General features: G+C 50.7%; 2 protein-coding genes across 3 annotated transcripts in view; both read left to right on the forward strand.

Moving 5' to 3' along the window:
• The window catches only part of eif2ak3 (eukaryotic translation initiation factor 2-alpha kinase 3), a 20,647-nt gene extending 14,727 nt beyond the window's left edge, over positions 1-5,920 (forward strand). Inside the window, exons 9-17 of the mRNA XM_067243094.1 lie at positions 1,550-1,758; positions 2,015-2,130; positions 2,583-2,705; positions 2,942-3,091; positions 3,200-3,911; positions 4,095-4,265; positions 4,356-4,457; positions 4,558-4,620; positions 4,987-5,920. Coding sequence (XP_067099195.1) covers positions 1,550-1,758; positions 2,015-2,130; positions 2,583-2,705; positions 2,942-3,091; positions 3,200-3,911; positions 4,095-4,265; positions 4,356-4,457; positions 4,558-4,620; positions 4,987-5,160 — 1,820 coding nt within the window. The 3' untranslated portion in view covers positions 5,161-5,920. The remainder of the gene's footprint in view (positions 1-1,549; positions 1,759-2,014; positions 2,131-2,582; positions 2,706-2,941; positions 3,092-3,199; positions 3,912-4,094; positions 4,266-4,355; positions 4,458-4,557; positions 4,621-4,986) is intronic.
• A 2,606-nt stretch (positions 5,921-8,526) lies between these two features.
• atrn (attractin) lies at positions 8,527-59,375 on the forward strand. 2 transcript variants are annotated; one of them, XM_067242957.1, is made up of 29 exons: positions 8,527-8,961; positions 17,899-17,982; positions 19,659-19,772; positions 20,094-20,222; positions 20,707-20,909; positions 22,987-23,155; positions 23,383-23,473; positions 24,389-24,638; positions 24,850-25,033; positions 25,314-25,468; positions 27,471-27,555; positions 28,222-28,442; positions 28,646-28,767; positions 29,057-29,195; positions 29,389-29,573; positions 30,854-31,073; positions 31,202-31,387; positions 31,651-31,896; positions 32,138-32,275; positions 32,622-32,715; positions 32,969-33,021; positions 33,570-33,664; positions 33,796-33,874; positions 34,091-34,248; positions 42,608-42,669; positions 48,646-48,724; positions 53,820-53,927; positions 58,182-58,296; positions 58,410-59,375. In XM_067242957.1, exons 1-29 carry the CDS (start codon positions 8,699-8,701, stop codon positions 58,532-58,534), a joined length of 4,152 nt encoding a protein of 1,383 aa, XP_067099058.1. In that variant the 5' UTR covers positions 8,527-8,698; the 3' UTR covers positions 58,535-59,375. The 2 variants fall into 2 exon arrangements, with proteins under 2 accessions (XP_067099058.1, XP_067099059.1); XM_067242958.1 differs by having other exon boundaries at positions 34,094-34,248.
• The last annotated feature ends 1,573 nt before the right edge of the window (positions 59,376-60,948 follow it).

Genomic DNA, 60,948 nt, shown 5'->3' on the forward strand with positions numbered 1-60,948 from the left:
TAGTAGAGTGGAGTACAGTAGAGTACATTAGAGTGTAGTACAGTACAGTGTAGTACAGTAGATTGTTGTACTGTACAGTACAGTGTTGTACAGTACAGTGTAATATACCGTATTTTTCAGAAAATTAGCCGCATTTTCTATAAACCGCACCCCACCAGAATGGGAGCTTTTGTGTTTGTAAATCACATAAACCGCACTGGAATATATGGCACACTTGATGCAGGGACAATGATACCAAGCAATACACGAGTATAGGCGATCTTACAGCATGCCGTTGTGTAGCGCACTTCGAAAACGAAAGTAAGTAAGTGCGTAATGTATGTTTTTTTATTGCCCGGGAATTAACTAATATTTTAAATAGCATTCCCGAAAAAAGTGTTTCTACTGTTAAAATGCAAAAAATGTGGTATAAGCCGCTTCAAAATATAAGCCGAACCACCACAAGAAAAATGTTAAATCGGGGTTTAACCCCGGCTTCATTTCCGAAAAATACGTTAGTGTAATACAGTCCAGTAGAATGTAGTACAGTAGAGTCCAGTCCAGTCCAGTAGAGTGTAGTACTGTAGAGTACAGTAGAGTGCAGTACTGTAGAGAACAGTACAGTGTAGTATAGTGTAGTACTGTAGAGTACAGTAGAGTGCAGTACTGTAGAGAACAGTACAGTGTAGTATAGTGTAGTACTGTAGAGTACAGTAGAGTGCAGTACTGTAGAGAACAGTACAGTGTAGTATAGTGTAGTACTGTAGAGTACAGTACAGTGCAGTACTGTAGAGAACAGTACAGTGTAGTATAGTGTAATACAGTACAGTACAGTAGAGTGCAGTACTGTAGAGAACAGTACAGTGTAGTATAGTGTAGTACTGTAGAGTACAGTAGAGTGCAGTACTGTAGAGAACAGTACAGTGTAGTATAGTGTAGTACTGTAGAGTACAGTAGAGTGCAGTACTGTAGAGAACAGTACAGTGTAGTATAGTGTAGTACTGTAGAGTACAGTACAGTGCAGTACTGTAGAGAACAGTACAGTGTAGTATAGTGTAATACAGTACAGTACAGTAGAGTGCAGTACTGTAGAGAACAGTACAGTGTAGTATAGTGTAGTACTGTAGAGTACAGTAGAGTGCAGTACTGTAGAGAACAGTACAGTGTAGTATAGTGTAATACAGTACAGTACAGTAGAGTGCAGTACTGTAGAGAACAGTACAGTGTAGTATAGTGTAGTACTGTACAGTACAGTAGAGTGCAGTACTGTAGAGAACAGTACAGTGTAGTATAGTGTAGTACTGTAGAGTACAGTAGAGTGCAGTACTGTAGAGAACAGTACAGTGTAGTATAGTGTAATACAGTACAGTACAGTAGAGTGCAGTACTGTAGAGAACAGTACAGTGTAGTATAGTGTAGTACTGTAGAGTACAGTAGAGTGCAGTACTGTAGAGAACAGTACAGTGTAGTATAGTGTAGTACTGTAGAGTACAGTAGAGTGCAGTACTGTAGAGAACATGCCCTGAGGGATCATGGTGGATGACTGAGCCCAGACCTGTCCCGTCTCCAGATAACGGCTACTACTACAGCCAGCGGTACAGGGAGAAGCGCGGTGCGGAGGTGAGCCATCTCCCCAGCGAGGGCCGGCGCAGGAAGGACCCGGTGCTGCTGCTGCCCTGGTGGAAGGAGATCCTGGGGACCATTATTCTCTGCATCGCCACCACCACGTACATCGTACGCAAGTTCTTCCACCCCCCTGCCCCTGTCATGTACATACGGGTAAGCCTGCTGCACCACACACACACATACATACACACATAGGGCACGATTACAGGGGGGGCACGATTACAGGGGGGGACGTTTACAGGGGGGGCACGTTTACAGGGGGGGCACGTTTACAGGGGGGGGCACGTTTACAGGTGGGGCATGTTTACAGGGGGGGCAGGCAGGGAGGGCACGTTTTACAGGGGGGGCACATTCACAGGGGGGGCAAGTTTACAGGGGGCAGGTTTACAGAGCTGCTCTGTGTCCATAGCAACGGAAGGAGTCAGAGACGCAGTGCCAGACGGACAGCAAGTTCGACCCCCCGGCCGTGGACTCCACCTCAGAGATGGTTGCCATAGAAACTCGTCTCAGCGACTACGTGTCCAGGTATGCTGTTGATGCTTAGCAAACGTCCTCCATAACCTTGGTGACGGCCTGACAGGCTGGCCATGTCATCACGGCCACATCACAGTCTGACTGATGGTGGAACGAATGCTGTTGCCATGGTGACCGCTGCTTTTCCAGGCTGTTTTTCAGTTTTGAATAAAAGGGGCGTCGTTTAATGTCATTGGTCAGCTACTTTTACTGAGGACTTTAACCGATTTAAGTTGGTTACACATACACACACACACACTTACACACAGTCACCTTGACTCCTTGTATCATGCAGAGATTGGATAACTTTACCCGTCCATCAGCTGGTGTCTGGGAGGCTGGTGAATCTAATCCTGTTTACATCATCTGATCTACCCTCTGACCTCACTTCCTCTGACCTCAGTCTCAACAGTGTCTACAAGATGAATAATGATCCTGTGTGTGTGTGTGCGCCCCTCCTGCAGGTATCTGACAGACTTTGAGCCGGTGCAGTGTCTGGGCAGAGGGGGGTTCGGGGTCGTGTTTGAGGCCCGGAACAAAGTGGACGACTGCAACTACGCCATCAAGAGGATCCGCCTGCCCAACAGGTAAAATAAACACACATAAACCGAGGCCCGCACACACACGCATGTTTAGACACACACGTATACACACACTCGCATGTTCGTACGCACAGACACACACACAGTAGAAGCTTCGTAATGAAGACTACACCCCTATCATGTATGTGTGACTAAGCCTGTGTGTGTGTGTGTGTGGCCGTGTGTGTGTGTGTGTTTGTGTGTGTGCGGACGTGAATGGTCGCGTGCGTGCGTGTGTGCAGGGAGCAGGCCAGAGAGAAGGTGATGCGGGAGGTGAAGGCGCTGGCCAAGCTGGAGCACCCTGGTATCATCCGCTACTTCAACGCCTGGCAGGAGAGCCCTCCACACGGCTGGCAGGAGGACATGGACCAGAGGTGGCTCAAAGATGCCAGGTAGACACGGGCAGGCTGACAGACAGGCGGGCAGGCGGGCAGGCAGACCATCTCAGACAGCTAATCTCTCCCCCCTCATCTCTCTCTCTCTCCCTGCCCCCTCCTCAGCACCACTGACTGGCACCTCAGCTTCCCAGACCACATGGAGGCCCTGTCGGTCAAAGTGCCTGTGTCATCCGCCTCCGGTCCCGACGGGGACGGGGGGGCGAGGGGGTCCGTCTCCCCGGGCGACCAGGCTCTGCTGTTCAGCAGCGGGGGTTTGAGGGGGGGATACGGCCTCCCTCCGGGCCAGGACAGCCTGATGTCGGAGCAGGACAGCCAGCCAGACCCCGAGGCCTCCGACACCCCCCACTCCTTCGAGCTGTGCCCCCCGCGCGGCCCCCCCGACCGCACCTCCTCCTCCTTCGACATCGTGTTCGAGGACTCCGGCTGCGACCGCGACGCCCACGGAGAGACGGACTCCGCCTCCGGCGCCACCAGCCCTCACACGCTCACCGAGGCTGGTTCCTCTTCCTCCCTCACCCGGGGACAGGACCCTCCTGCTGCCCCCTCCTCCTCGCCCCCCCGCCCCACCTCCCTCTGCCTGGCTCCCAGCCCCCTCCGGGGCTCCTCGGGCCCCCAGCCGCCCCAGCGCCCCTCCCCCAGGGTGCACCTTTACATCCAGATGCAGCTGTGCCGGAAGGAGAACCTGAAGGACTGGATGTCCCAGCGCTGCCTGGCGGACCAGAGGCAGCGAGGACAGTGTCTGGACATCTTCCTGCAGATCGCTGAGGCGGTCGACTTCCTACACAGCAAGGGCCTCATGCACAGGGACCTCAAGGTGAAGACACACACACACACACGGGCATAAACACACGGTAATACACACACACATTGTCATACAGTCGCATGCATACACACACACACATAGTCATACAGTCACACACACACACACACAAAGACGCACACACCCAGGCAGTAGTGTGTGTCCGGGCCTCACCCCCTCCCTCCCTCCCTCATCCAGCCGTCCAACATCTTCTTCACGCTGGACGACGTGGTGAAGGTGGGGGACCTGGGGCTGGTGACGGCCATGGACCAGGACGAGGACGACGAGCCCAGCGTGCTCACGCCCCTGCCAGCCTACCCCCGCCACACCGGCCAGGTCGGCACCAAGCTGTACATGAGCCCAGAGCAGGTCAGAACCTCGTCAGCCCGCTTATTCACACATGAGGGAAAATAAGGACTTCCGCACTCAACATAATACACTCTTGTTTGTGTTCCACAGCTGTCTGGAAACTCTTACTCCCACAAGGTGGACATCTTCTCTCTGGGGCTGATTCTGTTTGAGCTGCTCTTCCCCTTCCGCACCCAGATGGAGAGGGTTCGGGTGAGTAGCCCGCCAACCTGGCAACCCAGCCTGTGACTGGCCCTCTGCAGGAGCGCTTTAGTGTTTGTCTCTGCTATTCTGAGATTGTGCTCCTCCTCAGACTCTGACTGAAGTGAGGGCTCTGCAGTTTCCTGATGTTTTCGCCAAGGACAACGTTCAGGAGGTGAGTGGCTCTCCGCCTCCATCTAGTGGCCAAAGTCGAGGTTTGTCTTTCACAAACGTGCCCTGTACACGTTAACCTCCGATGGTCTGAATATAAAGATACCTGCTATGATTAGTTGTGAACCAGTGCGTTTAATAATGGATTAACTGATTAATTCATAGTTCACGGTTGGTTGATTGACAGGTACAATTGATTCACATGTACTACGTTCATTGATTTTGAAGGTTAATTGATTCATTCATCAGCTTTTTCATCTGTTGTGTATTGATTGATTGATTTACGTATTTGGTAATTGTCTGATTTGATTGATTGGTTAACGGGTTGATTGACTGCTTGGTGACGTGCTGCCTGCCTGCTTGTTGGCAGCTGGGGATGGTGCGGCGCATGCTGTCGCGGAGCCCTCCGGAGCGGCCCGAGGCGGCGGAGATCACGGAGACGCCGCTGTTCCAGGAGCTGGAGCTCCCCTGCAGGATGAGGCAGCGCTCACGCACATACAGCTCCTCCTCCAGCGGGCGGCCCGCACGCTCTCACAACACCTGAACACACACACCACCTGAACACACAGGCACACACACACCTGAACACACATACCATCTGGACGCACACCTGCGCGCGCACACACACACACACACACCACCTGAACACACACACACACTCATACCACTTGAACACAAAAACACACACACCACCTGAACACACGCCACCTGAGCACACACACACACATGCCCCTTGAACACACACACACACACACATATATACACACACACACACCATGACCATCCTCATGCTAGGGGTCTCCAGCCCTGTTCCTGGGGAGCTACCTGCCTGTTGGTCTTGGCTCCAACCACGCTTATTTGACCTGATTCAACACTATAGTTACCTGATGAACCAGCTAATTATAAGAATCAGGCGTGTTAGATTAGTGTTGGAGCGAAAACCTACAGGCAGGTATCTCATCAAGAACATGGTTGGACCCCTGCTGACTAGACCGTCTACTGATCACCCCCTCAGGACCAGCCACACACGCACATACACACACACTACTTGAATACACACACACCCTGACCATCCTCACACTAGTGACAGTCTACTGCCTCCCTCCCCCAACACTCAACCCCACATGCCAGTCTGTTGCCTATGAAGAGCACTAACCTAAGAAGACCAAACAATCTTCCCCCACCCCAGCCCCCAAACACTCACGTCACATGACTTCTCGCCAAATCCACCCTCCGTGTTGCTTTTACGTAGCTCGTCAAACAGCCAGTATGTTTTCTTATGCTACAGCTCAGAGGACAGGAGGGGTGAGGGTTAAACTCTGAGAGGAGGGGTGAAGAGGGGTGAGGGTTAAACTCTGAGAGGAGGGGTGAGGAGGGGTGAGGGTTAAACTCTGAGAGGAGGGGTGAGGAGGGGTGAGGGTTAAACTCTGAGAGGAGGGGTGAGGAGGGGTGAGGGTTAAACTCTGAGAGGAGGGGTGAGGAGGGGTGAGGGTTAAACTCTGAGAGGACAGGAGGGGATCTTTGTTCACTTCATCACTCTCGAACACCCCATCGTTCCTGATCCGGGAGACCAAATAAACAAGAACCGCCTTTCTGCATGTCTGGGAGAGAGGGGATGGTGTGTGGACCAGTCTCTCGCACCTGCCTTGGGGCTGGGCTTGGGGAGAGGGGGTTTGTCACTCTCTCATGGGACAGGCGAGCCAGTCTGTGTGTGTAGTAGAGGGGCTGAGGTCAATGCTGTACTGTATGTTCCTGACAAGAGGAGCGCTGTGTGTTTATCCCCAAAAAAGAAGATCTATTTTTCTTTTTTTTGCAAGCGTGTAAATGTAAAAGACTTCTGCTACAGCTGGAGTTTCCTGCTCGAATCTGCCCAGCATTTATCTTCCTGCCCTCGTCGACTTCTGTAAATAATGGCAAAAAGAAAGAACAAGAACAACTGGTTGGTATGTTGACTGAGCGTGTGGGCTGGGGCAGGGCCGTGGACATGGCTGCTCGTGTACAGAGCTTTAGGAGAGACAAACAATAACTAGATGATGAGTTTTATAAAGTGTCTGAATGTGTCATGGGCTCCTAAGGCCAGGGTTAGCTGTTTTCACCTGTCAGTTCAACCTGCTCTCCTCTGCTTATCTTCACACTGGCCTGGCAGGCTCCAAGAATCACCTAGGTTCGTCTGGTCTAGGAGCATTGGGTAGCCTGATTTGTAAAGTCAATTTGTAGATTATCTATAGATGCTCAATATTTAGTCAATAACCTATCAACATATAATAATAATAATAATAATAATAATAATAATAACCGTCAACAAACCCTAACTCCACCCCTCATCCCAGCCCTAACTCCACCCCTCATCCCAGCCCTAACTCCACCCCTCATCCCAGCCCTGACTCCACCCCTCATCCCAACCCTGACTCCACCCCTCATCCCAGCCCTAACTCCACCCCTCATCCCAGCCCTGACTCCACCCCTCATCCCAGCCCTGACTCCACCCCTCATCCCAGCCCTAACTCCACCCCTGATCCCAGCCCTGACTCCACCCCTCATCCCAGCCCTGACTCCACCCCTCATCCCAGCCCTGACTCCACCCCTCATCCCAGCCCTGACTCCACCCCTCATCCCAGCCCTAACCAGGTGGTAATCAGCAGCAGAGCTGTAGTTGATACTCTGTAGTTTGAGCATCTACAGCTAGTCTACAGAGGACTGAGTGTGTCCTCGCATTGTTGTAGGAGAGACACATGGAGAGGTTCCAGTTATTACACACGCTAATTGTAATGTACTATAATTATTGATTGTACCTTTTCTAATGGTTTTTTGATAAGATGCAATTTGGCAGGCATTTTTTTGGGATCACTGTAAAATCTTTATTGCCACTGATGCAGGAAGTGGAGTCCACCCTAGGCCCTCGTGTCTGAACGGGTGATTCCTGGCAGTTCAACACCTGTAACAAGTGTTTCTTTAGTTCAGGGGTTCAGGCACGTCTAGATGTTTTCAATGCTGTCTGATGCTTGTGATTGAAAAGAGCAAAGATCAGTATCTTCTGCAGAGGACTGACATTTCACAACTCTAACGTGATACTTTATGTTCTGAAGGAATAGGGATTAGAGTAAGTTTGGTCAGTTTCATCAAATATAGTTTATTCGATTTGTTGAATGTCTTTTGGAAAATGAAGAAAGTCTTGTCTCAAAAGTTGATCTGTTGTCTACAGCTGCCCCTGTAGCTGTCCCTTCAGAACATGCATGTTCCTTTTACTTTCTTGAGATACGAGATCATTCAAAATACCATGTATTTCTACATTCACAGTTGAGACTTAGGTGTATGTTATAGAATATTTGTTGTCACCAAAAGCAACACCTATATTAGTATGAAATGATGACATGGCTTCAGTCTGCCCCACTGTTTCCTTGACAACCTTTCTGTGAATGTTCAGTTAGTTCAGTCCCCCCCAGCCATCTCCACACAGGAGTCTAGTGTGTCTACACAATTTATTCTCTGTCTGTCTGGAATTGTAAATATGTGTATTTGTTTTTATTTATGTTCAATGCTGAAATCAATCCTTTTTGGATTGGTGGTACTTGTATATGAATATATAAATGCGCTTCATCCAATGAAGTGCATTGAAATTATGACTTCATACAAGTCTAAATTTAATAAACGTTCTATTACATTTGTACAGTGTGTCTGGTGTGCAGTTTTTACATATTAACGCTTTAATTTAATTTAAATTAAATAAAGGACATTTTTATTAAATTCTTATAATAAAGGAAAATTAAATCAGCGCGCTGTGGAGACGCATCTACAAAGGCTGTATTCAAGCTCTCGCGCTCAAAGTCGTTGCGCATTTCCTCCACTTGACCGTACGCCTCGCGTCACTTCCAGATGTCAATATGCGGCTCAGTGCGGCGGTGGTACCGTAACCACCGGAAAGATGTGAACAAGTAATAGATTAAATTCCGATACAACAAAATACTACACGTTTTTTTTCAACAGCGTTCCTCTCGACTTAAAAAGGAGCTGGAAAACCAGATCCGTCGCGTGGATAATCGGACAGTCGGAGTGCCTAATTCAAGCAGCCATCTTTTGTGAGGATGGACAAGGCAGTACGGCGGGCCTGCATAGGCTTTGACCGTAGCCTGAGCTGCGGGTTGATAGAAGGTCCCCGCGGCTCTATGCTGAAAACGCTGCTACTGTTCTGTGTCTTCGGTTTGCTCTGTGGGCTTCCTAGGTTCACCGAGGCTAAAGAATGCGACAAGCCGTGCCTCAATGGGCAATGCAACACTGCTACTGGCAGCTGTTTGTGTAACCCAGGCTGGGTCGGGGACCAATGCCAACACTGCGGAGGAAGGTTCAGGTGAGACCGATATATTTAGCTAATCAGCGTGGAATTGTTTACATTGAATTTGCTAACGTTAGCTGTCTTGAGTCAAAATACGTCTCTTCCCACACTAGCTACAGACCCAACTCCCTGTCCTAGGAAATATTGCTAGCTAGACAACTGTCCATCAGTCGCTCACCTAATGCCTGGTTAATATCGGCCCTGAAGGGCTAGCTTGCAATTAGGTGCTTTATGAGGCTAATTCCTCGCGGCTAAAACCCTGTAGTTGTCCACAAAAACGATACATTAGCTACGTTGTAGCTACAATGTATCGTGACTCCCCTACGTGTTTGTGTTTCATGTGTTAACTAGCTAACTGTGTCATGTTAGTCCACCTGTAACAGTGTTCCGCATTGTTAAGACTTAGTAACCAATGTGAACAGGACAAGGGAGTGTTGATGATTTGCAAACCTATTTTGTGGTGACCAGTTTATTGACCCGATGACAGCAATGGGGAAAGTTGTTGTGACCGTCGCTCGTACTGTTAAAGGCACGTAATGTGTCGTGTGGATCAATTCTGCCCACAGCAACAAACTGGATGGCGTCAAATCAGTATCTATAAACGGTTACACGCATGTTAGTGATGTGTAGCTGACTGTCACGGCTTTATCTGGATAATTGACCGAACAAAGTGACCCTCTTCACAGCTGTCTGTTTCAGGAAAAATGGCAGCCTGTGTAGATGGTCTGTAGCATCACATGCACGAGATGTGGGTTGGTAGTCTGTACACATAACGACCGGAAGGAGAGAATGTTTTGGCTTATTTACCATCTCTGCTTTGTAGTTGAAATGTGAAACTCCCAGTCAGACTGACACTGCAGGACTTTGAGTTGGCTGGAACTGCACTTATCCATTTATAACCCAATTTATGAGACAGTTCAGCCGTATGGAAAACAAGCTATGATTTCCTCTTTTGTTTCCTCTAATCCTCCCCTCCCGTCTCCCTTCTCCTCTCTCTCCCTTCTGCTCTCTCTCCTCCCCGACCCTCTCCTCCCCGACCCTCTTCTCCCCTCTTTTCTCCTCCCCTCTCTTCTCCTCCCCGACCCTCTCTTCTCCTCCCCTCTCCTCTCCTCTTCTCCCCGACCCTCTCCTCCTCGACCCTCTCCTCCCAGACCCTCTCCTCTACGTCCCTCTGCTCTACAACCCTCTCACCGACCCTCTCCTCCTCAACCCTCTCCTCCCCGACCCTCTCCTGTACGACCCTCTCCTCCCCGACCCTCTCCTCCCAGACACTCCTCTACGACCCTTTCCGACCCTCTCCTCCTCGACCCTCTCCTCCTCTACCCTCTCTCTCCTCTACGACCCTCTCCTCTACGACCCTTTCCTATACGACCCTCTCCTCTACGACCTCTCCTCTAAGACACTGTCCTCCCCTCTCCTCCCCGACCTTCTCCTCTACGACCCGATCCGATCCAAATCGAAGTTGAGCATGTTCCCACAGGAAGTGATGACTGAGAAGCTCAAAGGCAGTCATGCTGATGTAACAGACATTTTGCCATACTGTCTCTGTGTCTGTCTGTCTCTCTGTCTCGTCTCTCTCTCTACCTGTGTCTCTGTCTGTCTGTCTGTCTCTATATCTGTCTGTCTGTCCTTCTGTCTGTATCAGCTCAGTCTAAACTCGGGCAGCAGGTAATAGGCCGACAGCATTCTGTCCAATTAGTACTGCTATCTTTGAGTGCATCCAGGAAATTGTGGGTGATGTTTGCATGTGTGGTGCTCTGTGATTGGCTGTGATCTCCAGTGGCAATAAACGAACAAACTTCCTTTAAAGATTGTGAGCCCCTGTTCTGTAATGTTTGGCCCGGTGGCTGACTTGATTGGAATTCTTAGGTTTACCACAGGGTGTGGTTTATTGTTGACGCACTTTCGGCCTGGAACTTTGAACTCTGCTGTCCATCAGAGTCATAATAGCTGCTAGACAGACATGTTTTTGATTTGTGTTGTGGTATTAAAAGCAGCTAGTTTTGGTTGAGATGAGTTCTGAGCTGGTGTTTGTCTCGAGGACAGTGCTGCCATAGAGCCTTGGGAGGACCCAGATGAGGCAGACTGTCTGTGACTGCTAGTCCAGTGTTTCCTCTAGGATTTTGTTTTAGCAGTGGGGGCAGGTCTGTCCGATATTTCGGAGCAGGTTAATGTAATAGTCTAATAGCTAATGTAATATTGCACATATTTTCGTCCTATTTCACCCAAAGCAATAAGGTTAGGCTACTTAAAGACACCTTCCACTCATAAAGTATGTTCTAAATGGCCTAAATGCTGGCAATTAATAATTGACGTAACAACTTATTGTAAATGGTCAGTAGCCTAGCCGATCGATTAAGGTACTCGAAAGCATGTACACTCTGCGTGATGTAGACTCTAGTGTGATGTGTCTGTAACTCTGCTACTCTGGTGTGTCTGTGACTCTGCTAGTCTGATGTGTCTGTGACTCTGCTCGTCTGGTGTGTCTGTGACTCTGCTAGTCTGGTCTGTCTGTGACTCTGCTAGTCTGATGTGTCTGTGACTCTGCTAGTCTGATGTGTCTGTGACTCTGCTAGTGTGATGTGTCTGTAACTCTGCTCGTCTGGTGTGTCTGTGACCGCTAGTCGGATGTGTCTGTGACTGCTAGTCTGGTGTGTCTGTGACTGCTAATCTGGTGTGTCTGTGACTCTGCTAGTCTGATGTGTCTGTGACTCTGCTAGTCTGATGTGTCTGTGACTCTGCTAGTGTGATGTGTCTGTAACTCTGCTCGTCTGGTGTGTCTGTGACTCTGCTAGTCTGATGTGTCTGTGACTCTGCAAGTGTGATCTGTCTGTAACTCTGCTCGTCTGGTGTGTCTGTGACTGCTAGTCTGATGTGTCTGTGACTCTGCTCGTCTGGTGTGTCTGTGACTTTGCTCGTCTGGTGTGTCTGTGACTGCTAGTCTGGTGTGTCTGTGACTCTGAAAGTCTGGTGTGTCTGTGACTCTGCTAGTCTGGTGTGTCTGTGACTCTGCTAGTGTGATGTGTGTGATTCTGCTAGTCTGATGTGTGTGATTCTGCTAGTCTGATGTGTCTGTGACTCTGCTAGTCTGATGTGTCTGTGACTGCCAGTCTGATGTGTCTGTGAGTCTGCTAGTGTGGTGGGTCTGTGACTGAGTTGAGTTTGTTAAACACTCTCTCTAAAGCAGTGTTTAGTTGAGGCGGTTGTGAGTCAGAGGACCTGGTTTGAACCTCGGAGTGGGTAAAATCTGGAGGAAGTTAACCTGACGAGCGACGCCATGTCACCTGTGACACCTGGAGGCTAGCCTGTGTGGAGGGTTGAACTAAGGAGGCTGTTCAAACACCCATACGCACAAATCAGAAGGCGCATTTGGGTCCGTATCTCAAACATGCTCTTGTATTGCTCTTGGCTAACTCGTGCTAACTCCAATCATTGAGTGTTTGATCTTGATCCGTGCTGGAGCGATATCAATATCAATAAGTCCCTCTTTTGATCTGCTCATGTCTGCCCGCTGTGTGATAAGACCCTGACAGGGCCTGTATGAAGAGAGGGTTTCAGTGTTGATGTGATGGAGACAGGCCTCATGGGATCCAGCCACATGTACCTCCATTCTCTGTTCTAGAACGCTCATCGTTCCAGTGTGTCGTTACCGTTGATCCGACCGTTGTCAGGCTTTAAGTTCTAGAAGTCCCTATAATTCCACAAGCTCCGTCTTGAGTGCATCCGGTGGCCGGCTGCGCTGAGAGACCTTGTGACTGGCTGGGACTGGAGCCACTCTGGGGCCGTCCCACTTCCTCTGTGTTATTAGGGGTTTCCTGACTGTATGCAGACGGCTTGAAGTGAATTAGGCTGAAAGCACACAGGAGACAGACACGCTCACACAGTGGAGACAGTGGAGACAGTGTTGACAGTGGGTGGTTCTCCAGTGTCCTGGTCTGTCTGCCAGCCAGGACTTTGTTAACACTGCAATCCTGCCTCTTTTACTGCTGTGCCACATGCCTCTGAAAGATGCCCTCTGCTTGACAGCTGGAACAATCAGCGGTCTCTAAATCATCCGCATGAGACGGAGAGATCTCTGTCATTACGCAGGGTAAAGACTCACTCAGTAAAAACTGGTTGAAACTAGCCATCAGGTATAGTCAGTGTTTCCTCTATGTTGATTTCGCGGTCCGCCACGGTATCTGAAATAGGGCTGTAAAAAAGGCCGTCTATCAGCAGGGATTGTTAGAGTGCATGTTGGAGAATAGCACGGACACGCGCTTCACACCGCGAGCGGGCACGCGTGCCACTGGGCGTCCTTGACAACTGTAAGTCGTATAACTGATGTTGTCAGTTCATTTAAGCCTGTTATTGTATTAGTCGATAGTTCTTGCACATTTAAATTAAGTTAACTGGTGATTTTCGTTGATTGTATTCTTCACCTGCTAGCGAAATTGCACGTGGCTGTTGATTCGATAGCGATTGCTGAACGCCCTGGCTCACGTTTGTATTTTAGGTGCATCATTATGCTGAAGTAGTTACACTGCATTAAGATAATGTAATTAATAGTGGGTTTATTGTTATTATTTGCTCCAGAATGATTAGCCTATATGTCAAGATCAAATTAAGCCGACAATGTACACGTGCAGCATTTATGCCATTTAGAACATACTTTGAGTGGAAGGGTCGTCTTTAAGTAGCCTAACCTTATTGGGGAAATAGGACGAAAATATGTGCAATATTACATTAGGTATTAGACAGTAGACTATTACATTAGCCTGCTCCGAAATATAGTTGTCGTTTTTGGTTGTTGTTCTGACAAACCTGCCCCCACCTCTAAAACAAATCCTAAAGGAAACTCTGATAGTAGTTGTTGTTGTTGTACAGAGTGACTGGAGGTGGCACCTCCACTGTCTTTGCCAATCAGGCCATCCTTATCAGCTATCGATCTTCATAGATGATAGCCTGGGATTTTAATGTTTTACAGTTGCAGTATTGTTGCTGAACACTCATGGCCTTGAACCTTGGAGTCTGTCTGAAAACAGGCCATTATAGAGTCTGTCTGAAACCAGGACATTATAGAATCTGTCTGAAACCAGGACATTATAGAATCTGTCGGAAACCAGGCCATTATAGAATCTGTCGGAAACCAGGCCATTATAGAGTCTGTCTGAAACCAGGCCATTATAGAATCTGTCTGAAACCAGGCCATTATAGAGTCTGTCTGAAACCAGGCCATTATAGTCTGTCTGAAACCAGGCCATTATAGAGTCTGTCTGAAACCAGGCCATTATAGAGTCTGTCTGAAACCAGGCCATTATAGAGTCTGTCTGAAACCAGGCCATTATTGAGTCTGTCTGAAACCAGGCCATTATAGAGTCTGTCTGAAACCAGGCCATTATTGAGTCTGTCTGAAACCAGGCCATTATTGAGTCTGTCTGAAACCAGGCCATTATTGAGTCTGTCTGAACCCAGGCCATTATAAAGTCTGTCTGAAACCAGGCCATTATAGAGTCTGTCTGAAACCAGGCCATTATAGAGTCTGTCTGAAACCAGGCCATTATAAAGTCTGTCTGAAACCAGGCCATTATAGAGTCTGTCTGAAACCAGGCCATTATAGAGTCTGTCTGAAACCAGGCCATTATTGAGTCTGTCTGAACCCAGGCCATTATAGAGTCTGTCTGAAACCAGGCCATTATTGAGTCTGTCTGAAACCAGGCCATTATAGAGTCTGTCTGAAACCAGGCCATTATAGAGTCTGTCTGAAACCAGGCCATTATAGAGTCTGTCTGAAACCAGGCCATTATAGAGTCTGTCTGAAACCAGGCCATTATAGAGTCTGTCTGAAACCAGGCCATTATAGAGTCTGTCTGAAACCAGGCCATTATAGAGTCTGTCTGAAACCAGGCCATTATAGAGTCTGTCTGAAACCAGGCCATTATTGAGTCTGTCTGAACCCAGGCCATTATAGAGTCTGTCTGAAACCAGGCCATTATAGAGTCTGTCTGAAACCAGGCCATTATAGAGTCTGTCTGAAACCAGGCCATTATAGAGTCTGTCTGAAACCAGGCCATTATAGAGTCTGTCTGAAACCAGGCCATTATTGAGTCTGTCTGAACCCAGGCCATTATAGAGTCTGTCTGAAACCAGGCCATTATAGAGTCTGTCTGAAACCAGGCCATTATAGAGTCTGTCTGAAACCAGGCCATTATAGAGTCTGTCTGAAACCAGGCCATTATTGAGTCTGTCTGAAACCAGGCCATTATAGAGTCTGTCTGAAACCAGGCCATTATTGAGTCTGTCTGAAACCAGGCCATTATAGAGTCTGTCTGGGTGCAATCCACCAAGAACAGCTACACCTTGACACTGTTAACCCTTTCCCACCAAGGCAGTTTGAGGGTTTGGAGCCGGTGGCCGATCTCAAACCAGTTCTGTACGTTCCGGCCAATAAAACTGGTTACAGAGCGGCACCAACCCCTAGCTGTTTGAGAACCCAGGGTTTCCCGCAGCACTTTTCAGTTAAGGCGGCCCGTTGTCCTGTTTTCTCCCTTCCATTCCAAACTGTGACCAATGCCAGTCTCCCTTCTCTGCAGAACACATTAGTCTATCCCCCCCCCCTACCACCTTAACTAACACATTTTCTGCGGGAAACCCTGGAACCATCCCACTCACACCAGGGTCTGGGGGCGGGATTATCGTCACCAACCAAGAACAACTGAATTTGTTAGCTTCAGCAAAGAACTTGCAGTGTTCTGTAGAAGCACGATCGATCGCGACGAGCAGCACACACACGTTGGATATCTGGTGTGTTGATGCAGATGTAGGCTTACAGAGCCAGGAGCCAGACGTACACAGATGCATACAGACAGTGACGTCGGAATGACGTGGTTCTCTGGCCTGTGGAAAAGCAAACCGGTTCTTAGAAGTTGAGCAAGTTGAACCAGCTGCGAACCAGCACTCGCTGAACCAGAACCAGGTTTGCATTGGTGGAAAGGGGGTATCTGTGGTAAACTGTCTGTGTTGTGTGACAGTGTGAGGAGAGGTGGTGTGTGTGTGTGTGTGTGTGTGTGTGTGTGTGTAGCACACTTCCCTGGTAGCTGTGGCTCAGGAGGGAGAGCAGGTCATCCTCTAACCCCAGGCAGGGCTCGACAATTACGATGGCCCGATGGCCCGGGGCCAGTAAAAAGTAACGTCGGGACAGTTAAACTAGCAACTCACTGTCCCGATCGGGCCACTGCAAAGCATTGATTGAAAAAAAATTGCATTGTAAAACTTCACATCCTGCATGTTTTGCTATCTGCTAAATGCATAAATAACTTTGCAGCTCGTGGGGCGCACAGTTGGCTAATCAAGAGTGGAGTAGTGAGTGACGAGTGGTTGTCAAATTGTAGTTCTCTAATCTCTCATTTTTTAACAACTGGCACGAGACACTGAAGTGAATGGCAGCAAAAGGAGAGCTACGAGGTCAAACGGAAGCAACTTTTTTAATGTAACTAAGATGCACTGTTTCGTCTGTCGTTTGGTCCCTTCTAAAGCAGACAAAATTAGATATTTTTACACAGGCACCGACAATTTTCGAAAACAATCCCTGACCAGCCATGCTAATAGCAGACAGCACCTGGTTTGCGTGACAGCTAAACGGCTGGTTGACAATCCATCTTCCAGGCTGTTGACCATGCTGGTCAGGAATTTACATTTACATTTAGTCATTTAGCAGACGCTCTTATCCAGAGCGACTTACAGTAAGTACAGGGACATTCTCCCCGAGGCAAGTAGGGTGAAGTGCCTTGCCCAAGGACACAAGGTCATTTGGGACTGCCGGGAATCGAACTGGCAACCTTCTGATTACTAGCCCGCTTCCCTAACCGCTCAGCCACCTGACTCCCCAATTTAAATGCAGATGCTTTTTATTTTTTTATCACTAGAAATGTGATTTCATTTTTGTTCTTTTTATATCCAGGACGTGTTTAATAAATGGTTTAACATGTTAACAGAATAACGTAACTTATAAGTCTTTGGTTTTGTAGTAACAATGATAAATTACAACTTTTGGACGGGGGGCCAGAACAAATTGTCTTGGGGCCAGTAAGTTTCAAAATGTTTTAACGTTGAGCCCTGCCAGGGTTGGCAGTTTGATCCCCGACTCCTCTTGTCCGTGTGTGGAAGTGTCCTTGAACATGACACGACATCTCAAGTCGGTCCTGATGGGCAGGCCAGCGCCTGTGTGTGTGTGTGCGAAAAGGGCCTGTGTGTGTGTGTGCGAAAAGGGCCTGTGTGTGTGTGTGTGCGAAAAGGGCCTGTGTGTGTGTTTGTGTGTGTGAATTGGTGAATGAGAGGCAAAAATGTGAAGCGCTTTGAGTAATGTTACGGTAGAAAACACGCTATGTAAGTGCAATCATTTTAACATTCAGCATTTCCTCAGCCGCTTTACCATCACAGCAACCAGGGCCTCTCAGCCTGCCCCTCTCTGGGCTGACCATGGCCACAGTGAGACAAGCCCAAACAGGCTTCCTGCTGGGGAAGAAAGCAGATAGCAGAACATTTGCTGGTTTGCTTTACACTTGAGTAATTGTCCCTCGTTCCTCTTTTCCTGAACCTTTCTGTGTTTGTGGGGAAGTCATAGCTCGTTAATACTCGCAAAATCCGCCCAATCAGATGCAGTTACCTGTCATGTGACAGGGTGTGAAGTGAAGGGTGTGGGAGTCAGGTGGCTGAGCGGTTAGGGAATTGGGCTAGTAATCAGAAGGTTGGGGTTCGATTCCCGGCCGTGCAAAATGACGTTGTGTCCTTGGGCAAGGCACTTCACCCTACTTGCCTCTGGGGAATGTCCCTGTACTTACTGTAAGTCGCTCTGGATAAGAGCGTCTGCTAAATGACTAAATGTAAATTAAAATGTAAGTGAGGTGTTAGTGGTGTCTATAGTGCCCCCCCTTTCCTGAGTCTGACCTGCAACCTCTGACCCGTGTCCCCTAGGCTGTCTGGACCCTCTGGCTTCCTGACCGACGGCCCAGGGAACTACAAATACATGACCAAGTGCACCTGGCTCATCGAGGGACAGTAGGTTCACCCACAACACACACAAAACAAGGGCACCCTAACCCTGCTCCACCCAGTGTCAACAATGAAAACACAAGCTGAAGTTCAAGTTCATTTGCACATTAACAGAGTTGTTTGCTATGAAATGCTTGACTACTCCAACTGTTGGCATATTGCACTGATTCTCCTCAAGCAGCAGATTCACATCCATACAATAGATCACATATTTTATTAGATCAGTCAATGGTCTCTTAATACATATATAAAACCATGCAAATGTGTAGTAGTTTAGCATTCATTCCATCCCCCATTCAGGTGCTTGCTAAACAGGAGAGCATTAGAGAAGCTGAACAAAGGCTGCCACTCAGCACAGTTCTGACTGGGAGGAGGAAATATAATTGAATAAGCACCCAACAGACACCCGCTTTAAGACTGTTAAAGAGCTCTCTCAGCAGTGAGACGTCTTGGAGGTACAGTCTGCAGTGAGCTGTCTGCAGGCGTGGGCTCTGACCCGCAGACAAGCCTGAGCTGGTCCCTCCCACTGAGACTGGGGCATTGGAGTCCTCCTCCCCTCTCCTCTTGTCTCCTCTTGTCCTCTACCCTCTCATCACCTCACATCCCTTCCCCTCTCCCCCTGTCCCTTCCCCTCCCGTCCCGTCTCCCCCTGTCCCTTCCCCTCCCGTCCCGTCTCCCCCTGTCCCTTCCCCTCCTGTCCCCTCTCCCCCTGTCCCTTCCCCTCCTGTCCCCTCTCCCCCTGTCCCTTCCCCTCCCGTCCCGTCTCCCCCTGTCCCTTCCCCTCCCGTCCCGTCTCCCCCTGTCCCTTCCCCTCCTGTCCCGTCCCCTCTCCCCCTGTCCCTTCCCCTCCTGTGCCGTCCCGTCTCCCCCTGTCCCTTCCCCTCCCGTCCCGTCTCCCCCTGTCCCTTCCCCTCCTGTCCCGTCCCCTCTCCCCCTGTCCCTTCCCCTCCTGTCCCCTCTCCCCCTGTCCCTTCCCCTCCCGTCCCGTCTCCCCCTGTCCCTTCCCCTCCCGTCCCCTCTCCCCCTGTCCCTTCCCCTCCTGTCCCCTCTCCCCCTGTCCCTTCCCCTCCTGTCCCCTCTCCCCCTGTCCCTTCCCCTCCCGTCCCGTCTCCCCCTGTCCCTTCCCCTCCCGTCCCCTCTCCCCCTGTCCCTTCCCCTCCCGTCCCGTCTCCCCCTGTCCCTTCCCCTCCCGTCCCGTCTCCCCCTGTCCCTTCCCCTCCCGTCCCGTCTCCCCCTGTCCCTTCCCCTCCTGTCCCGTCCCGTCTCCCCCTGTCCCTTCCCCTCCCGTCTTCTCCCGTCTCATCTCCTCCTGACCCAGGAGAACAAACATCCCTTCATCCCATCACATATCTGGGATTTGATTAGTGGATGTGGGCCATTTTTAGAAGACCGTTGAATGAACGACCAATCCTTTCGTGACTGTTAGCCACTGTGCAGAAAACAGTACTGTTTTTATACAGTATTTTATTTCCATATTAAATTAGGAGTTTCTTCTCTCCAGACTGTGCTAGGGATTTGCCAGGTTTAGATAGAGACCCAAGTCAAGGTCATCCTGAGACCAACTGTACTCAAGGTCAATCATATAGCCATGCTTCTTTAGGTCTTTTTTGGTGGTCAGACACGAGACACTTGACGGGTGAGGCTGACTCTGACTCTGTCTCTGACTCTGTCCCTGTCTGCAGGCCCAACAGCATCCTGCGACTGCGGTTCAACCACTTTGCCACTGAGTGCAGCTGGGACCACCTGTACGTGTACGACGGAGACTCCATCTACGCCCCTCTGCTTGCGGCCTTCAGGTGGGCCTCAGCCCCGGAGCCTCGCTCCCTCAGCTGCTGTCAAGGGCTGTTAGTTTTTTTTGAGCATTGTTAAGTATTGCCACATTGAATGGGAAGTTTTTTATATGTTGATGCAACACACACTGTCCCACCCACATTTAAAAAACAAGCCTACGCCCCTGATGTGAGGTGTGTGTATGTGAAGTGTGTGTAACTATGTGAAGTGTGTGTAACTATGTGAGGTGTGTGTGTGTGTATGTGAGGTGTGTGTATGTGAGGTGTGTAACTATATGAGGTGTGTATATGTGAGGTGTGTGTAACTATATGATGTGTTTATCACAGTGGCTTGATTGTGCCTGAACACTATGGCAACGAGACAGTCCCAGAGGTGGTGTCTCGTTCTGGCTTCGCCCTGCTGCACTTCTTCAGCGACGCTGCCTACAACCTTACAGGCTTCAACGTCTCCTACAGGTGAGAGCCACGCTGGGCTGGAATAACCTGGATTAACCCCACAGTCCTACCTGGACAATCCCCCAGGAACACCCGGGCTAACCCCACACCCGGACTAACCCCATACACACACCTGGACTAACCCCACAACCTAACAAACCCCACAATGTGACTAGCCCCACAACCTGACTAACCCCACAACCTGACTAACCCCACATCCAGACTAACCCCACTCCTGGACTAAACTCGCTGACACAGCCAGACAAACCCCATACCTGGACTAACCCCACAGTCACACCTAAACTAATCCCAAACCTGTACCAACCCCACCCATGAACTAACCCCACATTCAGACTGGGACACTAACCCCACACTTGGAGACCCCCAGCCTTTTTTTCTGTACATCATTTTAATCAGTAGACTCTTCCCTTAATTTCTCTCTCTCTCTCATTCTGTTTCTCTCTCTGCCCCCCCCCCCCCCCCCCCCCCCCCCCCCCTCCTCCAGGGTGAACACCTGTCCTAATAACTGTTCAGGGCGCGGGGAGTGCAGCGTGGGGAACTCCACAGCCTCGGTGGTGTGTGAGTGTGAGGAGGGCTGGAAGGGTGAGGCTTGTGACACCCCCTACTGTGTGTCTGACTGTGGGTCGCCAGTGCGGGGCCACTGCAGCCTCCAAGACAAGACCTGCGTCTGCAACCCCGGCTGGCAAGGTGGGCTCTTTCCTCTGGTTCTGGATCACTGATCACTAGGGGTGTGTTTTGTGTCATTAGCCTTTCTGTGTGTGTGTGTGTCCACCCGCCCAGTACACCATGTACGTGTCATTAACTTCCCCTTCATTGAGCTTCTCTATTGGTTAATTAGGCCTCTTCAAAGCAACACTTTACTTTTTAAACCAAACGCCATCTGTGCCCTGATGGCTCTCCTGTCTACCTAGTTTCACAGCCTGTGATGAAGATGGCTATTAAACTGCTGCTCCTGCTGAGAGGAGGAGATACTGTATTAAACTGATCTGCTGAGAGGAGCAGACTGTATTAAACTGATCTGCTGAGAGGAGCAGACTGTATTAAACTGATCTGCTGAGAGGAGCAGACTGTATTAAACTGATCTGCTGAGAGGAGATACTGTATTAAACTGATCTGCTGAGAGGAGCAGACTGTATTAAACTGATCTGCTGAGAGGAGATACTGTATTAAACTGATCTGCTGAGAGGAGATACTGTATTAAATTGATCTGCTGAGAGGAGATATTGTATTAAACTGATCGCCTGCTGAGAGGAGCAGACTGTAATAAACTGATCTGATCTGAGCCTACCTAGCCTATGCAGGTCATGTGAAAAATGATCCAAAGACTTGTACCCGAAGACAGTCGGGAGATGAATGAACCATTTCTGTTTCCTCTACTGTGCCTATGCAACAGTCCCGATGCGCTGCAACAAGACGATGAACGGATTCTGAATCTGAACTGATTCTGAATCACTCTCTGAGACTACTCGTTACTCCTGAGTCATCCTAAAGATTCGTTCAAAATGAACACAATTACTAGCCTACAGGTGATGTCCAAAACCGACAACATGGCTTCAACGGAAAAGGGAGTTGCTTTGGTCTAAATTTTTGTTTGTGTTATGGAAACACTTTATTTATAAATATGCAGGAATGAATACGCATTGTGTAGTAACCGAAGACGGATTATTTGGTGGGAACAATGCAGCCAACGGAAAGAGTCTTGAAGGCGCAGCACCTTGCAATTTATGCCACGGTTAATAACTGTTTCAGCCTGCTGGTTACTCAGTGTTACTGGGCAGTCGGCCATGTCAACTTGTGAATTTGCTACTAGCAAACCGCGTTGGCTTAGCCTGGAAGTAAGTCATTCTCACAAAGTGTTCAGTTTGCGGTAACTTAGTTAGCAAATGAATGAGCCTGTCAGTGTGTTCGCTAACGTCAGTTTGCTACCTAGCTTCAAAGCTTGTGAGTGAAACATGCAGGGCTTGACAATCAGCCTATTGTACTGTAGGCCTAACGATCAAGGCTTGTTCGGGACAATTTGTTCAAACTTCTTCTAAAGACAAAGACAGAATCTAAAATAGCTACCAAATTCAACTGCCTGTGCTGAGTCGAACAAGTTGATAACCACTGTCATGACTGTGCAGTGAGTAGTTTAGAGTAGTTTATTGCTAGAGGAGTTTGTTTTATACTTTGTTGAAGCTTATACAGCACATTTACAATACGTGTTGTAGGGAGGGGTTTTATTGTGTGGTGTATAACATTTGGAATTTTGGACTTGGAATTCTTTACAACTGAGATCAAATGTGTTATTACAGAAAGTAAAGTGTGTATGTTGTCCAGGTGTGTGTCTTTCAGGCGTGTGCTTGTGTGTGTGTTGACCAGGTGCGTGTGTGTTGACCAGGTGCGTGTGTGTTGACCAGGTGCGTGTGTGTTGACCAGGTGCGTGTGTGTTGACCAGGTGTGTGTATGTTGACCAGGTGCGTGTATGTTGACCAGGTGTGTGTGTGTGTTGACCAGGTGCGTGTATGTTGACCAGGTGTGTGTGTGTGTTGACCAGGTGCGTGTGTGTTGACCAGGTGCGTGTATGTTGACCAGGTGCGTGTATGTTGACCAGGTGCGTGTGTGTTGACCAGGTGTGTGTATGTTGACCAGGTGTGTGTGTGTTGACCAGGTGTGTGTGTGTTGACCAGGTGCGTGTGTGTTGACCAGGTGCGTGTGTGTTGACCAGGTGTGTGTGTGTGGACCAGGTGTGAGACAAGTGAGCCAGCATCCTCTGTTCCTCCAGGTCCCGACTGCTCAGTGTCAGTTCCAGCCAACTGGTCGTTCTGGACGCGGGAGGAGTACAGCGAGCCGGGCCTGGCGCGGGCCTCCCACAAGGCCGTGGTGCACGAGGGGGTCATGTGGGTGGTGGGAGGATACGTGTTCAACTCCTCAGATTACCACATGGTCCAAGCGTGAGTAGCAACCTCCTGAACGCCCGTGGTCTGCTCCAGTGTGTGTGTGTGGTGCTGGTGTGTGTGTGTGTGTGTGGTGCTGGTGTGTGTGTGGTGCTGGTGTGTGTGTGTGTGTGTGTGTGTGTGTGTGTGTGTGGTGCTGGTGTGTGTGTGTGTGTGTGTGTGTGTGTGGTGCTGGTGTGTGTGTGTACACTGTGACGGTGTCCCTGTGTGTGCTCCTCCTCCAGCCTGGACCTGCAGACCCAGCGCTGGCTGCCTCTCAACCGCTCCGTCAACTCTGTCATGGGCCGCTACGGACACACTGTGGCCCTGCACGAGGTAGTACAGTAACCCTGCATGAGGTAGTACACTAACCATGCATGAGGTAGTACAGTAACCCTGCATGAGGTAGTACAGTAACCCTGCATGAGGTAGTACAGTAACCCTGCATGAGGTAGTACACTAACCATGCACGAGGTAGTACAGTAACCCTGCATGAGGTAGTACACTAACCATGCACGAGGTAGTACAGTAACCCTGCATGAGGTAGTACAGTAACCCTGCATGAGGTAGTACACTAACCATGCACGAGGTAGTACAGTAACCCTGCATGAGGTAGTACACTAACCATGCACGAGGTAGTACAGTAACCCTGCATGAGGTAGTACACTAACCATGCACGAGGTAGTACAGTAACCCTGCATGAGGTAGTACACTAACCATGCACGAGGTAGTACAGTAACCCTGCACGAGGTAGTACACTAACCATGCACGAGGTAGTACAGTAACCCTGCACGAGGTAGTACACTAACCATGCACGAGGTAGTACAGTAACCCTGCACGAGGTAGTACACTAACCATGCACGAGGTAGTACAGTAACCCTGCACGAGGTAGTACACTAACCATGCACGAGGTAGTACACTAACCCTGCACGAGGTATTACACTAACCCTGCACAAGGTAGCATACTAACCCTGCACGAGGTAGTACACTAACGCTGTACAAGGTAGCATACTAACCCTGCACGAGGTAGTACACTTACCCTGCACAAGCAAGCATACTAACCCTGCACGAGGTAGTACACTAACCATGCACGAGGTAGTACCCTAACCCTGCACAAGGTAGTACACTAACCCTGCACGAGGTAGCATACTAACCCTGCACGAGGTAGCATACTAACCCAAACCCTGCTGATGTTGCTGGGTTATGGCGACGGTGGTTGGCGGTGTGTAACGGTGTTTGTCGTGTCCCCAGGGAAAGATCTTCATGTACGGGGGGAAGATGGACTCCACGGGCAACGTGACGAACCAGCTGTGGGTGTTCCACACCCAGAACCAGAGCTGGGCGCAGCTGAGCCCGCGGGGCAAAGAGCAGTACGCTGTGGTGGGCCACTCGGCTCACATCGTGCCCCCCCTGCTGGATGGAGGCAGCCCCGTCATGCTGGTCATGTTTGGACACTGCCCGCTCTACGGCTACATCAACCAAGTACAGCAGTACGACATAGGCGAGTCATCTCCTTCACGTCTACACCTCCCCTACCTCCAAACCCAACAACCCCCTTTCCACCACCACTTCATCCATACCTCCACATCCACTACCTCCACACCACCTCCACCGCGACCCCACAAACTCCACCCCACCACTTCATCCACGCAACCACCACACCACCTTCGCTCTAGCCGGGACTGTAAACCTGCCCCTCCCCCTCCCCACAGGTCAAAACGTGTGGAGCATGGTGAGCACGGACGGGGCGCTGGTCCAGGGGGGGTACGGCCACAGCAGCGTGTACGACCCCCTGTCCAGATCCATCTACATCCATGGGGGCTACAAGGCCTTCAGCGCTAACAAGTATGGACTGGCCGGAGACCTGTACAAGTACAAGGTGGACGGCAGCAAGTGGTGAGAGAGTCTCGTGTGTGTGTGTGTTCCTCCAGGATGGTCGTTTGTGTATGTGGTGGTGCGTGTGTATGTGTGTGTGTGTGTGTTCCTCCCGCACGGTCGTATGTGTATGTGGTGGTGCGTGTGTATATGTGTGTGTGTTCCTCCCGCACGGTCGTATGTGTATGTGGTGGTGCGTGTGTATATGTGTGTGTGTTCCTCCCGCACGGTCGTATGTGTATGTGGTGGTGCGTGTGTATATGTGTGTGTGTGTGCGCTGATGTCTCGTGCGTCCCTCCAGGACGGTCCTGAAGGACAGTGGTTTCTTCCGCTACCTGCACACGGCGGTCATGGTCGACAGAACCATGCTGGTGTTCGGAGGGAACACGCACAACGACACGTCCATGAGCCACGGGGCCAAGTGCTTCTCCTCCGACTTCATGGCTTACGATCTGGGTCAGTCGCAACCACATCAACCACCCTGACCAGCACCACAGCCACCCCTTTTTCTTCCTGTTTATTTTTGTATTTATGTGTATTCTGTGTATGACTTGTTTTTGAATAGAATCTCACGGAATTAGACATGGATGTTTTAAAAGCATCAATGTTGAGTCCCATTGATCCACACTATGGGTGAACTAATCTGGTATTGAGTGTGCTGTCATGGACGGGTAAACTGAACACCTTGTATAAAGCGGAGACCGTTCCTCGCCCTGTAGCAAGTCATTCAATTACCCGTTAAGATCCTAGTTAGATTCACTGGGATGGAACATTCATTAAGATAGATCTTAGCTGTAAGTGCTGTACAAAGGAAGAATCATTCAGGCCTTACTGCATTTTCAGCTCATGAAATGGTACAATAAGCCCTTCATTACCTGTCCGATCTGAATAATATTTTGGTGTTGCCAAGAGCTCTTTGCGAGTGCAATACCTGCTGCAGTAAAGGCAGTAGAGATGCCATGATTGGACAGTCATGCTGTGTACACCACCATAACCACACTTTTGCACCCGAAACACAACCACAACTGCACTGCTACATTAAATGACACCCACACTGCTGCCTGGAACACAACCGTACATCGCTGGTCCTTTCAACACCACCGCCTTCACACGCTATGCGCCAGGACGGCCCTGCTCATGCTGATTGGCTGAAGGGGTCTGATGAGTAAATCCATTGTTTGATTGGATGAACCGGAGCCGATCAGAGTTCAGACGTTTCAATTATTCTGGTGTTCCCTTGGTGATTAAAGATGTGACAAGGGTTGTCCGACATCCCATAATGGAAGATGAAATGACCTGTCACATCCAGACTTCAGTCTTCAGGTTGACGTCCTGTGGACAGTGTTCAGATTGAGTTTACTGCCCTGCGCCCCCTCTTTCATTCTGTCATCCTCTCCCTCCTTCCTGCTGTCTCTCCCTCCTGTCTCTCTCCCTCCCTCCTGTCTCTCCCTCCTCCTGGCCCTCCCTCCTTCCTCCTGCCCCTTTGCCTCCTTCCTCCCCTCCCACCCTCCTGTCCGCCCCCCCTCTCCCTCCCTCCTTCATCCTCACCCCTTCCTGCTGTCCCTCCCTCCTTCCTCCTGTCTCTCCCTCCTGTCTCTCCCTCCCTCCCTCCTCCTGGGCCCTCTGCTCAGAAAGACTGCAGCTTGTCTGGGAGCTGTGGAGTGGCAGGGCACCCTGGGGGCAGGTCCCATCGTGCCTCTCTCCTAGTGCTGCCGATTGACAGGATGATTGACAGGTGGGGGAATGACTCTCCAGGGAGCATGGCGGGGCTCTCGGGGAGCCAGACGACATGATTGGAGCATCACAGCGCCACTGTCATCGGTGCACCTCCTGTCCTTTCTGCAGTGTGCGCGTTCGTGCGTGTCTGGTAGGATTACCACTGTAGAGTGTGGATGGAGGACCACCGAACACACTGACCACGTCCACTGGCGCCTGAGAATCATCCTCAGCAGACAACTGCTGGGTTTCTCGTTTCTGTTTCCTGCTCAAAAATCTCTGGGTAAAGCGAGAGAGAGAGCGAGAGAGAGAGAGAGATGCATCTGGTGACTCCCTTCCCTAGCGTTGGGGGGCAACGCTAGGGAAGGGACCTCAGGCTGGCTCTTGTATTGGCCAGAGAGACCAACGTTCCTCCCCCCCCAGGGGCGTGACACTGGAGGAAGAGGGCTGTGATGGGCCAGTATCCAGACAGTTTGTTCTGCAGATCAAGTTCTCTCTGTAGTACCAGTGTCTCCCACAAGGGGGTACTGTGGACCCATCCTGGCCGGGTTAGCTGTTTGTACTGGATACAGGATGCAGGACTCTCCAGCGTCTAGGAGTCGTCCTGTTCTGCCTTCGAGTTAATACATGTCACAAGACAATCCCCTTCCTGTAAAGCTTGTATGTGCTTAAGGAAAGGTACTAGTTAATGTGCCTGTAGTCATGGTGACAGAAAGGGTGTCATGTTTCCCTGTGTTCGCAGTGTGTGACGAGTGGTCAGTGCTGCCCAGGCCAGACCTGCTCCACCATCTCAACCGCTTCGGACACTCTGCCGTCTACAGCGACAGGTACACACACACACACACCCCTCCCTGTCTGCTCTCTGCTACAACCCCCCACCCCCACCAGGATTTCTTAAGCCCTTTCAGATCTGTGTGTGCCCCCCCCCTCCCCACAGGGGGTGACCCCATCACTGTTTGAAGAGGAGAGAGGGAGAGAGAGAGGGAGGCAGGGGTAGAAAGACAGAGGGTGGGGTATTGATGGAATAGGTGAGAAGGAAGGGAAGACGAGGAAGGGAAGAGGATGAAATGATTTATCACACAAACCCCAGTTAGCAGAGCCGGCAGGAAACGGAAGAAAGGGGTGGGGGTGTCGGGGGGGGGGGGGGGGGGGGTGATGTTTGAGGAGATATGAGGGCTTGGCCGGTGTTTGACCGTGAGGGCCAGGGGGGCCTGAGGATGTGTTTGATACACCGTAGGAGGTACTGAGAGAGCAGGGGTCAGTGTTGCCTAGGGAACTGCTATCCTCATGCAGCCCGTCTTTTGTGTTTTCTCCTCCCCTCCCTTCCTCTCCCCTCTCTGCCTGCTCTGCTAACTGGTGATTGTGTGATCAATCATTTAATCTCTCCTTCCTTCCTTCTCACCTACCCCTTCCATACCCCACCCTCTTTCTTTCTCTATCTCTCTCTCACTTACACTCTTTCTCACCTCCCCCCCATCCCTCTCTTCTTTCAGTGTGATGTATGTGTTTGGAGGCTTCAACAGTCTGTTGCTGAGTGACGTCCTGAGGTACACTCCAGCCAACTGCTCAGGCCTGCCCAGCCCAGAGAGCTGCTCTGGAGGAGGCCCTGGCCTGCGCTGCCTCTGGAACACCACCCAGGGTGTCTGCCTGCCCTGGGGGGGCCCCGACCCCCAGTCTCCCGGCCCCCAGCCCCCCGGGTGCGGTGCCCGCACATGTAGGTGCCCCCCCCCCCCCCCAACGGCGACCTGGAATGTCTCCCCACACAAACGAAACATCCCACTCTTTACTCATTCATACATATCCCCCTACACACCTGGGTTGGATGAAGATGAAGAATGGGTACATTGCTATATTAATAGTTCACGTCGAGCCCACCCACTTAATTATCTCTGGTGTGTGTGTGTGTGGTGTATGTAGATGCTGACAGCCAGCGCTGTGACCAGTACACAGACTGCTACAGCTGTACAGCCAACACCAACGGCTGCATGTGGTGTGGCCTGCAGTGCGTGTCCCTGGGGAGCAACTGCACAGCAACAGCGGTGAGTCTGGGGGCAGGGGGTGGCAGAAGGAGCTGGAGGCCCAGGAGGGCTGGTGGGGGGGCTTGAAGGACTGGGGGTGGGGGCGGGGGGGGGGGCAGGAATGGGCCGCCAGTGGTCTACCTCTGTGTGTGTGTGTGTGGCTGGGAGATTTGCTGACGCCTGTTCTAGGAAAGCAGCAGTGTTTACAGCAAACTGGGGAGTTTTTATGAATGCCATGTGTGACCAGCTTCATATGTGGGTCCCAGCACTCTGAAGGGAGGTGTCAGGACTGACTCTGTGTGTGTCCCAGGGCCCCATAGCGGAGTATGAGGTGTGCCCCAAGGACAACCCCTCCTACGTGTGCAACAAGAAGACCAGCTGTAAGAGCTGTGCCATCAACCCTAACTGCCAGTGGGAGACCCGCAACCAGGAGTGCATCTCTCTGCCAGGTAGCCATGCTAACCATGCTAACGCTAACACTGCTCCCCATACCAACAATGAAGCCATGTGATCCCAGCCAACCCATCCAGACAATCCAAGCGCTAAATCCACCCATTCGAAAACCTTGCTAACCGTAGCCCCGCCACCTGAAACCTCGCTAACCCTGTGAAGGTAAATCTGAAGGCGTTCCTCCTTCTCCAGAGAACGTGTGTGGGGAGAGCTGGAGGCTGGTGGGGAACTCCTGTATGAAGTTCATCACGGCTAACGACTCGTACGACAACGCCAAGCTGACCTGCCGCAGCCACAACAACGCCGTGCTGGCCTCCCTCACCACGCAGAAGAAGGTGGACTTTGTCCTCAAGGAGCTGCAGATCATGAACGTGCTGGTGAGTTAGCGGCTGGAGGCTGGGAAGAGGCTAGAAGTTATGGGGGCGAGGCTAGTTGGAGGCCAGGGGGCGGTTGCACAAAACACTTCAGTTTTCCCCTTAAGTATGAAAGTTAAGGCTTAATTCCTCCTTAGCTGAGGGACATACTTAAGGGTTTTACACAAAATCCCTTAAAAGGTTTCCTTAGTTAAGGATGAACATTTAAGGAGTTTACTGCTTTGAAAGTGATTTTACAGCAGTCAAATTATGCCGTCTCCACAGAGACCGTTTGTTTGTTTGCTTGCACTAGCACTTGTGATAACTGTTATCGCCTCAACTGTTTTACCTCCAGGGTTTCCCGCAGCACTCTGCAGCTAAGGCGGCCGCCTAGGCAACACGCCTGCGGCCTTAATTACGTCGTAAAAAACAAAACGATATCTGCCCGCGTTACTCTGTCCTGTTTTCTCCCCACCCCACCACCCTACCACCTTAACTAACACATTTTATGCGGGAAACCCTGACCTCTGTTGGCCTATGTATAAATCCATAAAATGGAATGAGACAGGAAGACTAAAACTTGTTACCTGTGTTGAACTAGCACATTTTTGGGAGGGTTAGGGGTTGAAACGTAAATAGAGTTATCTTGGTATAGGAGGATTTCATACGTTATACATTGTTTTTCATAAGCAGCTGGACATGTCGGTCTACATAAGTGAGGAGACCGACAGCTACAGTAAAGCTGCTAGCTAATATTAATGTGCGAGTGAGAGATGCTTTGCAGAGGCAACGGTGCACAACAAACATTGGACATCTTTTATGTTATGAGAAGTGTGAAATTAATTCTTGGTTCATTTTGAAACTTTGGCGGGACTAATTAGACTGGCAGACCGCCACTGTCTAAGTAATGAAAGGGAAACACTGGGTTACGGTAGTCAGGGGTACCTCAATTAGTTTTCCTTACTTTGATTGATAAGGTCTTTCGTGCAACGGTTTAACAAACTTAAACAAATTCTGGAAGTCCAAGGTAAAACCTTAAATACATGAGAACATTTTAGGTTTGTGCAAGCTACTTTATTTTAAGGAAGCCAGACTTTAAAGCTTGGACTTCAAAGGAAATCTTAACTGAAAGTGGTTTGTGCTACTGGTCCTGGGGGTTTGGGGCTGGAGGATGGTTAGAGGCTGGGGACTGGAAGCTGGTTAGAAGCTAGAGGTTGGTTAGAGGTTAGGTGCTGGAGGGCTGGTTGGAGGCTCGGGGGGTCAGAGGCTGTGTGACGACCCTCTGGCGTGCTCCTGTGTGGCAGTACAAGGCGACGATGACTCCGTGGGTGGGCCTGAGGAAGATCAACGTGTCGTACTGGTGCTGGGAGGACATGTCCCCCTTCACCAACTCGTCCCTGCAGTGGCTGGAGGGCGAGCCCAGCGACGCCGGCTTCTGTGGCTACCTGGCCGAGCCCCATGCCGGGGGCCTCAAGGCGCACACCTGCATCAGCCCCGTCAACGGCAGCCTCTGTGAACGTGCTGGTGGGCCTCACACACTCACACACACTCACTCAGATACACACTCAGAAACACGCTCTCTCAGATGCACACTATAGTGAATGAGGTTTTGTCTCTTCCTCACTGGCTATCTCTCCTCCCCCTCTCTTCAGCCAACCTCAGTGCCAAGCAGTGTCGCACGCCCTGTGCGCTGCGCTCCAGCTGCAGTGAGTGCACCAGTAGCAGCTCAGAGTGCATGTGGTGCAGCAACATGAGGCAGTGCGTCGACTCCAACGCCTACGTCGCCTCTTTCCCTTTCGGACAGTGCATGGAGTGGTACACCCTGAACAGCTGCCCTCGTAAGACCCTGCGCCATGCGCTCGCTCTCTCTCTTCCTCTCTATCTCTCTCTCCCTCAGTCTCTGTCTCTCTTCCTCTGTCTCTATATCTCTATTCCTCTCAGTCTCTCTTTTCCTCTCAGTCTCTATCTCTCTCCCTCTCTGTCTATCTCTCTCAGTGTCTCCCTCTGTCTCTCTCTGTTTGCCTCAACCTCTCTGTGTCTCTGTTTCTCTTTCTGTCTCTTACTTTCTGTTTCTCTGTGTGTGTCTGTGTTTGTATGCCAGCGGAGAGCTGTTTGGGGTACCGGACATGTGGCCAGTGTCTGGACCAGCCTGGCTGTGGCTGGTGTACGGACCCCAGCAGCACAGGCAGGGGTCAGTGCATGGAGGGCTCCTTCAGGGGCCCCTTCCAGAGCCCCGTCCCGGCCCCCTCCAAGCAGCCTGGCCTGGGCTACACCCCCCCTCCGGCCCTCAACGCCAGCATGTGCCCCTCCCAGAGCAAATACAACTGGTCCTTCATCCACTGCCCAGGTAGAGCCGTCACCTCCACCTTTCACTTAACCACTTAAGAAAACATCTTCATAAATCCTGAAGGGCATTTGGGTGTCTAAGTAACTGTGTGCCATCAGAGAATAAGTCAAAACAGAGGTAAAACACACACTTGATAGAATATCCACAAGTATCGAAATAAATGCAGCAACAGTCTGTGGTTGGGTTCTGAGGGGTCAGTGTTGCCTATGGAACCGTGATACTCATGCTGTGTGCGTTGCAGCGTGCCAGTGTAACGGCCACAGCCAGTGTGTGAACCAGAGTGAGTGTGAGAAGTGTGAGGACCTCACCACTGGACGCCACTGCGAGAGCTGCATTGCTGGTTACCACGGAGATCCCACCAACGGAGGCAACTGTCAACGTAAGTAGATATAGGAAGCAGGAAGTAGTTACAAGGAGTAGTTATAAGAAGCAGGAAGTAGTTGCAAGAAGTAGTTACAAGAAGCAGGAAGTAGTTGTAGGAAATAGTTGAGGCTCTGTTCCTGGTCCAGGCTAGGATCAGATATGAAGGATAAGACACTTTGGTTCATTACCCAGGAGACTGCATCTTTTGCGTGAGTAAATGACTCTTGGACACCGACATGGGCTCAGCTCCGGGCTAACTGAATGCATAACAGTAGATGTCAAGAATCGACACATTTGGCCTTTAAGTGGATTGACGTCTACATTGTGTTCTCTGGTCTCTAACGGGAGGTGTGTTTTCCCAGCCTGCAAGTGTAACGGCCATGCCAGCATGTGCAACCCCAACAACGGCAAGTGCTTCTGTACCACCAAGGGCATCAAAGGAGACCACTGCCAGCTGTGAGTATTACACAGGGTCACTCTACTCCTCCAAACACTCTACTCTACCGCCCCAAACACTCTATTCCTCCTAACACTCTAACCCTAACCCTGGCCTACAAAACTCACCTCCGTTCCATTACTGGAACAAATGCTTTTTCTGCCTTTTTCTACGATTGACGCTTGGATTCCTGCTGATACTATTGATTGGACTTCATAACTTCTCTCCCCCCCTACTTTTTCTCTCAGTACTTTCATTGCTATTTTCTTTCAGGTGTGAACTAGAGAACCGTTACCAAGGCAACCCACTCAAGGGAACATGTTACTGTAAGTAGAACTCCAATTACAGGCGTAGGTGGAGAAAATCACCCTAAAACACAACAGTCAAGTGGAGTCTAATCTCGGTTCCGGTCAGTCACAAAGCACTTACAATCAAAGTACTCCTCAAGTAGTCTGACTTTCTAAGCCATACATGAGAAGAGATGCACTTTCACACTCCACTTAGAAGATAAGTGAACAAGCCTGTTTGTTCCCTGAGCTTTGAGAACCTGTGATTCCCTGAGGGATCTGGGTGGGGGCATCGTACTAGGAGCAGCAATATGGCCCAGAGACATTTACATTACATTTAGTCATTTAACAGACACTCTTATCCAGAGCGACTTATAGTAAGTTCCCCCTGAGGCAAGTAGGGTGAAGTGCCTTGCCCAAGGACACAACGTCATATGTCACGGCCGGGAATCGAACCGGCAACCTTCTGATTAATAGCCCGATTCGCTAACCATCTGACCCCCAACTCCATACCTCCACCTGTTTACCTGGAAGGGTCCCTTTCAGTCTGGTTTATTGTGACAGCACTTTCTGTTTCCTGCCGGCAGACACGTTGCTGATCGACTACCAGTTCACCTTCAGCCTATCACAGGAAGACGATCGCTACTACACCGCCATCAACTTCGTAGCCACGCCCGACGAGGTGCGGCTCCTGTCTGCCTGTTTGTCTGCCTGGCTGTCCGACCTGTCTGTCGGCCTGTCTGTTGGTCTGTCTGTCATTCTATTCAGCAATGGTTCTATCTATAAGTTACATACCTTTTCTGTCTCCTGCAGCAAAATCGGGATTTGGACATGTTCATCAATGCTTCCAAGAACTTCAACCTGAACATCACCTGGGCAGCTAGCTTCACAGGTGTGACAAACACTTACACACTTACACACACATGCACACACTGGCTTGTGTGCTGAACAGAGTACAATGTCTTTAGGAAATGTCTTGTCTACATTAAGAGACTGTTAAACCCATTCAACTAATCCTTTCATCTCTTTGATCCGTCTACGCACCTGCTTGTCTGTGTCTGTCTGTCTGTCTGTCTGTCTGTGTCTGCCTGTCTTGGCTGTCTGTCAGCAGGGACCCAGACTGGAGAGGAGATACCCATTGTGTCCAGAAGCAGCATCAAGGAGTTCAAGGACAGCTTCTCCAACGAGAACTTTGACTTCCGCAACAACCCAAACATTACATTCTTTGTGTATGTCAGCAACTTCACATGGCCCATTAAAATCCAAGTGAGTCCACATCAACCCCCCCACCCCACTCGGCCACATTCCCACCCCACACACACACACTCCCAACCCACACACACACACTCCCAACCCACACACACACACACACTCCCAACCCACACACACACACACTCCCAACCCACACACACACACACACTCCCAACCCACACACACACACTCCCAAACCAGACACACACACACACACTCCCAACCCACACACACACACACTCCCAACCCACATACACACACACACTCCCAACCCACACACACACACTCCCAACCCACACACACACACACTCCCAACCCACACACACACACACACTCCCAACCCACACACACACACTCCCAAACCAGACACACACACACACACACTCCCAACCCACACACACACACTCCCACCCCACACACACACACTCCCAACCCACACACACACACACACACTCCCAACCCCCACACACACACTCCCAAACCAGACATGACTATATACTAGGGGTCGGAATCTTTTGGTACCTCACGATTAGATTCGAATCGATTCTTGGGGTCATGATTCGATTAAATATCGATTCATGATTTTTAATCAAATTTTGATTCAATAATGCTTACATTTAATTCCAGTTTGGTGTTTAGTGTTACTTGTTTCTAATTGACTGTGATACGCAGTTAAGTGTTGAAGAAAAAAATCCCACTGCATCAAAACCTTGAAATGTATTGTTTTTCTTGCGGTTTAGTAAACTCATTGTTATAAACAAATGCAATTGAATTTAAGCTGACTGCAACCATTCAACATATGACAGTCTTCTGTTATTATAAGCAAGGCAGCCCTGAGACAGATAGAATAACTAGTTCCTACAAAAATACAAAATTAAACCCACCCCTACTATATACTAAAACAGACTATACATTAACATCCCTACAGTTACTATAACATACAATAACATAACTATAGTATACTGTAAGGCTGGGTGTCACCCTGCCCCCACCTCTCATATGCTAAAATCTGGAGTCCCTGGACAGTCTACTTGATGGCTCTCACACCTCATTGCCTAACTTACTGTAGCATTGCTAGTAATATGTTGATAAGTAAGGGTCAAGATGTGGTGTGATTGGTTGTTCTTGGATATAAAGGGAATTGTGAAGCATTGTTCTGTGGATTCTTGATCTCCTGAGACCTTCTCCTCAGCTCTGGCTTGTCCTTCTCCTTCCTCACCTCTTGCTTTCTCTCTGATTTACAATAATCAAGGTAGACTTGGTAAGAGTTAACCTTCATTTTGTAACATGTTTGCCTTGTATTTGATTGCATTCATTTGCAATGTTATTAAATGTACATTTCATTTAACCTTACTTTTGACCATTCTTGCTCTGATTTACAGTCGAATAACTGCAATTTCCATTGGTATTGACATTATTTGGTTAATGTTAATACACTGTTCAGTTTCCCCGCTTCCTTCAAACATAGGGGCATCGTTTTGGTTGTTTGGCCGATATTAAACCCCCTACAATACTATACATACTCTACATAACTACAGTATATACAATAAGATATTATACCATAAGGTCACTGAAAAGTTTACTGTAACATACTATGTCTCCCCTTCCATCTACCTTCTAGGACATTCCTTCTGGAGTCATCCTGAGACTTGCTTCACTGATGTAGTGGTGTTGTTTTAGGACGGGGTTTGGGGCGGATGTGGGCCGCATACTTGAGAGTTGTGGATATATAGTGCATACTGGTGACGTCCTTCAGGACCGGCTGTGTGTGTGTGTGTGTGTGTGTGTCAGTGCACTTCTCTCTCTCACTCTCGCCTCCCAGTCAGCCAGTGTGTGTGCGTGTTCACTTCTGGAAAACATTAGGTGTCCTTGCTCCTTCCTTCCACCCCTCTCCTCTCTCTCTTTCGCTCTCTCCCTCCATCTCTCACCTCCTGCAAACTCCTCCCTCCTCTCTCTCTCCTTCCCTCACCCCCCTGAAGTCTCCTCCCTCCTCTCTCTCTCCTTCCCTCACCCCCCTGAAGTCTCCTCCCTCCTCTCTCTCTCCTTCCCTCACCCCCCTGAAGTCTCCTCCCTCCTCTCTCTCTCCTTCCCTCACCCCCCTGAAGTCTCCTCCCTCCTCTCTCTCTCCTTCCCTCACCCCCCTGAAGTCTCCTCCCTCCTCTGTCTCTCTTTCCCTCACCCCCTGAAGTAAGTAGTAAGTACATTTTATTTATAAAGCACACTCTCAACAAAGCAAGGCTGACCGAGGTGCCGAACAGAAGCACAAAAATAATAATACAAATAAATCTAAAAAACACTATAAAATACATAAAAGTTAAAGACAAACTAGACAAACTAGGTAGACGGCATGCCGACAAACACACTGGCACCATCAAGAATAACTACAAAACCATACTGCAGCTACAACAGTTCACTTAAGTAAGTGACTGCACAAAAAAAAGCGCAGCTAGTTCAGGCAGGGCCCTGAAGTCTCCTCCCTCCTCTCTCTCTCTCCTTCCCTCACCCCCCTGAAGTCTCCTCCCTCCTCTCTCTCTCTCCTTCCCTCACCCCCCTGAAGTCTCCTCCCTCCTCTCTCTCTCCTTCCCTCACCCCCCTGAAGTCTCCTCCCTCCTCTCTCTCTCTCCTTCCCTCACCCCCCTGAAGTCTCCTCCCTCCTCTCTCTCTCTCCTTCCCTCACCCCCCTGAAGTCTCCTCCGTGCTGTGTGCTCAGCTCAGCTCTCGCTGCAGCCAGGAGAAGAGCTCCACAGCAGAGCCCCCGGCCTCCCCGGCCCCGTGGCTGGCCACTGGAGGCTCCAGTGCACCTGGTGACCCGGTTAGTAAGCTCCCGTCCTCCCTCCACTGCTCGGAGGTCACTCTGCTGCTCCTTCTCTCCTCTCCTCCTCCCCCAGGGCTAGCCTGGCCCTGCTCCGGCTCCTGTGTCATCTTCACCCACGTCTCTCCCTCTTTGTTTCACCCCCCCCCCCCCCCCCCCCCACACTCAATCCTGGCTGGGGGGCACTTTCACACTCCGACGTGTCTCTTTAGTTTGTTGGTGTGTGCATGTGCAAGAGTGAGGTCTCCTCAGAGCTAGTGCCTTGTCCAATGTGTGTAGAGCTGGTGTTGTTGTTGTGTGGATGGGGCTGGCTAGGGCAGCATGGTAGAGATTGCTTCATAAACGGGACCTGGGCAAAGTGGAATGTTAAGTTGAAACACATGGTGCTGGGTCTGTAGCCAGCACCAGTGCCTCTATAGAGCTGCTCTGTCCTCAGTACCTCTAGACCGTCTCTGTCCTCAGTACCTCTATAGACCTGATCTGTAGAGGGCTGTCTAAAGAGTAGCAGCTCTTTAAATTGGTTCTAGTCTTGTATTTCTTCTGCATGTGGTCAGAAGTCCAGAGTTCTGGGGCCTCTGGGATGCGTGTGTACTTCTGCTGCAGTCCGTGGGTGTATGCTCATACTGAATGCTTACCTTGTGCGCTCGAAACGGGGATTGAAATAGGAATTCCGTGTTAAGAGTTGGGTCCCGAGGCTCATGGAGGGTCATGTGATGCTCCACCCCGCGAGCACCAGACCAACCAGAGCAGTGGACCAGTTCAGCGACCTGGTTTGGACATTTACACTTTCACATATTATTTGTTAGGCAAACACTAATGGATGGGTGATATACATATCACCGCCGATATATATCCCAATATATCGGCCGTGATATCATTATCACCTAGGGCTGCAACTAACGATTATTTTAATAATTGATTAATCTGTCGATTGTTTTTTGGATTAATCGGTGAATCGGAAAAAAATTGGGCTCAAGCCTTCGGCGAGCACAACCATTGTTCTCTCTCATATTTATTATTATTATTTTCCCACCCCTAAGGATCCCTCAATATTTGGACTACATAGACAACGTCGGTGTCGAAATGTTCATCTTGGTCCAAAATAGTGTTACTTGTATAGGGATTTACGTTTAGGCTGAAAAAAAATTTTTGTGGCGAAAAGTGCTTTTTGTGGCAGAGGGGACCTCAGCGCTAGCCTAACAGACGCAACGTCAGCACACGTTATCAACGATGCATAGATGCGCCAGTAAGACAGACAGCTATATCAGCGAATCCTCGGCATTAGTACCGTAGCAACGTTGGATTTCATGGAGCCGACCAGCTAGATACTTATTTAGCACTAGTGTTGCTACCTGCATATACCTACAGCTGGCAGCTGTGCTCCATTTTGCTCCTAGATTCAGACCTAGCACCGGTCATTTGTAGAGCTAGCTAACTACAACACTTCTGTTGTGTGGGAATCGCAGCAGCTAACCAGTCGAAGGGCGTACAAAAATACAGGAGCCCACCCCACAATTTCCCCAGAAATTGTACAAAAGGCACTTTCGCCACGAAAACTTTATTTCAGCCTAAACTGTACAATTTCCCCAGAAATTGTACCCTTTCTAGTTTACTGTGAAATGCTCCCACACCTTGGATGACTTAGTCGTACTGACTTCTCTGCCTCCGCTGATGGTCTTTCCTCTACCTCCGCTCCGTTCTTTCTTCTTTTTTTTTGTTGCTCTGTGCTCAACTCAACAAGTCGTGCGACACTGTTGCAGCCCTATTATCGCTCATCATTTAGTGTGTTATATATTTATCCCACCCATCATTTAGCGTGTTATAGCCTATATTCATCCTGGAGGGATGTGTAGAGACCAGATCCTGGAGAGATGTGTTGTGGAGTTCTAAGGTTGTTGGTGGGATGTTGTGAGGAGGTGTGGCTGGTTTTGTTGGGAGTGTTGAAGGGGTGTTATAAGGATGTTGTGGAGGTGTTGGGGCAGCTGGCCCGAGCAGAGCTCCACCACCCTGCTTGTGTTGAAACAGCTGTGAGGATGTGGGAGGAGCCAGGAGGCAGAGACTGCAGTGTCTGCTTCAGAATAGTTTAGTGTGCAGGAATGTAACAGAGGAGGGAGGAGAGAGAGGGGGAGGGAGGAGCGAGAGGGAGAGGAGGTAGAGAGAGAGAGGGAGGAGAGAGAAAGCGGAGGGAGGAGAGAGAGAGAGGGAGGGAGGAAGGAAGGAGAGAGAGGAGGGAGAGAGAGAAAGAAGAGGGAGGGAGGAGAGAGAGGTGGGAGAGAGAGAGGGGGGGAAGAGAGGGGGAGAGAGGAGGGAGAGAGAGGAAGGAGGATAAGGGGAAGGGAAGAAGGCTCACGAGAACTCGTGGTTTGGCCATCCTCTCAGTTTTCCATCTTTGCTGTGAGGCTGTTTTTCACACACACACACACACACACACACACACACACACACACACACACACACACACACACATACATGCATACACCCACGTGCATGTCAGTGCTTAGCGGGCTGTCTGAAGCCCCTTTGGTATTTACAAGAGTCTCATGCCTGTCTGGGCCTGGTGTTCCAACAGGAGTGTGTTTGTGTGTAGGGGGGTTTAATATTGGCCAAACAACCATCTATTCCCCCATGGTTTAAATGAAGAGCGGTAAACTGAACTGTATTATATTAATATTAACCAAAATATGCTGGGATTGCAGTTATTTGACTCTGGGTTGAATAAGAGCAAGAATGGTCAGAGGAAAGTGAAATGAAACGGATATTTAATAACAATACAAATGAATTAAATCAATTACAAAGCAAACATGTTACAAAGTGAAGGCTTTAAATCTGACTGACTATGATATGATTATTGCAAATGGGAGAGAGAGTCAGCGGTGAGGAGAGAGAAGCCAGAGGTGAGGAGAAGCCCTCAGAGAACCACCAATCAGAACCCATCTTGGCTCTTATCAACATTATGACTACCAATGCAACAGTAAGTCACACAATGAGGTGTGAGACTTTGTCCAGCAACTCCAGTCTTTAGCACATGAGAGATGGGGACAGTGTTGTCACCTGTTCAGGGTGTTATTCCGGGATGTTATCGATACTGAGTAGTTATTCTGGGATGTTATAGATACTGGGTAGTTATTCTGGGATGTTACAGATACTGTTGGGGTATTTTATAGAGACGCAGCCCTGATCTCTGGACACATATTATTCAACGTTGGTTTGCATAAGTCAGACCGGTTTTACAAGCTCTGATCCAGCAGAGTTTCCTAGCATTCATCGTCCTGATCGTACATTAAGTATTCAGAACCTAATCTGACGTGCGTCAGGCACGACTCTCCAGCTTTTGTCTTCTCTTCCCGTGGAATTGTATGCAAATCCTGTCTTTGTGGGGAATGATAAGCAGGCATGGTGATGAGCTCTGGTCTGAGGTGTCATTGTGGTGACGGGGGGGGGGAGTGTGTGAGGGGAATTCTGTCAAAGCCGCGTTACGCGTCTTCCACCACCAAGAGGCGCTGTTGAGCCTGCCAGGGATGGGCAGAGCACGGGGCAGGGAGTCGCAGCAGGCCGACCAGCAGGTCTGAGCAAGGAGCTTGGTTTCTGGGTGTGGAAGGATGTGCTTCCAACATGGCTGCCTGGGCCATGTGACCTGTGGCTGGGTTAGAGTCATGTGAGATTATGATGTGGTGTTCATTTAGCAGACGCTACCTCCTGAGCTAAGGGTAGACGGTAGGAGCGGTATAGAAATATATATACTGCTGTGAATTTACCCTGTGGTATGGATTTTTACTGTGCCGTGCTAACCTCGGTAGAGCCTTCCCGAAATATGATTTGTCACAGCCCCGTTCACGCCAGGCATAGAATTACCGTACGGAACTTGAACGCAAACAAACAATCTAGTCAAACATCGCAAGCGATCTCAGACTTTATCGTTCGGTTTTATTTGACACAACTTCTGACATTTACAGAGACTTAAAAGTCAAACATGCAGCATGGAAGAGTGTAGCCATGCAAGCAAAGATGGTTAGAATTGTGAAATATTTATTGTAGGCCAACAGAATCGAGTATTCAGCCATGTAATAGTTTGTTATAGCTAGCTCACTACAAATATTGAAGTTGTGAATCCCTTAAACGTATTGTTGAAACTACATATCAACTCTTCTTCCGTGGGAAAGCACTGCAAAAGTTGGAAATTCAACTCATCGACTCCTGCTGTACCCCATCAAAATCCGTCTGAGTGTGGGAGATTAGCCGCAGTGGTGTGGATCACCTTCGAAACGAATAAACAATTTGGGAGGGTGGGGGAGAGAATATATTGTGATATATACCGTTACCGTCAAATTATACTGTACTATACATTTTAGGCCATACCACCCAGCCCTGCTCTGAGCTAAACCCATCCCATGTATAGGTGAAGAAGCTGTCTGGAAGCAGTGGCCCAGTTCTAGTCACTTCCAGCCACAGATGAATGTCACAGCACTAGGACATTTGAATATTTGGAGCAGGGCAATATTGAAATAAATAATTGTTTTTTGTTTTTTTTCTCTCTTTTTTCTCTCTTTTTTTTTATTTTTTTTTTTTAAGTCCGAACCTTGGGTCCTTAAGGGAAAAAAAGGTTTAGCCTGTGATTAATTTGTGTCATGGTATTTGTGTGGAATGTTGTTAGCTGGGGATCTCCCATGAGCAGGTCTCTCCCATGACCAGGAGCAAGTCTCTCCCATGAGCAGGAGCAGGTCTCTCCCATGAGCAGGTCTCTCTGCTGAGCATGTCTCTCCCATGAGCAGGAGCAGGTCTCTCCCATGAGCAGGTCTCTCTGCTGAGCATGTCTCTCCCATGAGCAGGAGCAGGTCTCTCTGCTGAGCAGGTCTCTCCCATGAGCAGGTCTCTCTGCTGAGCAGGTCTCTCCCATGAGCAGGAGCAGGTCTCTCTGCTGAGCAGGTCTCTCCCATGAGCAGGTCTCTCTGCTGAGCAGGTCTCTCCCATGAGCAGGTCTCTCTGCTGAGCATGTCTCTCCCATGAGCAGGTCTCTCCCATGAGCATGTCTCTCCCATGAGCAGGTCTCTCTGCTGAGCAGGTCTCTCCCATGAGCAGGTCTCTCTGCTGAGCAGGTCTCTCCCATGAGCAGGTCTCTCTGCTGAGCATGTCTCTCCCATGAGCAGGAGCAGGTCTCTCTGCTGAGCAGGTCTCTCCCATGAGCAGGTCTCTCTGCTGAGCATGTCTCTCCCATGAGCAGGTCTCTCTGCTGAGCATGTCTCTCCCATGAGCAGGTCTCTCTGCTTAGCAGGTCTCTCCCATGAGCAGGAGCAAGTCTCTCCCATGAGCAGGTCTCTCCCATGAGCAGGAGCACGTCTCTCCCATGAGCAGGTCTCTCCCATGAGCAGGAGCAAGTCTCTCCCATGAGCAGGTCTCTCCCATGAGCAGGAACAAGTGATGATAATCTGCTGATCCTGACAGGTCCACAAGCTCACCTGGGTCTGAGCTGGTATATCTAAACTGATATCTTTTGAACTGGTATCAATGAACTGGTGTGTTTGTCTATGCTGGTACTAAGTGTGTGTCTGTCTGCTCTGTCCTCAGATTGCCTTCTCTCAGCACAGTAACTTCATGGATCTCGTCCAGTTCTTCGTCACATTCTTCAGGTGAGCCCTTCCTTATCCACACACACCCCCCCCCCCCACACACACACACACACACACACTAGAGACCCCCTGCACACACACACCACTCTAGAGATCCCTCCTAGATCTTTACACGCACACCACACTAGATATCTCTGCACACAAACACACACAACCTTAGAGACGTGAACTGACATGCACGCTTGCGCGAGTGTGTCTTTTATAATGTATGGCAGAGGGTAGAATCTCCTCGCAGGAACTCTAATATGATATCGATTTAAGGAGGGAGGAGCAGAATGGGACAGCAATATAGTAATGTGGTTCCTGAATGTGACACCCACACACAGGACATGAACTGGTTGACTGTGTGTTTGCGATGGGGGGGGGGGGGGGGGGGGGGGGGGGGGGGTTGTGGTTGTGTATGTGGAGGGGGGTGTGTGTGTCAGAGAGAGAGAGACTGCTGACTACACATAAATAATGCAGTTCTCCACGTCAATAGAGATAATGCAGGAAACACACACACACACACACACACACACATTGGTGGTACTGAATTTAGGAAGATGATATATATTGAATAAGTGTAATGAGCACTAAGATGTCTCTTTTTTTTCTTTCTTGAATGATTTATTGATGACATGGACTCCTCATGACATGTTGAGTTGGTGGATCGTGTAGAGTTTGATGGAAACCCCCCCTCCTCCCTGCGGGCAATAAACACACACAAGCACAGAGCAAATTCTACACACGCGCTCATGGATCAGCCCCGGCTTATAGGTGGACACAAACACACACGAGAAGTTAAACACACCAAAAATGTGTTTGCCTTAAGGTTTGTGAAAAGCCTCACAAGAAAGACATTCAAATCCACCGCAACACTGGCCAGGTGTCCTGTGATGTACGTTGTTTGAAGTCCAATGGAACCACCCAGCTACCGTGCCTGTATAACATCCAAACCATACAACCATGTCAACTTGTTTATGTTGAGGTACAGTTAGGGTTAGAGTGGATGTTTGAATGTCCTTTTATTAGGCTTTTTACTCATCCCAACTCGCCATAGGAAGCAGATTTGTGTTGAGGACTCTGCAGCCCCCCTGTCACTCTGCTTAGTGCTGCCGTAGAGGACTCTGCAGCCCCCCTGTCACTCTGCTTAGTGCTGCCGTAGAGGACTCTGCAGCCCCCCTGTCACTCTGGTTAGCGCTGCCGTAGAGGACTCTGCAGCCCCCCTGTCACTCTGCTTAGTGCTGCTGTAGAGGACTCTGCAGCCCCCCTGTCACTCTGCTTAGTGCTGCCGTAGAGGACTCTGCAGCCCCCCTGTCACTCTGGTTAGCGCTGCCGTAGAGGACTCTGCAGCCCCCCTGTCACTCTGCTTAGTGCTGCCGTAGAGGACTCTGCAGCCCCCCTGTCACTCTGCTTAGTGCTGCCGTAGAGGACTCTGCAGCCCCCCTGTCACTCTGCTTAGTGCTGCCGTAGAGGACTCTGCAGCCCCCCTGTCACTCTGGTTAGTGCTGCCGTAGAGGACTCTGCAGCCCCCCTGTCACTCTGGTTAGCGCTGCCGTAGAGGACTCTGCAGCCCCCCTGTCACTCTGCTTAGTGCTGCCGTAGAGGACTCTGCAGCCCCCCTGTCACTCTGCTTAGTGCTGCCGTAGAGGACTCTGCAGCCCCCCTGTCACTCTGCTTAGCGCTGCCGTAGAGGCAGGCAGGATGCCTCCTATCCACCTCCAGGATTTCATCTGGCAGGTGTTGTTTTTGCCAGTTCTTCTGTATGAAACAGGAAGCAAGCTGGGGAGGTGTACTGCGTTAAGAGTGTTCTCATTCTGTGGAACACCAGGGGAAAGCTAGCCAGCCTGGAGCCGCAAGCTCAACGGAAAACATGTTCAGAAGCAAGAATCAGATTTATTATGATAAGTAAGTTGACACAAACTAAGACTTTTCTCTGGTGGGTTGGTGCGTACAGTAAACATAGAGGTAGAAATATAAATGCCTCAAACAAGTAGTGTAATATAGAAAATAAAAATAAAGAATACTCAATAAATATATTAAATATTTGAAGACATTTTGTTCTTTTCAATGTCATTAGGATGGAGAGGTTTGTGGTATAATGTGAAATTGTGAAATTAAGTCCAAAGTAAAACACTGAGAAACTTCTAAACTAGCTGCTGCCCTATATTAACCACGGCTAATCATTTGAAGTCATAGCACAGTGAGCAACTGAACCATGCTCTAAAATAGAGCTAGCCAAATAGATTTTCAGGGAACTTTCTTTTCAAATGACCCAGCGTACGTATGCAACATTTTGCCTGTGGCAGGGTTTTTACAGTGCGAGTTGAAGTGGAAAGGCTGCATCAGTCATAATACAGACACAGCTGTATTTTGGATGGATGTTGAACGGAAGTGCCAACAAAATGATTCCAGTTGAATTCCCCCCACACTCTTCCTCTCTCTCTCTTTCCCCCCCACACTTTTCCTCTCTCTCTCTTTCCCCCCACACACTTTTCCTCTCTCTCTCTTTCCCCCCACACGTTTCCTCTCTCTCTCTTTCCCCCCCCCCACACTTTTCCTCTCTCTCTCTTCCCCCCCACACTCTTCCTCTCTCTCTCTTTCCCCCCACACTTTTCCTCTCTCTCTCTTTCCCCCCCACACTCTTCCTCTCTCTCTCTTCCCCCCCCCACACTTTTCCTCTCTCTCTCTTTCCCCCCCCCACACTTTTCCTCTCTCTCTCTTTCCCCCCACACTCTTCCTCTCTCTCTCTTTCCCCCCACACTTTTCCTCTCTCTCTTTCCCCCCCCCACACTTTTCCTCTCTCTCTCTTCCCCCCCCACACTCTTCCTCTCTCTCTTTCCCCCCACACTCTTCCTCTCTCTCTCTTTCCCCCCACACTCTTCCTCTCTCTCTCTTTCCCCCCACACTCTTCCTCTCTCTCTCTTTCTCCCCACACTCTTCCTCTCTCTCTCTTTCCCCTCACACTCTTCCTCTCTCTCTCTTTCCCCCCACACTCTTCCTCTCTCTCTCTTTCCCCCCACACTCTTCCTCTCTCTCTCTTTCCCCCCACACTCTTCCTCTCTCTCTCTTTCCCCCCCACACTCTTCCTCTCTCTCTCTTTCCCCCCACACTCTTCCTCTCTCTCTTTCCCCCCACACTCTTCCTCTCTCTCTCTTTCCCCCCACACTCTTCCTCTCTCTCTCTTTCCCCCCCACACTCTTCCTCTCTCTCTCTTTCCCCCCACACTCTTCCTCTCTCTCTTTCCCCCCACACTCTTCCTCTCTCTCTCTTTCCCCCCACACTCTTCCTCTCTCTCTCTTTCCCCCCACACTCTTCCTCTCTCTCTTTCCCCCCACACTCTTCCTCTCTCTCTCTTTCCCCCCACACTCTTCCTCTCTCTCTCTTTCCCCCCCACACTCTTCCTCTCTCTCTTTCCCCCCACACACTTCCTCTCTCTCTTTCTCCCCACACTCTCTCCCTTCTCTTCTCTCTAGCTGGTAATCCTCAGCTCAGTGTTTCTGGTGTGTGGGCTGTGCCTGTGATTCAGCAAAGAAAACGAGTCCTCCTGCAGCTAGTGTAGCAGAGTGCATCCATCCATCCTGTCTTCCTTTGGGGATGGGGGAAGGTGGGCCCTCTTATCACCAGAGCCAGCATACACACAGTAACCACAGTACACACAGTACACACAGTACACACACATCTCCAGGTCCAAACACACGAGCCCTTCCTGTCTCTAGTGGGACGTTCTTGGCTGCAGCAGGACCGGACACATTCAAACCTGCATTACAGAGAGACTCATCTCTAGCTGGTGTCTCTACCTGGCATCTCTTCACATGCTCATCTCTAGCTGGTGTCTCTACCTGGCATCTCTTCACATGCTCATCTCTAGCTGGTGTCTCTACCTGGCATCTCTTCACATGCTCATCTCTAGCTGGTGTCTCTACCTGGCATCTCTTCACATGCTCATCTCTAGCTGGTGTCTCTACCTGGTATCTCTTCACATGCTCATCTCTAGCTGGTGTCTCTACCTGGCATCTCTTCACATGCTCATCTCTAGCTGGTGTCTCTACCTGGCATCTCTTCACATGCTCATCTCTAGCTGGTGTCTCTACCTGGTATCTCTTCATATACTCATCTCTAGCGAGTATCTCTAGCTGGTATCCCTGCTACAGCCCTGTGATCTGCCCTTCAGTATTCAGAGAGGGTGAGTGTGGCTGTGCCATCTCCTCCTCTGGTCCGGCTTTTTCCTGTCTGCTATTCTATTAGCCAGCACCAGGTGCCCCAGGGGAGCTGTGTTCCACAGAGATAGGCACACACTCGCACGGTCACACACACACACACACACACACACACACACACACACACACACACACGCTCACGAATGTGCACATGCACATACAGCTTGCATTAACATACTCAAGTGCATGCACTCACACACACACTCAATGCAGGCATATCTATATAGATAAAGAGACAGATAAATATATATATTTAAAACACACACACACACACACAGTGCCATAATTGAGGTGAGCGGCCGGGGGTGGTGTTCTGGTCCATCAGCGGCCAGGCCGGCCCACCAGGACCCTCGCTCCACAGGCCTCCACCCTGATACTTGCCCTGGGTCGGGTTGTGTGTGTGGCAGCAATGTTATTAGTGTAGAGGGCTGGAGTGCTGTGTTCTCTGCTGAGTGGTGCACACTCCTTCTCCTGGGTCTCCTGCGGCTCCTCCCTGGGGCTTCTTCTCTGGGGAGAACGCATGTCTTTACATCCCTCGCTCTTTCTCTCCCTCCCTGTCTCCATATCTTTGACCCTGCAGTATTCAGGTCCCCCCCCCCTCCCTCCCTCCCTCTCTCTCTCCATATCTCTGCAGTATTCAGGTCAGAAGGAGAAGATGAGACTCCTCTCTGATTAATAATAGATCACTGTCCTCCTGCGCTCCCCTCTCCTCCTGCTCTGTCTCTCCTCTCCCCTCCTCCTGCTTTCCTCACCTCCTCTTCCCTCTTCTCTTCCTCACCCCTTCTCCCCTCTCCTACTCCTCTCCTCCTGTTCTCCTCTGTCGTCCTCCTCTCCCCTCTCTTATCTTCTCTTTGCTTTTTCTCGTCTCCTCGTGTTCACTCTCCTCCCTTCTCCTCACCTCTCCGCACTCACCTCCTCTTCTCCTCTCCCCAGTCTGCCCCTTAGAGAATCGACTTCCTCTCCTTGCAAGCTGGTCCTGCTGGGAGTGGTCACAGCACAGTTTGATGAAAGCCCAGTCCTCAGGTGTGGGGAAGGTTCAGGCCACTGGCCATCTGTTGGAGGCAGGGTCGGACTGGCCGTCGGGAGATATAGATATACCGGGCCGTTTTTCAGTCCCAATCCAGACCTGGTGGAGGGGTGCGTGGTGCAGGGGTGTGAGGATGGGGGCAGTGTGTGGGGGGGGAAGGAGGGAGGGGGGAGTGTGTGTGGGGGAGGGAGGGGGGGAGCGAGTTCCAGCAGGGTATTTGAAGGGCTGAGCGTCTAGATGGAGAGAGAGGAAATGCTGAAACTCTTCAAATCACTGAGTCGTGGCCTCTCAAGTCTTTTATAGAAACTATGTCAGCTTTGGGGCCGCCTAGCTGAAGGAGAGAGATCTGGAAGGGGTGATAGGAGCCATTAATGTTCAATCTGTCTGTTGCTGGATGCAGCCGACTGCAGATGGATGGGGATCTTAGCAGCCTTGCTAATTGAAGTCTGGGCCGGGGAGGGGGACGTGACAGCCAACAGGAAGGAGGTCGTTATGGAGCGCTGGTGTGTTTACACGGCGCTGCAGCGTCTCTGACATTTGTGAATCGCGTTACATTTATTTGTGAATCATGAAATACATTTGTGAATCGTGTTACGTTTGTTCGTGAATTATGAAACTAATCTAACTCCATACACCTGCTATGGGGACACACAGACACAACTGCATTGGGGAACAGGCACACTCACACACACTAACAAATACCGCAGTGTGACGTTGACATGTGCTCCTCCTCTTCCTGTCTGTGCTCAGCTGCTTCCTGTCTCTGCTGCTGGTGGCCGCTGTGGTCTGGAAGATCAAACAGAGCTGCTGGGCGTCACGGCGACGAGAGGTGAGTGTTGACCTCTGACCCACGGCCTGCCTCTGTTCTGGAGGATCTTACCTGGACCCTCCTCCACCGGCCCTCCATCACATCCACCACCTCTCACGCCTCTAAAGGGTTTGGTGCCCATGTGTTTCAGCCTATTTGTATTTCTGTGTTTTACAGCCAGAGTAGGGATGCTTCCAAGTGGCTGTGTGTGTGTCTGTGTGTGTGTCTGCGTGTGTATCTGCGTGTGTGTCTGCGTGTGTGTGTCTGTGTCTGCGTGTGTGTCTGCGTGTGTGTCTGCGTGTGTGTGTGTCTGCGTGTGTGTGTCTGCGTGTGTGTGCGTGCGTGTGGATGAGGTCTGACCAGGGGCTAACATCCTCTCTCTGGTCCTGCTGGTTGAAGAGCTTTTCAGTTGAACCCTCCAGAGAGCTGTCATTCCCCAGACCAGGGCCCCCTCAACCCCCCACCCCTGTCGCCCCCGCCCCCCTACTACCACCCCCCTCCCTCCGTCCCTCACCCAACCACTCTGAGCGTACCCAGCGTAACCTTTACACAAAACGGCCTCTCAGGCACCCAGAAGATCAAGAGGTGTGAGTGCGCATGTGTGCATGTGCAGCCCGCCCGTGAACAGGATTGTAGAGTACCGTGCTTGTACTCTTAGAATGAAAAGTAATGCTGTTGAACTCCCAGCGCACACGCACACAGTCATAACACTGCTGTTGGGTTACACAGTCATTACGCATGGTTATTTCTCCTGAGATGAAAAATCAGTTTGTATTCTCAGCACCCTCTCCCAGACTGGTCTAGGTGGGATGGTTGCTTATTACTTTGTCCTATGTCAGCAACGGCTGCTTTCTGAATACAGAGTTGGCATGGCAGGATGCTAACTATCTGGAGAGAGTTAGCATAGCAGGATGCTAACTATCTGGAGAGAGTTAGCATGGCAGGATGCTAACTGTCTGGAGAGAGTTAGCATAGCAGGATGCTAACTGTCTGGAGAGAGTCAGCATAGCAGGATGCTAACTATCTGGAGAGAGTTAGCATGGCAGGATGCTAACTGTCTGGAGAGAGTTAGCATAGCAGGATGCTAACTGTCTGGAGAGAGTTAGCATAGCAGGATGCTAACTATCTGGAGAGAGTTAGCATGGGAAGCTACTTGTGTATGAATTGTTAGTATGGAGGGGAACTACTGTCTGGAGAGGGGGCAGAGAGGACTGATATAGGAGACACCTGTGCATAGCTGGATCTGGTGTGTAGCGGTAGGTCAGTGGTGTGTGTGTGTGTGTGTGTGTGTGTGTGTGTGTGTAAAGCAGCAAGTCAGTGATAACTGTGTGTGTGTAAAGCAGCAAGTCAGTGATAAGTGTGTGTGTGTGTGTGTGTATAAGAAGCAAGTCAGTGATAAGTGTGTGTGTAAAGCAGCAAGTCAGTGATAAGTGTGTGTGTGTGTAAGCAGCAAGTCAGTGATACGTCTGTGTGTGTAGGCAGCAAGTCAGTGATAACGATGTGTGTGTGTGTGTGTGTGTGTGTATAAGCAGCAAGTCAGTGATACGTCTGTGTGTGTAGGCAACAAGTCAGTGATAACGATGTGTGTGTGTGTGTATAAGCAGCAGGTCAGGTTTAACTGCTCCGGCTACGCTCCTTACTCAGGCCATTAACCACTGCCAGTAAACAGTCTAGCAATGTTCCCCTTCATGATGCTGCCCCCTCCAGGAAGCACCTAAGGGACGGGGGGAGAGGGGGCATAAATGTCACAGGCTTGATCCCACCTATATTTATGAGGCCAATAAACCCTCAGCCCCCCTCAACCTCCTCATCCCCCCCCCTCACCCCCTCCTCCTGGTGAGAGGTGTGAGGGTGACGGTCCTCCTGGTGAGAGGTGTGAGGGTGACGGTCCTCCTGGTGAGAGGTGTGAGGGTGACTGTCCTCCTGGTGAGAGGTGTGAGGGTGACTGTCCTCCTGGTGAGAGGTGTGAGGGTGACTGTCCTCCTGGTGAGAGGTGTGAGGGTGACTGTCCTCCTGGTGAGAGGTGTGAGGGTGACGGTCCTCCTGGTGAGAGGTGTGAGGGTGACGGTCCTCCTGGTGAGAGGTGTGAGGGTGACTGTCCTCCTGGTGAGAGGTGTGAGGGTGACTGTCCTCCTGGTGAGAGGTGTGAGGGTGACTGTCCTCCTGGTGAGAGGTGTGAGGGTGACTGTCCTCCTGGTGAGAGGTGTGAGGGTGACGGTCCTCCTGGTGAGAGGTGTGAGGGTGACTGTCCTCCTGGTGAGAGGTGTGAGGGTGACGGTCCTCCTGGTGAGAGGTGTGAGGGTGACGGTCCTCCTGGTGAGAGGTGTGAGGGTGACTGTCCTCCTGGTGAGAGGTGTGAGGGTGACTGTCCTCGTGCGATCTGAAGCTCCTCTTCCTATTCTGACAGGGTCAGCCCTGCTGGAGGCTCCTGGTCCTCACTCTGATCCCTGGACAACTCTCCTGCTCTCCCCTTCTTTCCTCTCTCCCCTCCCCCCCTCTCTCTCCTCTCCTCTCTGGTGGGGGTGTTAGGTCAGGTGCCTGTCAGGCCAGGGTCTTCACCATGCTGCTACCCCTGTTGGTGAGCTGGGGCACTGCGGAACAGCTGCCACACAGACACACTGGGGGGGCTCCAGAGGTCTAAGCAGAGGAGATGGGGAGAGAGACGGAGGCAGATGGAGAAAGAGGGTGGAGGAGAGGGACATGGAGAAGGAGGGTGGAGGAGATGGAGAAAGGGGATGGAGGAGAGGGAGGGAGATGGAGAAAGAGGGTGGAGGAGAGGGAGGGAGATGGAGAAAGAGGGTGGAGGAGAGGGAGGGAGATGGAGAAAGAGGGTGGAGGAGAGGGAGGGAGATGGAGGGAGGGAGATGGAGAAAGGGGGTGGAGGAGAGGGAGGGAGATGGAGGAGAGGGAGGGAGATGGAGAAAGGGGGTGGAGGAGAGGGAGGGAGATGGAGAAAGATGGTGGAGGTGACGTGAAGGTCAACGTGAGGAATCTGTAAGTGAAGGAAAACAGGCTAACACTGGTGATACACGCTAGTGAAGAGAAAGCGATGGCGGTGGTTGGATGCATGAATAACTGGCTGCATGGGTGGATGGATGGATAACTGGGTGGATGGATGGCTGAATGGATAACTGTCTGGATGGTTGGGTAGATAATATGCTTATTAGCCAGCATTGTACAAGTTGGCAGTTCTCGAAGTCTGGCAGTTATCCAACACTTGGAAGTTCTCAGATATTGTGTGTGCGTGCGTGCTTCTCCTCCACAGCTCCTGAGACAGTTGTTAATCCTTCTGTTCAGTATTCTGGGAGAGAGACAGGGAATAATTAAAGGCTGGATTAGCAATGATGTCTTATTACTGAGAATAGACACACTGGCTTATCACTCTGACCCCAGCACACTGGAGGTGACCCCCATACCCTGACCCCCCCACCCCCGTCCCCCCCCCCACCCCCGTCCAGCTCACTTCCTTATTACGCTCCACACACCGGCCTTCACTAACACATGATTCAGGCTCCTCTTTCCCTCTCCTCTATTCCACTCCTCCTCTTCTTTTCCTTATTGTTTGTATTTTCTTCTCTTCTTCATTACCTCGATCTCTTATTGTCTTTATTCTGTTCTTTTTCAGCCCAGTGCCCCCCCCCCCCTCCCCCACCCCAGCAATGCTTGCTTACTGGACATCTACTGACCGAGTTGCATAAGACAAACTCTCCCTCACGCACACATGCCTCTTCCTTTTGTAGGCTGTCCACACACAGCAGAGTAGAGAGCGGGTGGGTAGAGGGATCAAAGCATGGCATGCTGCCAGTATTCACACCTCCTCTCCTCCACCCTGCTCCTCACTAGAGAGAGAGAGAGGGAGGGAGGGAGGGAGAGGGAGGGGGAGAGGGAGGGGGAGAGGGAGAGAGAGAGGGGGGAGAGAGGGAGAGGAAGGGATAGGGGGGGGGGAGAGGGAGTGGGAAGGAGAGGGGGAGAGACCCCAAAGTAGTCTTGTTCTCTGAGATGATGGAGAGCTCTCCCTCCGACAGCATTTTTAAACGGATGCATCAATAAGTAAATGGTTTGATGCAGAAGTGCGTTGAGAAGTGCTGTGCATGTGTGTGTGTGTGTGTGTGTGTGTGTGTGTGTGTGTGTGTGTGTGTGTGTGTGTGTGTGTGTGTGTGTGTGTGTGTGTGTGTGTGTGTGTGTGTGTGTGTGTGTGTGTGTGTGTGTGTGTGTGTGTGTGTGTGTGTGTGCTGTGTCCGAATGCTCTCTCAATTCCCTGTGCCCAGAGGCAAACTCTTTGTATGTTTCTTTCTCACTCTCACACCTCTATCCTGCTCATTCTTTCTGTCGCTTACATTTGCTCTCTCACCTCACTCTCCTAGTCTTTCTCCTCTCTCCCTTTTTTACTCTGTCTCTCTTCTCTCTCTCTCCCTCTTCTCTCTCCCTCCTCCCTCCTCTCTCTCTCCCCCCTCCTGTCTGTCTGTGTAATCTGCCGACTCTATTTGGCTCTACAGCTCCTTGCATGTCATGCGAGCTCTCCACGACACGTTCCCCAGATTGGTACACGGGTAGCTCGTGTGCATGCGTGTTCCTAATGAGGCGTGCGTGCGTGCGGCTGGACAGGGACACAGACGCACGTTCCTGTCTGTCTGTACCAGGATGAAAGCAGCTGGCTGTCAGAGACCCTTCCGTGTCCTCGCCGGGGACACGGCTCCAGTAACATCAGTTGTTTTTTTTGCTTCATGCATGAACCTCCAGCCTTGTGAAGTGTTGTGAGTCAGCCTCGAAAAGAGACTTCAATGAAACTTTCTTTTTGTTTTGTTTTTTGGAGCGTTGGATTTGGGTGCTTCTGCTCTATTCTTCTCCCGCCTGTCTGGCAGCTTCAGATGCTGCCGCTCTGTTTGAGCTCTCTAGAACTCTTCGCATGTTCTAGAACCCCACTCATGTTCTAGAACTCCCCCCTTTCGTGTTCTAGATCCCCTCTCGTGTTCTAGAAACCTCATGTTCCAGTGCATCTCATTTCTACATCCGTTTATGTTCTAGAATCCTTCTCATGTTCTAGAATCCTTCTCATGTTCTAGAATCCTTCTCATGTTCCAGAACTTCACGTTCCTCTCCCTCCTCTACCTCACAGCAACTGCTCCGGGAGATGCAGCAGATGGCCAGCCGGCCTTTCGCTACCATCAACGTCGCCTTGGAGACGGACGAGGAGCCGCCCGACCTGATTGGAGGAAACGTCAAGGTGAGCGCGTCATCATGGCCAGAGCCGACGGCGCGGGGAACCCCTCCCTCTGCCTCAGTCTGCCTCCTGTCAGCATGGAAGCTATACCTGAATGGGTTCCAGGAAGCGTCCCCCCTGTAAACCTTGTTAGTAGCCGCGAGTGTTCATTGGCTGAGTTTCCTTCCTGTGTTCGGTGGTCCCTGTGTAAAGGTCTTCCTGTGTTCAGTACTGCATGTGTATGGGACTTCCTGTGCAGTGGGGCAATGAGGGTCTCTGCTGGCTCGGGTATCTCAGGTGCTTTGGTGGGCTGAGGAGTGCAGGGCCTGGGGGAGGATGCTGAGGCTGTGGCAGGGCTCATGTATCTCAGGGGCTTTTGGTGGGCGGGGGTTCTCTCCAATCAGCTACCCTGTGGAGCGTATCCTTCTCTGTGTGTGTGTCTCCCTCCCTCCCTCCGGCTCCTTCTCTGTCCCTCATTCCCCTCCGACTTCTCTCTCTCCCTTTCTCTTCTCTCACGCACTCTGATTCCTCTCCCTCCCTCGCTCCCAATACCTGTCAGTCTCTCCCTCCCTCATCTTTCGGTCTCTAGCTCTTTCTCCCCCCCCCCCCACCCTTCTGTTTTGCCCTCCTTTCTCGCTTTCCGCTCATGGACGAGCGCTTTTCTGATCTCATCTGCAGTCTGGCTCCTCTGCTGCTGTTATCTCTGTGTGCGTGTGCAAGCTGTGCCACCGAGGCCAAGTCCTCCATCGCAGATTAGCCTCTCTTCTCTTCCCCTCCCCCCTTCTTCTTTCCCCCACTCCTCTCTCCTCTTTCCCCTCTTCTCTTCCTCCCCACCTCTCTTCTCTCGGGAAACATCCCTCTTCCATCCTGCCTTCTCTCTTCTTCTCCTGGGGGAAGACCGGCCCTGGAGCAAAGATCCAATTTAGATCTCCTCTCCCTCCCCTCCCTCCACAATGTGCTCTATGCTATCTCCCCCCTCCCTCCACAATGTGCTCTATGCTATCTCCCCCCCTCCCTCCACAATATGCTCTATGCTATCTCCCCCCCTCCTTCCACAATGTGCTCTATGCTATCTCCCCCCCTCCCTCCACAAAGTGCTCTATGCTATCTCCCCCCCTCCCTCCACAATGTGCTCTATGCTATCTCCCCCCTCCTTCCACAATGTGCTCTATGCTATCTCCCCCCTCCTTCCACAATGTGCTCTATGCCATCTCCCCCCTCCTTCCACAATGTGCTCTATGCTATCTCCCCCCCTCCTTCCACAATGTGCTCTATGCTATCTCCCCCCCTCCCTCCACAATGTGCTCTATGCTATCTCCCCCCCTCCCTCCACAATGTGCTCTATGCCATCTCCCCCCCTCCCTCCACAATGTGCTCTATGCTATCTCCCTCCCCTCCCTCCACAATGTGCTCTATGCTATCTCCCCCCCCTCCCTCCACATTGTGCTCTATGCTATCTCCCCCCCTCCCTCCACAATGTGCTCTATGCTATCTCTCCATGCCGCAGCTGGTGGAAGATCCTCCCTGGTCTGCATGTGGTCCTATCAGGAGACCCTGCCAGTCTATCATGACATGTGATTGGACCAGACTGCATTGAGGGAAGATCTTTAAAGTTGTAAAGGCTAGGAGGAGGAGTGTTGGATGTGTGATGAAGACTAGGAGGAGTGTTGGATGTGTGATGAAGGCTAGGAGGAGGAGTGTTGGATGTGTGATGAAGGCTAGGAGGAGTGTTGGATGTGTGATGAAGACTAGGAGGAGGAGTGTTGGATGTGTGATGAAGGCTAGGAGGAGGAGTGTTGGATGTGTGATGAAGGCTAGGAGGAGGAGTGTTGGATGTGTGATGAAGGCTAGGAGGAGGAGTGTTGGATGTGTGATGAAGGCTAGGAGGAGGAGTGTTGGATGTGTGATGAAGGCTAGGAGGAGGAGTGTTGGATGTGTGATGAAGGCTAGGAGGAGGAGTGTTGGATGTGTGATGAAGGCTAGGAGGAGGAGTGTTGGATGTGTGATGAAGGCTAGGAGGAGGAGGCTGTGTCGCCCACACGCTGAGCTAATTCCTGGAGCTGAACCCCTCTGAGGCCTGTCTGGCCGACACAGATAACTCCCCCGGGGGCGGGGGGGGGGTTAAACAAAAGGCCTGCGCTGAGGAATGTCATTACCACAGTCCCTCTGAAGACTGAGCAGACAGACCTCTTTACCTGGTAGGAAGCTCACAGACAGCATCTAAAGGAAGGCATAATAGAATTTTCGACGGTGTTCTATTTCATGTTTTCTTTCCTCTGTGAGGGACGGCGTGTCTGTTTATGAAGGCTGTTCCTTCTACTGTCCCTCAGTGTTGCTTATGTTCAGCAGCCTGCTAAAGAGGAGCATGCTGTTGCAACGTGAATGAACACAGGTTGCATGAACACAGGTGCTTGAGCGCAGGTGCATGAGCGCAGGTGCATGAGCGCAGGTGCATGAGCGCAGGTGCATGAGCGCAGGTGCATGAGCGCAGGTGCATGAGCGCAGGTGCATGAGCGCAGGTGCGTCAGACACAGGTGCGTCAGACACAGGTGTGTCAGACACAGGTGTGTCAGAGCCTGGCAGTGTGTGATTGCTTGTGTGACGTCAGCCTCTCTTCCCAGTGAGACTGTTGTCTGCTTCTGTACTGTTCCATTTCTGAGTAGACCCAGAACACACAGGTACACACACACACACACACACACACAGGACAACACAAGCAGAACCCCCACAGAGAGTGCGTGCGTTTGTGTGTGAAACAGCTTGTGTATCTCCAGCAGGTAGAAGAGGAGGTGTGTGGGAGGGGGGTGGGGGTACAGAGACAGAACCGGTAATAAATGTGTAAATTGGGTCAGAGTTTGAATATGATTACTGTCTCTCTCGCTGTGTTCTTTCGTGTAGTGGGTATGCATACGCGAGCACACCGGTGGGTGTGTGGGTGGTGCCACACTAGGAGCGCTGTTTGACTCCGTCCTTGGGGGGCGAGGTCGGGGCGTGTGAATGCCAGGCATGGCCCGGTTTCCTGTCCGGCTTAGGGGGAGGGGGGGGGGGGGGGTGGGGGGGTGGACTGAGAGAGAGAGGACTGTACTGAGATGTTTGAATTCCTGTTTGTGTGTGTGTGTATCCTTGTGTATTGTGTGTGTGTTTGTGTGTATCCTTGTGTATTGTGTGTGTGTGTGTGTTGTAATGGTCGGAGGTGCCAGGCAGGCAATGCCTACCAGAGAGATCAAGTCCCGATACTGTGAACCATACACAGGATAAGAGAAGCAGTTCAGACATTCTGTTTAAAATGGCTTTCCCCTCGATCAGTCAATGTGGAGTGACATTTTGGGATCTGGGTGTTTCTTATTTAATCTGTCAAAAGCAAAATATCATAGAAAATAATCACTTATTTTCCACCAGTCGAACACAATTTTTTTTACATGCGGCCTCGCCTCAATTTATAAACCATAAATGCAGTCACAACAATTATGAACAAAATATGCAACAAATATGCAACGATCACAATCTTTACATCTCAAGAAATCAAAAAACTCAAAGCCAATTCAGTTTCCCACGAGTCTGTCAAACGAAACATAAAGCGCGTTGGCAAGTTCATTCATCACAACAATTCATCTGAGGTCCCGTTTTCTCGAAGCGATAAGAGTTCCATTCAAAAGTAAAGAAGGGTAAGTTATCCCAAAGCTCAATGAACGACCCGGAGCTTTGCTACGTCATGTGGAGAAGCGCTGAAGCTGGGACTGTGGTCGGCACAGCTCCCATAGAACCACTTCCAACAAAGCGCCTATGCTGACTTTAGTGCTCTTAACCACAACAGCAGCTCATGCAGAAACGGGGCTGTGTCCAGGCTGTGTCCAGGCTGTGTCCAGGCTGTGTCCAGGCTGTGTCCAGGCTTCTTCCTGGGGCTTCTCATCCCTTTCCAACACCTTTTAGCGCTTCACATGCACAGGGGGTTTGATTAAAGAAGCAGGCTTAGGCAAGGTGGAGTAGTGACATTTAATACATTATTGTTGTGGGCCGCCATAGTGGATTTGTGTATCCCTGTGTGTGTGTGTTCATTCCTGTGTGTGTCCCCTATATTTCTGTAGGGCCTGGTTGACTGTTTCTGTAGGGCCTGGTTGACTGTTTCCGTAGGGCCTGGCTGACTGTTTCCGTAGGGCCTGGCTGACTGTTTCCGTAGGGCCTGGCTGACTGTTTCCATAGGGCCTGGCTGACTGTTTCCATAGGGGCTGGATGACTGTTTCTATAGGGCCTGGCTAACTGTTTCTTCTCTCCCTCCAGACGGTGCCCAAGCCCATAGCCCTGGAGCCGTGCTTCGGCAACAAGGCTGCAGTTCTCTCCATCTTTGTGCGATTACCCAGAGGCTCCCGGGGCATTCCCCCCCCAGGACAGTCTGGTGAGATTCCCTCTCCTCCCCCCACCCACATGGGTGTGGTGTCATATCCTGTGTTGATGACGTGTGTGACATCATATCCTGTGTTGTTGACGTGTGTGTGTGTGTGTGTGCAGGCCTGGCGGTGGCCAGTGCGCTGGTGGACGTGTCGCAGCAGATGTGTGTGGGCTTCAAGGAAAAAAGCGGAGGACTGAGGAGCCGCAAGCAGCAGCCCAGCGCCCAGCCCTCCACCTGCATCTGACCCTGACCCCGGGCCCAGGGAGAGGCGCATGCAGGGTCTGTGGGGTGGGGAAGGGGAGGAGGGGGATGGTGGACTGATTCCTCTCCAGCTGCCCCTACCCAGAAGAACTTGGAGGGTGGGGGGAGGTATGGTTTTGGGGAGGACTTCCAGCCACGTTGGGGGCTCTCACACCTGAGGAGGGATGGAGAGACACACCCATCCCGCGTAACGTCTCACTCTGGATGTTTAGAGACTGAACCTTACCCGGTAACACAGTCATGTACAGAAACACAGACTCCCGTTGGTCCCACTGACTTCTTCTGGAGGGCCTGGACCATACCCCCCTACCCCTGCTCTCTGACTCGCTCTGCAACCATGGAACCCCACAACACACACACACACACATCTAACCCTACCCCTGCTCTCTGACTAGCTCTGCATCCATGGAACCCAGACAACCCCACACACTCTAATGAGGAGCTGGTCTCAGTAGATGAATCCTGCCCCAAATACAAGCCTCAAATTCTGTCTCTCTGTATAGCTTCATTGTAGATACTGAGAACGTAGTTTGTTAATATGTATAATTTAGCAGCAAAGCTGGGTTTTTTTGTAAATAATGAGAAAGTATTGTGAATGACATTTGTTGAATGGTTTTGAAAATTATGTATGGCAAACTCCCGAGGCTTTTAAAATGTGAGCACAGTACATAGCATATTTTGTAAGATGGTAAACGAACAAACATAAACACTAGCTGATGGAACTACATGTAAACCTTGAGGATACTAGCTACCTGACCTTGTAATTACTTATGTACATAAAGAATGACAGAACATTTTGTCTATAATTAAATGTTATAATTCACTCCTGTGTTGTATTTCTTTAGTGTCGTTTCACTTTAATGGCCGTGTTTAGGGAGCCATACAGGAAGTCTGCTCTGTACTCCTTCACCCCTCCCTCCTCTCTTTCTCTCTCCCCCTCCTCTCCCTCCCTCCCTCCTCTCTCTCTCCCCCTCCTCTCCCTCCCTCCCTCCTCTCTCTCCCTCCCCTCCCTCCCTCCTTCCTCTCTCTCCCTCTCTCCCCCCCTCTCCCTCCCTCCTCTCCCTCCCCTCCCTCCCTCCCTCCTTCCCCTCTCTCCCTCCCCTCCCCTCTCCCTCCCCTCTCTCCCCCTCTCTCCCCCCTCTCCCTCCCCCCTCCTCTCCCCCCTCTCCCTCCCTCCTCTCCCTCCCCTCCCTCCCATCTCTCCCTCCCCTCTCCCTCCCTCCCTCCCTCCCCTCTCTCCCTCCCCCCCTCCTCTCCCCCCCTCTCCCTCCCTCCTCTCCCTCCCCCTCCCTCCCTCCCTCCTTCTCCTCTCTCCCTCCCCTCTCCCTCCCTCCCTCCCTCCCCTCTCCCTCCCTCCCTCCCCTCTCTCCCCCCTCTCCCTCCCCCCCTCCTCTCCCCCCTCTCCCTCCCTCCTCTCCCTCCCCTCCCTCCCTCCCCCCTCTCCCTCCCTCCTCTCCCTCCTCTCCCTCCCCTCTCCCTCCCTCCCTCCCCTCTCTCCCCTCTCTCCCCCCTCTCCCTCCCCCCCTCCTCTCCCCCCTCTCCCTCCCTCCTCTCCCTCCCCTCCCTCCCTCCTTCCCCTCTCTCCCTCCCTCCCTCCCTCCCCTCTCTCCCTCCCCCCTCTCCCTCCCTCCCTCCCTCCCCCCTCTCCCTCCCTCCCTCCTCTCCCCAGGATGAGGTGCGCTCCCTGGACTCTCTGCTGCCTTTGGTCTCATGTCCAAGTCCAGACAGGGATGCTCAGACAAGGAATATTCATCTACTGAAGTTAAGTCCTGAAATTACTTTCTCCATTGAAACAAATGAGATGCCATCAACTAACCAGTTAACATGAACTTAGGCATTAACTCTTGTCTTGCTTTAAGGCTCGTATGTCATTTTTCTCTGACAAATTCAAAAAGAAACGTCTGATCTAATTACATTCCAGCAGCTCTGATGTGGGTTTGTTGGAGGAAGCTGCCACAGGCAATAAAGAGTGTAAATTCTCCTCAGCAGATTTTAAATATGCTGAACAAAGGTTATGAGGCAAGAGGTAATTGTCAGAAATGCTGAATTTGTGCTTTCTTATGAGATTTGTTTACTGACTATCTGCATTAGACAATCACATTAGTCATTAATTCTCCCTAAACCACCTGCTCTCATACTTCCTGTCCTGCTAGCAGTCGGTAGACGGGGTCATACAGTCCATGCAGCTGCTTCCAAGGCTGGGCGCTGGACTCTGCTGTGCCCATCTCTGGTCCAGTTCCAGTCTAACCCCATTCTACAGCCCTGGGCTGGCATTAAGGTTTTATACTGTGATAGTGGTGAAGACATGGTTATACTCTGTGATAGTGGTGAAGACATGGTTATACACTGTGATAGTGGTGAAGACCTGGTTATACACTGTGATAGTGGTGAAGACAT

Source organism: Osmerus mordax, chromosome 9 (assembly GCF_038355195.1).
Source record: "Osmerus mordax isolate fOsmMor3 chromosome 9, fOsmMor3.pri, whole genome shotgun sequence".
Lineage (NCBI taxonomy): Eukaryota > Metazoa > Chordata > Actinopteri > Osmeriformes > Osmeridae > Osmerus > Osmerus mordax.

Coding starts and splice junctions, on each gene's coding strand:
- atrn (XM_067242957.1), top strand. CDS start 8,699: ATGGACAAGGCAGTACGGCGGGCCTGCATAGGCTTTGACCGTAGCCTG. Junction 27,556..28,221: donor TCTGCCGTCTACAGCGACAG/GTACACACACAC, acceptor CTCTTCTTTCAG/TGTGATGTATGTGTTTGGAG. Junction 29,574..30,853: donor TGCAGATCATGAACGTGCTG/GTGAGTTAGCGG, acceptor CCTGTGTGGCAG/TACAAGGCGACGATGACTCC.